Consider the following 72,089-nt stretch of genomic DNA (forward strand, 5'->3'; position numbering starts at 1 on the left):
ATCATCATCATCTATAGCCTTTTCTTTACCAATCTCCTTTTGGTTGTTGAATCTTCCCCAAAATGGATCATGCATAAAATTCTTAGACACTTTACCCACTTTTTCAATATGCACCATTTCATTAAATCTCTAGAAGTCCTCATAAAAGTCTAACATGTTTGCTAAGATAATATCTTTAAATGTGTTTAATGGTATATTAAAGATTTGGCCTTGCTAAAGCAACAAGTTTGTCCAACTTTGTAAAGGAAGAAAAACAACTTCTGAGCTAGGGATTTCTTCACTAGTAATTTCTTATGTAGTATGATTGACCTCTAGGATAGGTTCCATTAAGGCTTCTACATCAACTCCTATGTCCTCTCCAATGCCTAGATATTCAAGGAACTCTATATGACCAAATGGTGTAGTTGTTATCTTCTCCTCCTCTAGGACCTCCATTTATTCTTAAATTTAAAAAAGCCACCCATAAATAGGGTAAATTAGAAAAACCTAGACCTAAAACTAACTTTGACCCTACAGTGCATTGGGAGGCAATCTAACATTATCGGATTGTCTCCCATCAACACGTAGATTCTGGGTACAAAATAACACAATTCCTTCAACAATATCTTAAGTAGTAAACATGAGAAACTTTTACAATGCATATGCAAATTCCTTCCATCAAACAAATTTATATCATAATTTAACAATAGGTGGCAACTACAACGAAACCTCTTATTGTGTAAAAGAATTTGTCTCCTAACATCCTTGCTAAGAATCCACTCTTCTCTAGTTAATACTACACAAAATAGTATGGATAGGTTGTAAAAAGTATGCAATATATCAAGTATCTATTTTTATTATAGGCTAGCTTCCAATTATTTGAGTGAATTTGCTTTTCTTGGTAGACTAAGAAGGACACAAACCCAAAATAGAATTCATAGATTCACACTTCTATTTATGAAATATATAGTCCAATAATTACTTTGCAATATTTAAAAGCTTATGTGGCCTTTTCTTTACAAGCTTTTTTTGGTCATTGACCATTTCCTAAAATAGATAATAAATCCAAGTCTTGAACTTTATTTGAATTCCTCTTGGAAGTTCACATGTTTTAACAAGATGACATACTATCTATTGAATGGTGCATCCAAGTTTTTCCTAACACTGTTATTTTATAAAGGAAAAATAATAATTTCTCAATTGGGGATTTCTCTCCATTGACAATTTCTACGTCAACATAATTGTCCTTTTTGCTTTCATAGATGTTGCTCATATCCTATATGCATAAATATTTCAAATCTACATATAAATACTTGTACACATACGACACATACACATCTAAACATGATTCATATTGTGACATGCACAAGTGGAAGAAAGCAAACAATGAATAAGCCTCTACTACATGAGTTACCACCTCCTTATACTGTGCTTGATAGTTGGTTAGAAGGGACTTACTCCCTCAAACAATCATCAAGGTTGAGATGTTCATACCAAGACCTCAATACCCTATGCACCATAGTTCCCCCTTAGTGGAAAAAAGATGGATATCTTTTCTATGTCTTTTATAGACTAATTTGGACTTGGCTTGTGATAGTTCAAAAGCCGCATGTGAAGGAAAGGCCCTTACATCATAGTGATTGAGATAACTTACTTGAATAGATATTCAAAGCTCACATCATGCCAAATGCCAAATATGATGTAGCTAAGCATGGTGGCTTTTTTTAGTTTTGCACACCAATTCACAACATGGTAATCTCTTAAGTTGGAGCTTGTTGCATTAGGTTGTTATCCCTTGCACCAAGTCCACTTGAGATACGTCTAGAGTTACTTCATTACACCTATTGTTTCATAGAGGGATTGAGGATTGAGTTTCTTTTTTTGATATCATAATCTTTGAAATAGGTTTGGTGTAGAGCTACAACCTTTAATCAAGAGTTGATAGTGCATTACCCATGGCAACGCTTGGACAAATTGATTGGTGTTGCATCATATTGCCAAAATGCAAGAGATGTTTGCCCAAATAACATCACATAAGAAATTTTGTGAAGTTGGAGGATTAAGAGCATATTATTATTGAATAGTTTGATCTACTTTGCATCAATGCTAACAATAAGGACATGTAGATGAGAATATTAAGGGTATCCACAACATCTAAATACATTAATGGCTCAAAGTATACCATGACAAGATCATTGTGTCAAACACCCCTTCAATGATTTTTTTTAAATAAAACACAATATAGAATATATATATTATAAACATCCACTACAAGATATAGGCATTATACCGACATTAAAAGCGACAAAAATGTAAATAAAGAAATTTGCCCCCGTTGTCACAAAAAGCATCGTTATTGGCGATGCCATAGAACAATCGGTATTAGCGTCGTTATCAGTGTCGGTATTTGCGTCGGTATCAGCGTCGCAAATGCGAAGCTGATACCGACGCAAATAGCGACGCTAATAACGACGCTTTGCAACGCTAATAACGATGCCAATAATGATGCCTATAGTAAATTTGCAATGCTAATAGCGATGGTAACAGGGGGAAAAAATTGTGGCAGGGCAGCAAGCTGCCCTGCCACATATAGCACTATGTGCTTTATTTAGGCCATACAAAATAGTTTTTGCACTGTGTACAATGCTCGTGTAAATAAAGACAAAGTGTACTTAAATCATAACACTAGTACATGAAATAAATACATGATCGCATAATGAAAGCGACCGGTACAATCATGGCAAGATATCACTACTACATAGAAAATGTCTACACAGATCACGTGACCAAAAAAGAAGGGTGCGTGAGCTCCAGGGATCTAAGGGCGAGCCATAGATCATCGCCATCCGAAAGCTCGTCTCGCCGCAAAGGAGCATTGAACAAACTCTACAAAAAAAGAAACAACTACACATCAGTCCACCATACAATAATGCATTCTAATTAAACATGGTAACTACGGACAAGAAAGATGAGTGACTTACAGGGCCTCTGCGTCCATACAATCGGTTGATCAATGTAGTGAGACCGTGCCTCTCTGCATATCGAGTCTCAAGACTGGTCGGATCACGATTTGTAATGGAGTACTACAAAGGAAACAACATACTAACTATTAGAAACACGATTGTCAGTACAAAGGATATTGAAAAAAAATAAGCAAGTAAAACAAAAGAAAAACTTACAAAGTCCTCCAGATATGTCCTGTGGCCGCCACTTCCAAGATGATGGACCACTCCGGCCTCTAGTCGTGCCCTCGTCGCCTCACGCTGCTGTCTCCAATGTCCTGGAGAATCTGTAGCCTCCTCCCTCAGTCGGCCGCAATCGTCCGTGTCTAGCCACTCGGGCTTTGCAACCCACTCTTGAGTGCCTTGCATGCGTCCGATCATCTGTGTGGCATATATGCATGCATGCACTCCATCAAACCTATCTACTACGGTTGGTACCGGAAACTCCTCATGCAAGGATGCTACTATGTAGTCCTTGCTCCCCTCCGGTATGTTTTTCCAATGATCCAAGACATTGTGTGGAAAAACTTGTTGGCATAACTCTCTCATGCGAGCCATCACCCTCCTCCCCTCATCATTCATGATGATGGCTCATGACCTATCATCTGCAAGGTAGGCATACCTCTCTAGGATATGTCTAAGCTGGGTCCTCTCCCACATGCGACCACACTCCTGGGCATATCCAAGAGACCCCTGTACATTTGGTGTACCGATAGAGGTAGTATCATCGGAGTAGCGGACGGCTGAGAAAAAATTGGAGTGACTGGAGTAGACGTCCCCATAGGTGTAACAAATCCCAGAGGTGATGCAACTTCAGCAGAATGATGAGATGGAGACACCGCGTCCGTGCCTCCACAGCAACCACCTGAGCCATGCTCTCTGGAACCGCCACGAGAGCGAGGAGTAGCACCTGTATCCCGAGCCGACTGCGGGCTCACTACATCCGTATCTCTGTAGCATCCCCCTGACCCTGAAGCGCTCCCTCTGTCTGGCCCAAGTCTTGAGTGTCGACATCGTCTGCTTGAAGCTGAAGCATCTGATCGTGCCGAAGTAGATCAAATAGAGTGGCCTAACGATGTCCGAGACAGCTCCTGGTCTGCCATGTCTCTGAATCTCACCAACTAATCTGGAGACATGCACGTGAAGATATCCTGCAACTCCTCATCGCTCATCCCTCGACTCATCCTGATGATCTAAGTATCCACAAAGGTCACTTGCATAGACAAAAAGTGATGTTAGCATAATCAATTTAAATCATACAAAGCACGGTAATATAAATCTTTTAAAAATGATCTTACTTAAAATGCATATCTTATGTATTCTTATAAGTGATTAGTCAACGAATTGAGTAAGTGGATGCTCCAAGTATGAAGTATCCTATGGTCCCATGTCAATCTCCTGACATAACTCGGCATAAACTGGAAGGTCGATAGACATGTCACCACAAAAGGATGAGTCCACCTCGTTCTCAAAGAATTCTTGGATGAAAGGTGAGAAGGATCGAAACTTGCACGCGAGAGCTATGGCGGGAGAGCAAGAGCAAGAAAGAGAGAGACAAGAAATGGAAACTCCAACAATCACAATGTGTGACCGGGCCTTCCTTTATTCAAACTGTCACTAAAAGAATAAAGAATAAAGTGACGGTGAGACGGACGCCCGCCACCTGCAATGTGCAGTGGCGGTGACTGTCAGTATAGTAATACACGAGCGGCTAGGCGAAGGCGCCTTTATCCCTAACAACCTCCCACTTAAAGGATAATCTGCCCTAGTGAGGAATGAAAAGAAAAAGAAAAAGATATTACAACATGTACACATGTACAACAGGATGAGGAAAGATGTCATCTCATCCCACGCCCATCAACCTCCTGAGGAAGGCAAAGCGCTCTGTAGAGAGGCTTTTCTGAGCAGATCTGTAGGATTCTAGTCAGTCGAGATCTTGACAAGATCAACAGGCTTGTCCTCAACGACCCCACATATGAAGTGATATCTCACCTCAATGTGTTTCGTCTTCGCATGGAAGACCGGATTCTTGGCTAACTGAATAGCACTCATAGAATCCGAATACAATGTAGAGATAGCATCAATACCAAGGTCAACAACCAAACGACCCAACCAAATGGCCTCCTTGCAAGCCTTAGTGGCTGCAACATACTCGGCCTCTGTAGTAGAAAGGCTCGTGCATTTCTGCACCCTGAACATCCAAGAAATAGCACCTCTAGCATATGTGAATACATAGCCGGAAGTAGACTTCCTACTATTTGCATGTCCTACATAATCAGAGTCAGTGTACCCCACGACTCCTGTATCCTGGCTACCATAGCATATGCACATATCTACAGTGCCCTTCAGGTACCTCATGATACCCTTCACGGCATCCCAATGCTTCTTGCCAGGTGTAGCCATATAGCGTGCCACAACACCAATTGCAAAGGCAATATCTGGACAACTGGCTATCATGGCATACATAAGACTGCCCACTGCGAATGCATAGGGAATCTTGGCCATCTCGGCCCTCTGCTCATCTGTCTGCAGACAATAGGCTTTACATCCTGTATGAGGAAGCGCTCAAGGACTTTATGAATGTAATCCCTCTGTGACAAGTAGAGGAGTCCTTGATGCCTGTCGCGTCTAATGCGCATACCAAGTATGCGAGCAGCCTATCCCAGATCTTTCATCTCAAAGCTCTTCATGAGCTAAGCCTTAAGAGCATCTAGCTCATCATGAGCTTTCCCTGCTATCAGCATATCATCCACATAGAGGACCAAAATCAATAAAGAACCATCACGGGCTTTCTTCCTGTAAAGACACAGATCCATAGCACTCCTGTTGTAGCCCTGTGACTACATAAAGGCATCAAACTTATGATACCATTCCCTAGGTGCATGTTTCAAGCCATAAAGACTTTTCTTCAATTTGCACACTAGGTGCTCCCTGCCAAGTTCTGCAAAGCCCTTAGGCTGCTCCATATAAATCTCATCATGCAAGTCCCCATGTAAGAAAGCCATCTTGACATCCATCTAGTATAAATCCAAGTCAAGCTGAGCAACCAAAGCCAAAAGTAAGCACAAAGTGGTCATCTTAACCATAGGAGAAAAGACCTCATCAAAGTCCACACCATGCTCCTGCTTAAAACCCTTTGCTACCAATCTAGCCTTGTATGCCGACTTGAGGTGTCCAAGGGTACTTTTCAGCTTGTACACCCACTTGCATGGCAAAGTCTTCTTGCCCATAGGCAAGGAAACCAAATCCCAAGTGTCATTCTTATCCAAGGAGTCTATCTCAGACTGCATAGCCCTCTCCCAAGAGTGACTGTCACCCTTGCACATAGCCTCATCATAAGTGAAAGGCTCTCCTGGATCTTTAACCAAGACATAATGCATCGAGGGCTGAAATCTATCAGGTGGACGTCTGTCTCTAGTAGACCATCTCACGGCAGGCTCTGCTGCCTGCCAATTTGTCTATCCAACACCCTGACCATGAGCATCTGCTGTAGCTATAGGCTGTCCAACTGGCTATGCGGGAGCTCTCAATTCCTCCTGAAATATGACCCTGTAGATCTCAACAACTCTCTCAGGCTGCCGATGCATCTTGTCTTCATGGAAGACTACATCATGATTGTGGATGACTTTCCGTGCCTGAGGATCCCAGAGACAGTAACCCATCTCGCCTGCATCCCCATAAGGAAAATGCATTTGACACTCTTAGGATCGAGCTTACTTCTCTTGTCCCTGGGCACATGGCAAAATGCCTCACATCCAAAGACATGGAGATGCGCATAAAAGGGAGGTTTTCCAGTCCATACCTCCTCTGCAACCTGGAAATCCAAACCACTAGAAGGCAATTTGTTTATGACATGCACAGATGTACTAACTACCTCAACCCAAAAGCTCTGTGGTAGGCCTGCATGGCTAAGCATATTGCGTACACCCTCCTGGATGGTTCGATTCATCCGCTCAACCAAACCATTCTGGGGGGGTGTAGGGGGCGGTCAACTGACGCTTAATATCCCTCTCATCACATAACTTCTCAAAAGCACGTGAGACATACTCACCCCCATTATCTGTCCTTAGGCATTTTAGCCTATACCCAGACTGGTTCTCAACCAATGCAAGCCATCTCTGCAACACAGCCAAGACATCGGATTTCAGCTTAATGGGATAAGCCCAAAATTTTCGTGAAAAATCATCTATGAAAGTAACAAAATACTTGGCACCACCCATAGACTGACAAGGCATGGGCCCATAGACATCCGAATGTACCAAGGGCTCACTCATGCGTGGCCTACCAGACTTCTTATGCGTAGACCTAGTTTGCCTGCCATAAAGATAATGCTCACATGAATCAAAACATGCATAATCAAGGGGCGGTAAGTACTGCAAACCAGAAAGCATTTTCATTCCCTTCAAAGACATATGGCCCAAACGGGCATGCCAAAGAGATACATGTGGGATAGAACCCATAGACAAAACATGATCAAGGGAAGAAGATGATACAATCAAGGGATAGAGGCTGCCAACCTTGGCATCTCTCGCAATCACAAGTTTTCCACGAGTGATCTTCCATGCAGAGTCTCCAAAAGATACATGATAACCTGCGTCATCAAGCTATCCAACTAACATGAGACTGCATGTCAAAGCAGGTACATGACATACATCCTGCATAATAAAACTGCTGCCTAATATCACCAATGCTCACAATATCAAGAGAGATGTCATCACCCAAGTGCACAGAACCCGAAATAGTATGGTATGAATGAAACCACTCTCGGCAAGGTGTCACATGAAAGGACGCACCTGAGTCTAAGAGCCAACAATGTGCATACATAGAGTGTATCTCTGTCATCTGCGAAGCACTAGAAGAAGCTACAAGGATATAATCATCATCAACATCCTCAGGCTGCATAACATTGATCTCTTCAATTTTAACACTGGACTTTGCAGGCACTATGCTGCGATCAGAAGACTTATCCTGCACTTTGTCTTTCCCCTTATCTTTGCGCCTTTCATTGCGCAGTTCATGGCATTATGGCCTAATATGGCCCTTTTTCCCACAATGGTGACAAGTAACATCTGCATTCCTGCCACGGGATTTGTTACATGACTTCCCACGAGACTTGGACCGAGATTTCTGAGAATCCCATCCATGACCACTGCCACTACCACTGCCATGCTTTCCATATCCATCATTCCTGCCTCTAACTGTCATAGCATGCGATGTACTCTGTTCTTCCTCAAAGACATTGTAATGAACCTATTCTATGAGAGATAATACAATAGTGGACTTGCATAACTCATCAAGTTCAAGCCATTCCTCATCTGGCATAGTTGCAAATGGATGCCTGCTCAATCTCAAAGGTTTGATATGCGATTTCTGCACCAACACTTGCCAAATTTGGCTCTTCCAATAATAGTAATTCGTACCATCAAGCTTAGAGATGTTGAAAATAGCATGTTTAGTGGACAAACTCACCATAATGCAGGCTGGAAAACTGTAGACAATTCAGAACTACTTGTTGTTTACTGTAGAAAATGACTAAAAAATCACCAAAATCGAGAGAAAATGGCAAGAAAAGTATAACCAAAGCTGTTGCCCACCAAGTACTAGTGAAAGCACATCATTTCAGAATATTTCAACATGAAAAATCCATATCAGTCCATACATATATGCTTGCTGTAATAAATTACAGATTTCAATAAATGAGAGCTAACAGTGCCAAAATCGGATCCCAGGTCAATCAGATACTGCCAAGACCAAAGCCGGCATCGTGCAAGCATAACATAGGCATATGACAGTCGATAAGCATGAATCCAACACCCAAACATGTCATACAAACATCTACCAGTGAGTAGGCACACCCCCCCAGTCAACAGGGCAAAGTGTTCCTGCCACTACCAAGACTTGACACAAGTAGGTGTCAGCTCACAAAGAGAGGGACCCAAAGCAAAGAGTCAGCTCATAAGCATCAGAGGAACCATTACATATGAACCATGCATCATCCTGAAGGGTAAAAGATCCCAAATAGTCTCAAAATCTCAAAGAGCATAGACCACCTACTCAAAGAGCATCAAAGGAACCATGACATATGAACCATGCATCATCGTGAAGGGTAAAAGATCCCAAATAGTCTCAAAAGCTCAAAGAGCAGAGATCGCCTACTCAATGGCTGTCAAGCATCCAAAGACGCTCCCATTGGCACAAAATCCGTAAATATCAAGCAACAAAGCTCGAACAAAGCATGTACAAGCACCAGTGACAAGTGTCCAAGATCAAGCATCAATGGTACATCCCGGACATGTAGGCGATAGAGCATCCGTGTGTAGCATCCATAAGCATGTAAGACATCAAGTACATCCCAAGATACAACTCTTGCAAGCCAATAAATAGCTCAAGTAAGCTCCGAGAATCCAAGATCAAGCCAAGACTGAGCTCCAGTAGCAATAGGCTCCAAACAATGTAACTAGCATGTAGTAATGGCATAGGCTAAGCATGTCAAGACTGGTCAGACATAAGCATCATACATGCCATAAGTACATCTAAGACGGAGCACCCAAATGCTTTGCAAAGCGAGCTCAAGCTCAACCAATGATCCCAAATCAAAACCAAGCTCTATGTCGAGCCCCAAGTGTCAATACATCACCATATATGCCCGAAATATAGCCCAAAAAGCATAGGCATAAGCATACATGAGTAAATGACTTCAGCCCAACTGTGTATAGTAGTGATTTACTGTTCAAAATTGAGAATTTCAGCATCAAAATCAGCTCCAAATGGTTGCCAAACAATAGGCATACATTCCCCTAACATCCGGGCCATCAAATGACAATGCCAAACAAGCTGTAGCATCAAATGTCAGTGTAACACTGTCATAAACTGCCTTTGGACTGTTATGGCAGTCCCAAAATAGTGTTAAATCAGTCCAAATTCTATGTTAACATATCAACCATCAAAACCAAGCATCAAAGCATGTTCATATGCCCGAAATGGAGCCTTTCTAAGTGCCAATGGTAGAAGTGATAGATTGTTGGAGTGTGTGTGCAGTCCAAAACAAGCCAAAAATGGCGCAAATTTGTTGATGTTAAAAGGGCTTCATGCTGATCAAGGTTTTGTAGATTGAGGCCAAAGAGAGCTCAAGGAGGGCCTGTGGAAGGCACACAAGAAGCCTCAAGTAGCCACAAGAGGTCTATGCCATGATATGAAGCAAAGAAGCTTCAAGGGTTTTGGGCTATGGCTGCCCCTGTTTCAAGAGACCTGAAAACTGAGGTAAACCCTATAAAGAGTGAAGCAATACCTCTGTGTGAATCCCTTGAGGATACCCAAAGAGGCCGAGAAGGTGCTCAGGAAGCTGGGGAGTGACGGGAGAAGGAGTCGGATATGGCTGCCGGGAAGGAGACCCAATGCGAGTGGGGAGTCAATGGGAAGCTGAGAACGCCATGAGCCAAGCTCAAGAGTCGAGAAGCCGAGCTCTGATACCACTTGAAAGGTGAGAAGGATCGAAGCTTGCACACGAGAGCTATGGCAGGAGAGCAAGAGCAAGAAAGAGAGAGATAAGAAATGGGAACTCCAACAGTCACAATGTGTGACCAGGCCTTCCTTTATTAAAACTGTCACTAAAAGAATAAAGAATAAAGTGATGGTGACGAGCGCCCGCCACCTGCAGTGTGCAGTAGCGATGACTATCAGTGTAGTAATACACGAGCAGCTAGGCGAAGGCGCCTTTATCCCCAACATTGGACTCATGTATTTCCATCATTGTTACCTAATGCTGGCTCCTCTACATGCTCCAAACTTTCAGTGGCTTCCACCCCTTGCAATATCAGCCCCTCTATTTGCATATTGTTCTCATCTTTACTCGGAACATTACTTTGATCATATACTCTTACACTTCGGGAAGCTGAAGGTATAATATACCACCATCGAGGTTGTCGGAGGTTTGGATAGAAGATTACATGTTCACAAACACGTACAAGAGAGATTTAACTATTGTGACATGTACCATGTCGTAATACAATTAACAAACAAATGAGTTCATGCACCCGTTCACAATGGGCTGGTAACACAAAGGTGTCGCGCAAATCCGTCCATTTTTTTTAGAATCTATTTCGAGAAATCCAGATGGACCTCGTCGAACTGTTGCTCCAGCTCCTTCAAGTACTACTTTGAACCACTGCACATCAAATAGTATTATGGAGAAGCTACGGTAATCCACCGTAACAATACTTTGCAAGTTTCCAAAATACTCCATCTCATCTATAACTGTATTTGGATCCGTTGCTCGTCGTCGACTCTCTTGCTCGAACCTTGCCATGATACCACAATCTATTGTGGAGCGCATTTTGTTAATACACTCCATGCCGAAATGCCGTCTGCATGACCACGCTGCACTATATATTTTGTACTGTACATTGAAACACTCAATTAGTTGTTGCATATAAAATATAGATACAACAAACCCTAAACACGTCATCACCTTTGGACTACATCCCCTCGAGAATTCCCACTCCTCGGTTGAGACCTCCGTCCCTTCGCGAGACGTTGCAGTCAAAGCTCCATGCAACCATCACGTTGACATAAAACGCGGCATCTCCTCCATGTCCTCGAGATATCGAATAAGTCGATGGCGCATACTACATCGAAATTCAGATCGCGCTTCCTCTCAATCTTGGCTAGCTTGTTGGTACCTAGCAAGCCACGTCTCCATAGAGGCATGATGCAACATACAAAAGTGATTCACTTTCTCCTCCATTGCAGTATCCATTCTTTTTTCTACCCCATTTCCAACCACTACATCTTTGGTCAGTCTATCATCGTCCTTCAGTGACCATAGTATACTATTGTCTAGATCCACCGTTGGTAGCCATTGCTGGTGCGCAGATCAGTCATTGTATGCTCGCGTAGTGAATCCCGGAAGGTCCCCAAGAACAATGAACTCTACTTTTTGCACAAGTTACAAGGTAAAAAGCATGAATGACAAGAGCAAGAGACCAATTGGGTGCAATCTCCCCCCATGCCTTGTGTGAGCGCTTCACAAAGCATGTATTTTATGTATATTCCATCTTCATGCTCAATAATAGCCCAATTTACAAAAATATATCAAGCTTTTAGCTTTTGAGTTTGCTTTTACAAAAATAGGAATAAAGCTAATGGACGGTGCCCATAGAGTCTTGCACGCCCAATACAATGTCCAAATAGAAATAACATATCCGTGCGCATGGGCGCATATAAAATAATAATAAATAATCGATGCCTCAATAGACATGACAAAATATAGGCGTGGCGCCTATCAAAATATAATCCACAGATCGAATACTCGCTAGACTCCAATGCTTTCCTTCGCCACTGCTGCTATCTCTACACATCAACTGAAGCATTCACAATCGTTAGTAAAATAATACAATTAAACCGACAAAAGTGAATACCTAGCAGTCTTCAGCTACATAAATAAATCAACTGGTTAGAAATAAATCCTAACCTTAATTTATAACGAGTGTGCACTCTAAACTCATAAACGTTTATTAATTTAATATGCATTTTGCGGAATCACCCATGTACACACTAAATTAATGAAACGCCCGAAAAGGACAGGCGTCCCCATCAACTTCTCGCACAAAGAATCCACTTTGTGTATGAGCCCCAGTCATCAAAGTTTACGGAATCCACCGTAAAACCTCACGGAATCCACCGTGGCACGGAATCCACCGTGAAATATGCCTCCTGGCATCATACCCCCGGGGTGGGATAGCAATTGACCTCAATTGCTATTAGCTCAATGTGGAGCTAACAGAGTGGGGAAAGCATTTAAGTCTCTAGCATGCATCCATTGTGCTTCCTCTACAGGATGGTTCTTAAATTTAACTAGATATCTAGAATACCTTCAGCCAGTTCTAGTGGTCATAAAGTCAGTGTCTATGATAGCTTCTGGTTCAAGTATTTCAGTCTCTTCCTCTAATAAAGGTGGGTTTTCATAAACAGGGTGTACAGGTAATTGGCCTCTAAATGGTCTCAATAAACTAATGTGAAATGTATTGTGAATTTTCCAATGAGATGGTAATTCTAACTTGAATGCATTGTCATTAATTTTATGAATGATCCTAAATGGTCCATAGAATCTGGGGGCTAATTTGACAACTGCGTGTCTATCTACACTTTGCAGTCTACGTTTTTCTATTCTCAGCCAAACATAATCATCAACTTTGAAATTCATGGCTTGTCTTTTCTTGTTGGCTTGTTTGGTATATGATTGCTGGGCTTTAGCAATCATATCTTTAACCTCATCAAAAATATTGTTATGCATACTAGCAATATCATCAGCACTCTAAATTCTATTAGACAAAGATGCAACAGGTGTAGATAATCTATATCCATAAATGACTTCAAACGGTGCTTTCTTTGTAGATGTGTGCAGTGTATTGTTATATGCAAACAGTAATAAATGCAAATGTGTGTCCCATGTCTGAGGTTTAGAAATAGTATATGCACGTAAAAGATCTAGAATTGTGATGTTAGTGGCTTCTATTTGTCCATTAGTTTCTGGATGAAATGCAGATGAGAAATCAATCTTTGTGCCTAGGTTAGCAAAGAGAGTAATCCAAAAGTTGTTACAAAATCTAGAATCACGATCTGAAATAATAACTTTTGGCAATCCATGGTTAGTAAAAACAGTTTTCAAAAACAATTGTGCTGCTTGTGATGCTGTTAAAGTTTTCTTACATGGAATGAAATATGCTTGTTTACTAAATCTATCTACAACTGTCCAAATCATATCATGGTTAGATTTAGTATTTGGTAAACCAATAATGAAATCCATAGAAATTTGTTCCCAAGGTTTAGATGGAATAGACAAAGGCATAAGTAATCCATACTGTTTACCATGATGTCTCTTAACTCTTTGACAAATCAAACATTCAGAAACGAAGTTAGATACATCAGCATCCATATGCGGCCAATAAAAATCTTCAGTTAATGTACGTAAGGTAGATATGATACCTCTATGACCTTGATATGGGGGACAATGAATTTCATTCAAAACAAAAGATCGGAATGGAATGGTAACACACAATCTCTTTTCATAAAACATAAATCCATCATTATATGACAATGAATCAATAGGAATGAAATTATTTTGAACCAATTTATTCCAATCAGAATGAAAAGTAATATCCTGATGATATGTATCTTTCATAGCAATCAAAGAATCAAAAGATATGACAGAAATATTATGAATGGCAGGTCTTCTACTCAATGCATCAGCCACTACATTTTCTTTTCCAGGTTGGTATTGAATGATAGGATAAAAACTTTGAATAAAGGAGGCCCATTTGATATGTCGGTCAGAGATTTGGGGTTGGCTAAGTAAATGTCTAATACTTTGCTGATCAGTCTTTATCATAAATTCTGAACCCATTAAGTAGTGTTTCCACTGTCTTAATGCTTGTACAACTGCTAATAGTTCTTTGTCATATGTGGAATATTTCAGCTCAGAGGGTTTCAACTTACAACTAGAATAGGCTATAGGATGATTGTCTTGCATAAGTACAGCTCCTATTCCTGATCCACTAGCATCGGTCACTACTAGAAAGAATTGTCTATTAAAATCAGGCAACTGTAGAACAGGGGCATGGGTTAATGCATGTTTCAGTAAGTCAAAGGATTTCTGTTTATTTTCGGTCCAATGATAAACAATACCTTTCTTCAGAAGTTTGGTTAATGGTAAAGCAAGTAATGAAAAATTACGTACAAACTTCCTATAGAAACTAGCAAGACCAAGGAATAAGCGTAACTCATGCACATTTTTAGGTACAGGCCAATTCAATATTGCATCAATTTTCTTAGGATCAACTTTAATTCCATCAGATAATACAATATGACCTAAATACTCAATTTCTGTTTTAAAGAATTTACTCTTTTCAGGATTTGCATACAGTTGATTTTCTTTCAATAACTGAAAAACCAATGACAAATGCTCATAATGTTCTTTCTCATTTTGACTAAACACCAAAATATCATCAAAGAAAACAATTACACAATACTGATATTTCAAAAAGATACGGTTCATCATTCTACTAAACGTAGCAGGTGCATTAGTCAATCCAAATGGCATGACTAAAAATTCGTAATGACCAAACTGTGTTCTAAATGCAGCCTTGAATATGTCAGACTTATCTAGTCTCACCTGATGATAACCAGACTTAAGGTCAATTTTACTAAATATAGCAGATCCTTGCAGTTTATCCATAAGGTCATCAACTCTAGGAATAGGATACCTATTCTTTACAGTGATCTTATTTAAAGCTCGATAGTCAATGCACATATGATAGGTATTATTCTTTTTCTTGACTAACAGTACAGGTGCACCAAATGGAGAACTGCTAGGTCTAATCAATCCTCTATTTAGTAATTCCTCAACTTGACTCTGGATTTCTTTTTGCTCTATCTGGTTATGCCTATATGGTGCTTTGCAATGTGGTTGTGTGCCAGGGATCAAATCTATCTTATGGTCTTCTGGACGTGAAGGAGGTAAACCCGGTGGTAGGTCTTCTGCAAAACAGTCCTTAAAATATGTAAGAAATTCTTTATGCATAGGGTGCATATGATTTTCCTTTACTTGCAATTCATTCACCCAAATGAGATAGGATTTACTACTCTTGCATAATGCACGTTTAGCTTGAGTATGTGAAAGGAGTGGAAAGACATTAGATGCATGCATACCATATAATGTAATAGATTTTCCTTGAAAATTAATATTCATTGTGTGTGTGGAATAATCTATATCTGGGTTATGCTGGTGATGCCAAGGCATACCTAAAATAATGTCACTCGACTGTAATCGAACAACTAAGAAATTTCTTCTTTCAGTGTATTGACCAATTTGAATCTCTAAGTCTTGCACTTCCTGTATACCATTATACCTAGTGCCTAAAAATGCAGCTTTTATGCGATAATGCGTAGGTACAGTCTGTAATTTCAATTCTTTTACTAATTTTGCTGAAATAAAGTCATGAGTACTACCGTCATCATGCAAAATAGTCTTTTCCTTTCCATGCACCAAACATTTCATAGTCAATAAAGAATGTGGAGTAGGCATACCTGGTAAAGTATCGAAAGTAGTAGTAGTGTCGTCCTCATCTTCAGTGAAATCAGGCATATCTTCATGTTCATCTTCGTCCATGGCTCCAAGGTAGTTGTTATGAGCTGGTGGCTTCTTTGAATGACAATTTGCTGCTAGATGTCCAGGCTGGTGGCATTTATAGCATACTATTGGCTTGGCTTTAGTTACATTGTTTGCAATAGCGGGAAGTCTAGGTACATTTGGATTTGGCTGTGGAATAGACTTAGGGTTTTGATTGAGATTGGATGGTAATGCAGGTGGTTTTGCCCAATTCTTGCGGAAAGATGATGAAGAGAAACGACCTGGATTAAATCTTCTAAAATTGGAATTGAATTGTTTAGATCCATAATTACCATTGGCTTGGAATTGCAGTGGTCGTCTGTCTCTACCTCGTAACTTATCTTCAGTGTCGTGAGCTAGTGAAATGGCGTCTTCAAGGGTAGCAGGCTTGAACATGTTAACTTCAGCGTAGTAATGTCCAAGAAGTCCAGACATATACTTGCGCTTATGTGTCGCCTCTGGTACGTCTTCAAGCATGCGTAACTGGAGGAGTGCATTCCAAAAACGCTCTGTATACTGTGGAATAGGCTCACGATCCCGTTGCTGGAGAAGATCCCATTGCTTGATAGCTTTCTCATGAAATTGCGGTGGAATGAAATTCTGCATGAACTTCTTCTTGAAATCTTCCCAAGTAGCAGGACATTCTATGCTCTTGCGTACTACAGTCCACCAAAGTGATGCTCTGTCTACCAAATGATTAGTAACACACTTGATTTTATCTTTTTCTGCATAGGTTTCCTCATGGAAATAGTCGTCAAACTGACTAATGAATGCTACAACAGTTTTTCCTTCTCGTATGCCATTGAAAGTACGAAATTTGAAACTTCGTTTACTTATCTTTGATTCCTTGCGAATGGTTTGAGCTTCAAGAGTGGCGTCGATGGTACGTCAAATCAGATCTTCAACTTGAGAATGGCAAGGAAAAAGCCTCTCCCAACAAACCTATATTGCTTGAGTGTATTATCAGCTATAGGAATGCACAATGTTATCCCATCCAATTCAGCAAGTGAATAGGTAGCATTGTCAAATACCTGCCTTACCACATATGGACCACACTATCACTTAGACATTTTTCGAGTGGCACTATATTGATTTTCTAAGTTGCTATCATAAATCAACATCCAGTCACCTTCCTGTATGGCTCTTATGTAGAGTCTATGTCTCTTATCAAACTATTTCTTGTTCTGAGGCTTGGCTACCTTTAACTTCTCCATTATTGTCCTAACGTTTTCTAGCCTTCTTCTTCCCAATTGCCTTTTGCATAAAACGAATAACTCCTCTCTATTCAACCCCCCTTTCCAAGGTATTACACTCCATGTGGCAGCCATCTCTTCTATTGGCATGATGGACTTCTAACCATATATCAATTCAATCAACATATATCCCATGACATCACTATGAGTTATTCTATTAGCCCATTAAGCATATGGGAGCAACCGTGGCCACCCTTTCATCTTCCCTCCATATGATTTGGCTAAGGCCTTAATGATAGGTGGATGTCCATGTTCACTTTTGCCATTGCCTTTTGAATTATAGGCTAAAGTAAGAGCCAACTTTATCCCTAAGCAAGAGAAGAACTCTCAATGCTTCATCTACATCGAATTTACACCTATCTACTGTAATTTTTCCAACACACCCCTATCAACAAAAAATCTCTTCCAAGAGAAATGTACACACTGCATGAGTTGTCTTTGTCCTAAGTGCTTTCCCTTCGTCAAGTCGTCACATGCAAGCACGAGTTACCACATCTGCCATAAACTTGTAGGCATAGTAACCAAATTCACTACCCATTTAAAATGAAGAGACAACCAATAAGTTGACTCCAACCCATCAAGATGCATCATTGATGAATACATCTGTTTGGCAGTACAAGATTCCACAAAGTGAGCAATGTTTGCATACATCCCCTACCACCAATAACTTTCTTTAATTTTCTCAAAGCTGCCCCACGCACCTCTATGACTAGCCCACAAGCTTTCGTGGAACTCTCGCATAACTTGTACTTCTGATGTGGCTCGATCTCCAAGAACTTGTAGTGGAGGTCCCCTCTTCTGCTTAGCATGCTTTCGTAAATATCCATCCTTCAAGAAGAAACTATATGCCTTTCTCTTGATCCTCTTGAACTCCTCTCTTGACATTCTTTCCTCTTAGAAAAAGTGCCGAGATATTGGCCTATTCTCAACCATTCCCCTTCATATTCCTCTTTCAAAAACACCTCCATAGCTGAAACATAACAACTATGATGTTTTCTTTCTACTATATCTACTCTTCCCATCATGGCTAAAAAATCCTTCTTTGCTACTAAATTCCACATCAACATTTCTAAAAGTGTGCTTGCTATACTTGCTAAATTTATTGTTGTTTCAACATTTATGATAGCTATACCAATATTTAAGACACTTGTACCTACATATATAGTAGATGTACACTCAGCCCTTGCTATAGTTTCATCATTTCCAGCAAGAAACTCCTTCTCTTCATCCTCATCCATAATGGCATATTCATCTTCATAGCGTGCTTGTGATAACATATTTGCCACTTGGTTATTCCTCCCTACAATATGCTATAAATCAAGGTTGAGTGACTTAATATAAGCTATCCAATGCAACATGGCAATGTTGGGAATAGCACAATTGGTTATCATACCCAAAAATAGTAGAAAAACTATCTCCACCACTACATGAGTACCCATAAGATACTCCCTATCACATTTAAGAGCTACAACTAGTCCCCAAAGCTCCCTCTTTACTTGTGGATACCTCTATTGCCTCTCCTTCAGCACCTTTGCTCCAAATCTAATAGTATATCTATTTCCTCCAGCATCATCCTATCCCACTATCCATCCAATACCAATAGGGTTGTATTGATAGTGAGGATGATATGCCTTCCATCCAAATATTCCACCTTCTTCAAGGTTGGTGCAGAATTTAACAACTTCTTTAGCTTTTGAATAGCCTTTGTATGCTGTCTTTCCCAATGAAACTTTTTCCCCTTTCTTAATAATAACTGATAAAGGCTTTTAGCCACATACATAAAATGAGGGATCCATATCAAATAGAAGACACATGCACCCAAAAACATCCTAACTTTTGATATATTGGAGCATACCTCCTGCATCTTGCTAATCCAATCGATCTTAATTGGTGAAGACTTTTTCACATAGAGGCAACACATATGCCCTACAATCAGCCATGTCCTCAACACCAAAGACAGATTTTGTACCCAATAGAGTGAGACGCACTTCCTCTAGCCAAGTCAAAATCTTCTTGCAATCAATTATGTGGTCAACAACAAACATCCTGCAACCCCTATCATCCAACTCCTCATTCTTTTCCTACAATTCATAGCCCTCAATAAGGACATCATTAAGAAAGGGCATCATGAGTTGTGGGATATAGTCTCTCAATACCTTATGCATCACATTCATCATGTGGGCAACTGAGTTAGTTGCCCATTGTGGAAGGATACACATGCACACCAAGCCAAGTGGTGTTTTCATAGTAGTGGTATCTTGAATCTCTAATGCAAGCCAACTTGTAACAAGATGCTTGCCCCTCTTTTTTCCCTCTTGCTTCTTTCATGTGAGGCATCTTCCATTACATGTTCCAAACTAGCTTTTTCAGCAACATTCTATTGCTCCATCTTGCTTTATGTCTTGCACTTTGAAGGACTTGCAAGGGAAGGACATGCATCCTCATCCCTTCTTCTCTTTTCCTCGACAATGACATCTATATTATGCACCTTAGCTAAATATGCATAAATAGTAAATGAATCAATGAGAGCATCACATTTAGTTTTATTTGGTATACTCTAACTAGCACATGTCAATTCGGCCCTCGCTATTTTTCCCTTCTCTATACAAGCGAAAGCACATGACCATACTATTGCATCAACTTTACATGCATGCAAAGAATCATATGATTCCTCAAGTTCCAATCCATATGTGGTAGAATGCACGATTGCAAGACACATTTTCCAACTGCTTGTGCATACCCTCTTTGTCAAAGTTTGACTCAAGAGGCAACCTTGTTTCAATTACATGATTTTTTCCATCTTTCCAAAATACCAAATTTATTACTTCTGAATCACGATAAGCCATACACTCTTGCTTTTCATGCTACAAGCTATCACACCATATATATCGTCTCTTAAACCCTTCTCTAACAAGCCTTTGGTCCCTTCTCTTCCATTTTCTCATCCAATTTTACAACCTTTGAGTGAAGGTATGTTGTATTCAAGTGCAAGTCACATAAGCTTTTCACCAATTCATCCGTAACATCTTCTTTTTGGGTTGGATTAGCAGACAACATAATAGATTGTTTAACCATAGATAGAGATGGCTTAACTATAATTTCAAGAATTTTCATAAAAACTATAGATGTAGACCCTGTTCCCAACTCAGTCTCATCCTTTCTCGCTTTGCAATCATATTTAGAGTATCAGTGACATGTGTCCACTCAGATTTTAGACCAATTTCTAAAGTTTTATCTTCTAGAGCTGATTAGTCAATTTCTCTTGTAATGCAAGGTCAACAACTTTAAAAAATAACTCAAAATTTTTATTTTCCAATTATTGCTAGTCATTATCATCCAACTGAGCATAGTGGCTTTCAAATTCACACAACAAGGCAATAGTAACAAGAATCATTTTTAGGTTTTTCCACTAAATATATAAACATTTTCCGTGTAACTAATTTGAGCATCTCTTTGATACAATTCAATCAATCTTTCTTGCAATGCATATATAGCAAGATGTGAAAAACACCAGCTCCATGCATACTAAGCAACCCCATGAAAAATCATATTGTCTACATATACCTGTAGATAGGTTGATACATTCTATCCATTAAATTGCTTCATCTCATGTCCCACATTCCGCAAAGCACGCACAACTGCAGCATCAAGTTTTTTAGAATCTTGCATTCTTTGTTGTTGTTGGGATTGTTGTTGTTGTGACTAAAATAGTAAGACCACTTACTGCATAATATCTCCTGAACCAACACCTAATGAATCTCCCACGATTGCATTGCTTTTGTCAACCTTCACATTAGGTTTGGATTGTGTAGGGTTGAAGGTCTATTGCAGGGGCAAGAGACATAAGGGTGTAGGGAGATTGAGAGATGAAACAAGATAAAAGAAAGAGAATTTGGAATTTGGAAGATGTAATAGATAGATAGAGGTGAAACCAAGGGACTTCATTTCATACAACTTAGCAAATAATTCAATCTACAATACATTTGATAGATTTGATAGATATTGCCAGGACAAAGGCACATGCACATACTTGGGACTGTGGCTCAATATGCACACTAATACATTAATAATCTCTGCTAAACATAATCCAAAATTTATAGGTAACACTTCAAAATCTCATGCATACATCAATCTATTGATGGAACATGATAGGTGGCACTACCATAGACAAGACATATGAATCATAATGCATAAATCCCTATAAATACCCTCTACAAGCATTCAAAAGCACTTCAGCCTGGTAATTACAGTTTTACTATAATAGTAAAACATGGTGTAGATGTTGCCCCAAATCCAAGAGAAACTCTATCTTTGTTTTTTATATTATGTCTACCAAAGATAGAGATTAAGAATTAAGTGATAGAACTCAATACCTGATGAATCTCCCATGATTACGTTGCTTCTGCCAACCTTCACATTAGGTTCACAGCGTGTAGGGTTGAAGGTCTATTGCAAGGGTAAGAGACATAATGATGTAGGGAGATTGAGAGATGAAACAAGATAAAAGAAAGAGAATTCATGATTTGGAAGATGTAATGGAGATATATAGAGGTGAAAATGAGTGACTTCATTTCATACAACTTAGCAAAGCATTCAATGTATAATACATTTGATAGACTTGATAGATTTGTCCAAGACAAAGGCACATCCACATACTTGGGACAATAGCCCAAAACTAACCAAGGATATGGCTCAATATGCACACTAATACATGAATAATCTATGTTGAACATAATCCAAAAGTTGTAGGTAATACCTCAAAATCTCATGCATACATCAATATGTTGATGGAACATGATAGGTGGCACCACCATAGACAAGACCTATGAATCAGAATGCATAAATCCCTATAAATACCCTCTACAAGCCTTCAAAAGCACTTTAGCTTGGTAATTATAATTTTACTATAGTAGTAAAACATGGTGTAGATGTTGCCCCAAATCCAAGAGAAACTCTATCTTTGTTGTCTATACTATGTCTACCAAAGATAGAGATCAAGTGACAAAACTCAAGAGAAGCCATGTTTGAGCATCAAATCTCCATTTCTAACTTGTTGCCCTATTCTTGACCATTATTCATAGCCCAAAACAGTCCACATGAAGAGCATAAATGGTGCGCAAATCGGATGTTGTATGTGTGCATAGTGAACATCGAAAGGTCCCCATGAACAAAGAACTCTACAAAAGCTTCATAAAAGCAAGAAAAGAGTTTGCACGACAAGAGACAAGAAGACTGATTGGGTGCAATCTCCCCCCATGCCTTGTGTGAGTGCTTCACAAGGCATGTATTTATAGATTTATTAATCTCCAAGCTCAAAAATAGCCCAATTTACAGTTAGCATACTTTTGGCTTTTGTGTTTGCTTTTGCCCAAATAAAGAGTAAAGTGTTTGGGCATCCAAAAATCGAACTGTGCCCGAATACAATGTCCAATAATGAAATATTAAATCGAGCACCTATGCGCATACAAAAATAATAAATGTTTGTCAAGTGCTTTAATAAATAAGCAGGCCTAAATAAATATTGACGCCACGTTTTTAATGATAAGATGCGTGCCCATCAAAAATAATAATTCTTCTAGATAATCTGAATACACACAATCGCCCAGTGTTTCCCAATGCCACTGCTACCTACTCTACACAGCAACACTGAAGCATTCACAATTGTTAAAAAATAAGATAAAACCCATAAAAGTGAATACCTATCAATCTTTAGCTATAAAATAATTAAATAGATTGAAACTCTGTCCTAACCTTAATTTAATACGAGTACACTCTAAACTCATAAACGTCCATTAATTTAATATGTATTTTGTGGAATCACCCACATGCATATTAAATTAATCTGACGCCTGAAAAAAACAGGCATCCCCGTCAACTTCTTGCATAAGGAATCCACCTTGTGTACGAGCCCCTATAAATAAATATAGTTTTACGAAATCCATCAAAAAACCTCACGGAATCCACTGTGGAATAAAAGCCTCATGGAACCCACCGTGGAATATGTCTCCTAGCACCATACCCCCGGGGTGGAATACCAATTGTCCTCAATTGCTATTAGCTCAATGTGGAGCTAGCAATGAGGGTGTAAGCACTTAGGTCGCGGGCATGAATCCATTGGGCTTCTTCAACAGGATGATTTTTAAACTTAACTAAATATCTAGAATATCTACGACCAATTCTAGTGGTCATAAAGTCAGTGTCTAGAATAGTTTCATGTTCAAGGATTTCAGTTTTTTCTTCTAACAAAGGAGGGTTTTCATAGACAGGGTGGACAGGTATTTGGCCTCTAAAAGGTCGTAACAAACTAATATGAAAAGTATTATGTATCTTCCAATGTTGGGGTAGTTCTAATTTAAATGCATTGTCATTGATCTTGTGAATTATTTTGAAAGGTCCATAAAATCTAGGTGCTAATTTAACAACAGGTGTTTCTCAACACTTTTCAATCTTCTCTTTTTAATGTGTAACCATACATAATCACCAACATTGAAACTCATGCCTTTTCTTTTCTTGTTAGCTTGTTTAGTGTATGATTGCTAGGCTTTCACAATCATGTCTTTAACCAAAAATAGTAGCATGCGTATTGGCAATATCATCAGTAGCTTTAACTTTGTTCGACAATAATGTAACAGTTGTAGGCAATCTATGTCCATAAATGATTTCAAAAGGTATTTTTGTGTAGCTATGTGTGGTGTATTATTGTATGCAAATTGAAGTAGATGCAAGTGTGTATTCCATGTTTGTGGTTTTGAAATTGTGTAGGTACGCAAAATATCTAGAATTATACTATCAGTAGCTTATGTTTGCCCATTGGTTTCAGGATGAAATGTTGATGAGAAATCAACATTAATACCCAAATTATCAAACAAAGTAGTCCTGTTACAGAATCTAGAATCACGATAAAAAATAATAACATTTGACAAACCATGGTTAGTGAAAACAGTCTTAAAAAATAATTGTGCAGCTTGAGATGCAGTTAATGTTTTCTTGTATTGTAGAAAATATGCTTGTTTGCTAAATCAATCTACTATAGTCCAAATTATATCATGATTAGCTTGTGTATTAGACAAACTAGTTATGATATCCATTGAAATATGTTCCCATGGACGTTCAAGATTTGGTAAAGGCATTAACAAACCATATTGCTTACCATGGTGTCAGTTGACTCTTTGGCAAATTAAACACTCAAAAACAAAGTTAGAAACATCATATTCCATTTGTGGCCAATAAAAATATTCAACCAATGTTCTTAAAGTGAAAATAATACCTCTATGACCTTGATATGGAGGACAATGAATTTTGTGCAACACAAATGATCTAAATGGAACAGTGACACACAATCTTTTCTCATAAAACATAAATCCATCAGAATAAGACAAATAATCAATTGGAATCCAATTATTAGCAACTCATTTATTCCAATCAACTTGAAAACTGGGTCAAGGTCATAGGTATCCTTCATAGGAATAAGGAAATCAAAAGATAGAACAAAAATATTATGGATACTTAGTCTTCTACTCAATGCATCGGCAACAACATTCTCTCTTTCGAGTTGATATTGGATAAGTGGATGAAAACTTTGAATGAAAGCAACCCATTTAATATGACACTCAGAAATTTATGATTGACTAAGGAGATGTTTGATACTTTGTTGGTCAGTTTTGATTATAAATTCAGATCCCATTAGATAGTGTTTCCATTGGCGTAAGACTTGAACTACAACTAAAAATTCTTTATCATAGGTGGAATACTTCATTTCAGAGGGTTTAAGTTTGCAACTAGAATAGGCTATGGGATGTGAATCTTACACGAGGATAGCTCATATTCTCGTGTCCTGATCCGCTAGCATCAGTGACTACTAGAAAGAATGGCCGATTAAAATTAGGTAATTACAAAACAGTGACTACTAGAAAGAATGGTCAATTAAAATCAAGTAATTACAAAACATGTGCATGTGTTAAAGCATGTTTCAATAAATCAAAAGACTTTTGCTAGTTGTCAGACCAATGATACACAATACCTTTCTTTAGCAATTTTGTCAAAGACAATGCAAGTAATGAAAATTTTCTTACAAATTTTCTATAAAATCTAGCAAGACCTAAGAAAAAACGTAACTCGTGCACATTTTTAGGGATTGTTCAATTCAAAATTGCCTCTATCTTTTTAGGATCAACACGAATACCATCAGAAGAAACAATGTGACCTAAGTATTCAATCTAAGTTTGGAAAAATTCATTCAGGGTTAGCATATAATTGATTCTCTTTCAATAATTTGAAAACCAAAGATAGATGTTCACAATGCTCATTCTCATTCTTATTGAAAACCAATATATCATCAAAGAAAACAATCACACAATTCTAATGCTTCAAAAATATATGATTCATCATACGACTGAATGTAGGTGGTGCATTGGTCAAACCAAAAATGCATAACAAGAAATTTATAATGACCAATCTGAGTTATAAATGCAGTCTTGAAAATGTCAGGTGTATCCAATCATACTTGATGATATCCAAATTTGAGATCTATCTTGCTAAAAATAGTGGCTCCATGTAGTTTATCCATGAGGTTGTATACCTTAGGAATTGGATATCTATTCTTAACAATGATCTTGTTTAGGGCACGATAGTCAATGCGCATCCTATAGGTATTATTTTTCTTCTTAACTAATAGGACAGGTGCACCAAAAGGAGAACTACTGGGTCTAATGAGTCCTTTGTTCAACAGTTCTTCAACTTGTGCTTGGATTTCTTTTTTTTCAATTTGATTGTGTTTATAAGGTACTTTACATGGTGGTTGAGAACCTGGGATTAAGTCTATTTTATGGTATTCGGGACGTGTAGGTGGTAAACCAGGTGGTAAATCAGTAGCAATAAAATCTTTAAATTGTGAAAGAAATTGCGCATACCTAGGATGCATCTGATTTTTCTTAGTTTCAATTTCATTCACCCATACTAAGTATGATTTACTACCTTTTCTCAATGCACGTTTAGTCTGTGTGTGACTAAGCAAGGAAAATTTATCAAAGGTATGTGATCCATATAATGTGATTTGTTTTCTCTTAGAATGAAATTTCATGGAATGTGTGGAATAATCTATGTCAGGATTATATTTGTGACACCGCCAAGGCATTCCTAAAATAATATCACTAGCTTGCAAAGGCACAACCAAGACATTTTTTCACTCAACATAATCACCCATTTTAATTTCTAAATCATGAACTTCTTGTGTACCATTATATCTAGTGCCTAAGAATACAGCCTTTATGTAATAATAAGTTGGAACAGTAGTAAATTCAATTCTTTTACCAACTTTGCGAAAATAAAATCATGCGTACTTCTATCATCATGCAAAACAATCTTTTCTTGACCATGCACAAAACATTTCATCGTTAATAATGAATGAGGATTTTGCATACCTAATAAAGTATCTGAAGTATCACCGATATTATCATCATCTTCAGTGAAGTCTGGCATATCTTCATGGTCTTCGTCTTTAGTCGCTCCCAAGTGATTGATTTGAATAGCTTACTTCTTGGGTTAACAGTTCACTACTAAGTGTCCAGGTTGATGACACTTATCACAAACTATAGGCTTTGCTTTGGAAACATTATTGGTAAGGACTGGAAATTTGGGTATGTTGGGATTTGGCTAGAGAGAAGTCTTAGGGTTTGAATTTGTGTTTGATGGTAAAGCAGGAGGTCAAGTCGAAGGTTTACGGAAAGAAGAAGAAACAAAGCGATTTTGATTGAATCTTCAGAAGTTAGAATTGAATTGCTTTGAACCAAAGTTACCATTAGTCGAAAATTGTTGCGGTCACTTTTCTCATCCACGAAATTTGTCTTCCGCATCATGCGCTAAAGAAATCGTATCCTCCAAAGTCTTTGGCTTGAAATATTCACTTCCGCATAGAAGTGATCAAGCAAACTGGACATATACTTGCACTTGTGGATTGCCTCAGGAACATCTTGAAGCATTCAAAGTTATAGTAAGGCACTCTAGAAACGCTCAGTGTATTACGGAATGGATTCACAATCTCTTTGTTGCAGGAGATCCCACTATTTTATTACTTTTTTATGGGATTGAGGTGGAAGGAAATTTTGCAAAAATTTCCTTTGAAATGCCTCCCAAGTAGAGGGACAATCAACACTCTTGCGGACAACAATCCACCATAATGATGCTCTGTCTGCTAGATGGTTAGTAACACGTTTAAGTTTATCTTTTTCAGCATATTGCTCTTCATGAAAATAGTCATCAAACTGATTGATGAAAGCAAGAACAATTTTGCCGTCACATTGTCCATTAAAAGTACAGAATTTGAAATTTATTTTACTTCTCTTGGCTTCTTTTTCGAGAGACTATGCATCGAGTGTCGTGTCAATCGTACGTCGAATAACATCTTCTAGTTGCACTCCATCTTGATCGACACTGGATCGTTGAAGTGTAGCCAGCTGTGCTTGCAAATTTTGATGTGCTCTTCGCTCTTCTTGAAGTTGCATCATGATTAGATCCAATTTTTGCTCCATAGTCGGTTCTGGCAAATCACCTTCTCCCATAAAATCTTTCATGTTTTGATTAGACATCCTGCAAAAAATCTTAAACAACCTCACACACTCGAAATCTTGTTAGAAGGATGAGCGTAACTCAAATTTGGGTTTACAAGGCTTGCTTTTTTTGAAAAAAATTAATGGCTATTGCTTTTACAATCTTGCTTTTTTTTCGCGGGTACATCAATTGATGATGGTCTTCTTCCAAGCGAAAATTTCTTCTATATAGACTATGTGTGGTAGTCTCCTTGTTGGAAATTAACTTTGTCGATTTGCAAGTGTGAACAGAGTCTTGTTGGAGTTTTTGGAACTGGTTCGAGAATAGCTCGGTGTGAACACCCACTATGGAGGAGGTTTAAGATTGAAATTTTTAAGCTTTAGTAAGCTTAATAACCTTAAGCTTTATAAAAAGCTTAATAACCTTAAGCTTTATAAAAAGCTTAATGGTTTTTATCAATTCGAACAGGATGACGGCATGTCATGGATGACGTCAATGTCATGCAGTTTGTCCTTCCTCGCAGCTCATGGAATTTTGGAGGCTTTAAGCTTTAAGCTTAAATATTAAACTTAACAATTGATATAAAAGTTGGCACTTTTTGTCTGAGAGATGAAAAAAAAGTCTTCACAAAGGAGCTTCCTGAGTGGTCCTTTGCCTCCTGGGTGAGGTCCTTCGCGATCTCGTAGCACAACAGGGGGTTCTTCACCACTAGGAGCACGCTTGTATTGACGATTTGTCATGAGACTGCCTATAGAGCCCGTTCATTCCAGGAGCTTTGCCTTCGCGCGAGATGGTAAGCAATTAGAAGCCCTTGATCTCAGCTTCGCCATGATACCACTCGTGCGCAAATCAGATGTTGTATGCGCATGTAGTAAACGTCGGAAGGCCCCAATAATAAAGAACTCTACAAAAGCTTCATAAAAGCAAGAAGAGAGTTTGCACAACAAAAGACAAGAAGAACAATTGGATGCAATCTCCCCTCATGCCTTATGTGAGCGCTTCACAAGGCATGTATTTATAGATTTATTAATCTCCAAGCTAAAAAATAGCCCAATTTACAATTAGCACGCTTTTAGCTTTTGTGTTTGCTTTTGCCCAAATAAAGAGTAAAGCTTTTGGGCATCCAAAAATCGAACTGTGCCCAAATACAATGTCCAATAATGAAATATTAAACTGAGCGCCTATGTGCATACAAAAATAATAAATGTTTATCGAGCACTTTAAATAAGCGGACCTAAATAAATATTGACGTCACACCTTTAATGATAAGACATGTGTCCATTAAAAATAATAATTCTTCTAGGCAATCTGAATTCCCGCCATCGTGCTTCACAACACCATCGCTGCCTGCTCTACACATCAATTGAAGCATTCATAATTGTTAGAAAATAAGATAAAACCCACAAAAGTGAATACATATCAATCTTGAGCTATAAAATAATTAAATAGGTCGAAACTCTGTCCTAACCTTAATTTAATATGAGTGCACTCTAAACTCATAAATGTCTATTAATTTAATATGTATTTTGCAGAATCACCCACGTGCACATTAAAATAATATGACGCCTGAAAAGGACAGGCATCCCTGTCAACTTCTCGCACAAGGAATCCACCTTATGTACGAGCCCCGGTAAATAAACATAGTTTTACAGAATCCACTAAAAAACCTCACAGGATCCACCGTGGAATATGCCTCATGGCATCAATAAATCCATAAAAACTCCTCTTTGATTATCAAGGAAGGCTCCCCTAATGTTGGGGACCAACAATCAAGTAAGAGATCGCCTCAAGACCTTGTGAAAGATGAAGATCTTCAAGAACAACTTAGTGTCTTCTCTTCCCTTGTTTTTTCCTATTCCAAATAGTCCCAATACTCTCCTATCTCCTCTCCAATGCATGAGCCTCTAGCTCACTTATTTTCTTTAGCTCTTCCCCCCACCTTTTCCTTGTGCCCTCTCCTAGTTAGCATGCCATCACCTTCACCTTTGTGGCCACATTGGACAACAACTGTCCAATTAGTCCTATTGCTGCCCCTAAATCTATGTGTGTTGAAATGTCTTCTTGATCTCACACTTCATTCTCCACCACATAGCCTTGAAAACAAGTAACTTAAGTGACTATTGATCATGACTCAAAGCCACATGGTCATTAACTCCTAATACTCCACTTGACTAAATCCTATTATTAGGACAATGAGCAAGTTAGAGAAGCCCATTGACTAAGAAGTTTGTCACTTGCCATTTTGTAGACAAAGCATGAACTCTTCCACAAGACAAAGCATATCTTGCTTTTACATTCTATGTCAAAAATCCCATGACAATGGTCGAGAGCAAAGGAGACAAAAGAGCGATACATATTCTTTCCAACCAACCTGTATGCTCTTTTCTTCTGTTTATAGTCTTCCTAATCTTTCTGCAAAATCCTCTTTACCTCTGTATCATCAATACTAGGTGAAAGCACCCCAGCATAATCCAAGTCCATCTCCCCTTCATGCCTTTGCAGCTTCACCACTTGCTCAACATCGCCATAGCCATCTGGGGGCTGTTTGGACCCTTGCATGCATGCAAGGGGTTCAAATTGCACTTGTCAAAATGCAATAAATGCTCTTTAGTGCTCTTCAATGCACTTGCTTTTGACACCATCCAACAGTCACCTAGTAAAACAAAATGTTCAACATTTACATTTGGTTCCTTATATGATTTTGATAGCTACAAATATTGTTTTGAATGGGTTGAGATGGGTGCTCATCAAATTTGCATGTCCATCATTGTACTTGGTTGCATATAATATACGGATGGACTACAACACTTGTGGAAAATAATAGGAAGATTTAGACTTGCTAGTTACGCTTTTTTATCAAGTTGCTTAAGAAGAAAGAATGGCTCTCTTTCATGTGTTGGAAACAAATAAGAAATCTAAGAACATTCAACACCCTAAAAGTAATAAGAATTTTGGATGTCAACATGTCTCCAAGTACATTAATTACACTAGTGGAGTAGGATACAATTGAGCCTTCTTGAAAGGACGTTTGTAGAAATCTTTGTGCTTTGTCTCAAAAGGGGCTTCCTTCTCAAATATCATCATCCAAAACCCACCTAATGTATGAAGATGAAGTAACTGGTCTTTTATATGTTGATGCATCGCATGCATAATATACATGTTGCAAAGCCCTCGAATAAATGTATGATAATTGAAAAATAGAAAGATATGGATAATACAAACCAATTGGAGAATGGCTACCTGACTAGTAGTTGATGCATCACTGCCAAGATGGTAGATGTATTCCTTTTCTATCTTATTACCCAACCCTAATATAAAGTCGCATTATTTATTTTAAAAAACACTTGAAAGCTAGGGGTAGTTGTGTTATGATGGACCCAAGGTTACTCTATATTGTTTTTTATTGATTTCTCTAAGGCTTACAAAGCTTATGGGATTTGAGAGAGAGGAAAATAGAGGAGTTGACTTATCCATGTTTGAGCATAGCACTCATAAAAATTATTACACTCCAAACAAAACTTCAAAGGGCTGTAACCTTTGATCCAAAACTTGAAATTCAAAAGCATTTGAAGCATTGAAACCATAATGGTGAGCTCTATGATTCTATCTTATCATATTAATTTCTTGAGTAATTTTGAAAGAGCCAAAATTGAATCTTCATGTGCTTTGCCATAAAAAATTTTAACCATTATCACAAAATCATAAACAAGGTTTTCAAAATCCATATATATTGTCAATCTAGGACACCTAAGATAAGAAGGTAGGTACATTACAAAGGGAGACCAAGAAATCGAAGAAAACTACCCCATGTCCCATAAATGTGAAGTGCACTAAGTGGAACACACACACACACACACACACACACACACACACACACACACACACACACACACACACACACACACACACACACACACACACACACACACACACACACACACACACACACACACACACATTTGCCTCTCAAGTAAATCCCATGGAGGAGATTGTGAAGGGCCTTAATACATGCAACATTGCTTAATATATTCTCAAAAGGGGCAAATGTGTTCATATATCTCTTGGTAACGTGGTAGCTACTGAGAATGTGAGATCATTGAAATTTTATCATGTCCATGTTACAAGCTTCACTCTTTATTATGCAAATTTTTTGCTAGTCTCATTAGATTTCATCATATTCACTTTTATCTTCTCTCAAATTAATTCTTTAGCTTTAATAAGCCTTTTGACTTAACATCTAGCCTTATCTTGGCAAGCCCTTGCTATTATATCATCTTGTTAAAGTTTGTGTTTAAGAGGAAAAATGAAGTGCCCCTACAAATTGAATGGGTAGGCAAAACGAGGAGAGAGAATGAGGATAGATAAAATAGGCATACATGGGTGTGTGTTTGAACATTGTGCTTTCATATTCTCATTAGTGCTCCAACGCAAAGATTACTTTAATTCTCGAAATGTAGAGTTCCTTTTTCTCTCTTTTCAACCAAAAAATCAAAAACTTTGCTCAAATGTTTACCTTGTAACTCAAGAAAACTAGAAGTAACATTTGAATAAAGATTCACTATGCCATAGTATCATTCTAAATGCATACACCCTACAAGGCAATGCTAACGCATAAGCAACACTTGATAAATAAAAAGCTTGTCATAATATTTGCCATCTTTTACAAAAACAATTCTCTTTCTCTTTTTTGAGGTGATAAACAATTGGTCATATATTTTCTAGATTCATTTCAAAGCATCCAATAAAATATGCATGCATTTTAAGCCATGTATGTACAATTCAAACCAAGAGAAGAACAAACATGAGGCCATGTCTTTACAAATAAATCTTTGCAAGTAAAATTTGAGTAAAGAGAAGAATAAACATTATAGGCTCCACAATTTTTCTTTTTTTTTTGGGGGGGTGGGGGGGGGGGGGGGGGGGGTTGGTGAGGGGAGGGGGAGGAGCGGTTGGGTGTTTCAAAGGTAGGCCAAAAAGAACCAAAAAATGTATTTTGGTACTGTAACTTTTGTGAAGTTAAAAGGTAATACTGCTAAGAGAGGTTTCACATGAGTCATGACCCCTTTCCAAATGCTACAAAAAACTTTAGTTGACAAAAGATAGGCCATATCCATATATATAGTGCTTTGCTTGTTCACAAATTTTTAGGATGTTTTGATGTTTGTTTCACCAGCTCTCTACCTATAGCCAATGACAACAAGCTTGGATTGACTCCTTTTTTGACATGCAACTACTACTAGTATTAAGCAAAAACACAACTTAGGTGGGAAATTCAATCTACAAACTATGGGCTCGTTCATTGACTATTTCAGCTGCGCTATGTGAAAGTGCTAATAAAAGCCTTGTAGCATGAAGATGATGCAACAATCAATGTTGGATTATGTTTGAGATTCCCATGGTCTTGATGAGCAGAACTTAGGAAACTTTTCCTACAAGGGCAAAGTTGAGAATGAGAAACACATGTTAGCAAAAGGTGGAAACACAGGCTAGGAAAGGGTGATGAATAGAAGAGAGAACGGACCCATGGGAAATTGGAAGCCCTTCTAAGAATTTGGAAGTTATTCCTTTAGACTTAGGGTGGGTTCATATGAGCGGTGGCAAAGATATATCAAAGGGGCGTACTTTTGATGTGGTATCCTCCAAATGGCTGAGACTTTCCTCCTCTTTCTGCCGAACCCACCCTCTTTCTACTGACCCCTCCCCCTCGGAAGAGCCTTGGCACTAGGAAAAAACCTCTCTTTACCTTCTTGTAACACATTGTGCTTCCGACCTCACTATTCACACAAGAAGGCGGAAGGTTGATCATGTTTTGCAGTGCTCCCGCATCCGTATGAACCCAGCCTTAAAAAGTGTGAGATCCCTTCAGCCTTGGCAGTTGGCAACCCTTGTGAGAGGGGACGATGGGCGGAAACCCAACCTCTTTCTACTGACCCTCCCCCTCGGAAGAGCCTTGACACTAAGAAAAAACCTCTCTTTACCTTCTTGTAACACACTGTGCTTCTGACCTCACTATTCACACAAGAAGGCGGAAGGTTGATCATGTTTTGCAGTGCTCCCGCATCCGTATGAACCCAGCCTTAAAAAGTGTGAGATCCCTTCAGCCTTGGCAGTTGGCAACCCTTGTGAGAGGGGACGATGCAGCCAATTTGGAAGCAGCCAGAAACGATGAGAACCCAAAGAAAGAGATGGTGGGTGATACTGAATCAACGCGAGACGCGAATAAAGGGGCAGAGCATGATGATAGCCAGCTCCTTCCGCCAGCCACAGAGAGAGAGAGAGAGAGAGAGGGAGGCACTGGGGGACGGGGAGGGTGGACCGATTCATGCTCACCGGATCAAAATCGTAATAATTACAAAGCATGCACAGGCACGGAGAATGAGAATCCCGGATCACGCATAAAGTCGAAGTGGATCTGATGATAATATGAACATCGTCATCATGATGGCCTGGAATGGGGGCCTGATTCGTCGACCGCCCCCCGGCCACGAGACGCAAAGCTACCGCCTTCCCTTCCCCTCCGGCCAGGAAATGTTCGTCCCTCTTTTTGCCTGTTTTTTGTGCCACTTGGATTGGGATTCCAAGAGCCTTTCTTTTTCCGTCACCACGCACATTTTGCCTGTACTGTGGACGACCTCTTGCAAACACACTCTCTCGGCATTCTTTCTTCCCCTCCATGTTCGCCTTTTTTTTCTGTGTCACACGGGCCCCTTCTTCTGGCTTCTGAAATTCTGATAATGGAAATTCGACATGCAATTACAGGTCCCCTTCTAGCGCGGGCGTGATCGAGCGCTGCAGCGACGGCCCTCTCCCGTGCTTCCTTCGCGCGAGTCAAGATCTGCAGTCCTTCGCAGGTACAGCTTTTGTCCGCTATGAAAGGAGAGTCGGCACAAAAGGCCTGTCATATTTGAAGTATTGTCAACACTTAGGGATCTGTGACTTGTGGGTTTCCCATCCCCTCTTTCCCAGATATTCACAAAAGCATACGAGATTAGCATTAGCTGCCAGTAATAGTCTACCATGCAAGAAAGTTTCTGGGTTGCTTTGCAATCTTCAGCAGGATAGGCTAGCATGCGGGGCAGGGAAGCTTCTAGGCTCCTATGCAATCTTCGGTACGTGCCTGCCACAATTGAAGAACTCCCATCTTCTGGTCTCGCTTCACGGGAAAGAAATTCAAATCTTGCATTTTTAATCTCTTCCTGTCCCTCCCTCTATCAAGAGAGAAGACTGAACCGTGTATTACAAGAATTGCATAGTTGCCATAAGTAGGCCTTATAGATTAGCATGCAGCTGGGTCTGGTCTATTTTGCAGGCCTGTGAATACGAACACTTGTTTGGGCGCAAGCAGTGCACTTAAGGAAGTATTTCTATAGATGGGATACATCTAGCTTGTACTACATTGTTTGTTGGTCACAGGCACGTGAGAGGCTGATTTCAAGTGGGCTGTTCGGAGGTGATACTACTGCTTGGTAGTTGTGTACAAAGAAAAACCAAATGTTTATGAAAAGTTTGTAGAAATTCTTTAGGAGAGTAAAATGGATGCTCCTTTACGTCAGCACACTAGAAGGGCTTCCAAACATGCAGCACATGATGCAAGGGGGCCACATTTGGCTGATTTGATAGAAGTAGATGATTGTGATGAGCATGTGTTTATGAGCTCATTGTTAGACGATGATGAGCCTACTTCCTTGGGCGAAAGTTAGCAAGATGTACATTGGATGCAAGCCATACAAGAGGAGTTAGACTCCATTGCCACTAACTCTACATGGGATCTTGTGGATGTACAACTTGGCAAGAAGGCCATTGGCACTAATTGGGTTTGTAAACTCAAATGTAAGATTGATGGTATACAAAGCATGGTTGGTAGCAAAAGGCTATGTGCAGAAGAATGACATAGATTATGAGGAAACTTTTGCTCTTACATATTGTATGAGTACGGTGAGATGTGTGATTGCCATGGTTGCAAATTATGGTTGGAAAGTATATCGGTTGGACATTAAGACATCATTCTTGAATGGGGATTTGCATGAGGATGTTTATGTGTCACAATCCCTTGGGTTTGTGATTAAAGAGAAAGAGCATATGGTATGCAAGCTACATAAAGCTCTTTATGGTCTTAAACAGGCTCCTTGTGCATGGTACTAAAAAATTGATGCATATTTGGCTAGTGAAGGGTTTAAAAATAGTCAAACTACTCTCACTCTATACATTAAGAATGAATGGTGGGACTTGCTGATTATCATTCTTTATGTGGATAACATGCTGCTCACTTGACCTACATAGAAAAATATTGCAGATTTTAAGGCTAAACTAAAATATGCATTTGCTATGTCAGACATGGGTTATTTACATTATTATTTGGGGATTTAGTTCACCCAAAATCAGCATAGTATTATCATGTCACAGTCATAGTATATGGATAAGTTGTTACATAAGTTTAATACGCAAGATTCCAAACCTATGTGCACTCCTTACAGAGCCATGCTTAAAGTTGTTTATGCATGATGGTGAAAAGATGCATGATGTTGTAATTTACAACTAGGTTGTTGGCTGCCTTGTTTACATTTGCAACACGACTTGACATTCAATTTGTAGTATCTTAGGTGAGCAGATATATGTACACCCCACGAACCAGACATTGGCAAGCTGTTAAGTGGATCTTTAGATATTTGCAAGGTATTGAGGCACATGTATTATTATTTCCTAGGGGGAAGACTTGCACATATAAACTTACAGTGATTTAGATTGGGTTGGTGATGCAAACACTAGGTAGTCTATGCATTTCATGGGTAAGTAAGAAACAACCTACAATGGCTACCTCGTCTTGTGCGGTTGCATATAGGGCGGCCTTCACCACAACAATGAAATGTGTATGGTTGTGTAGATTGTTGGTTGATCTACAGATTTTTTTGGAGGTTCCCACACCCATTCTTTCTAACAGTCAGAGTACTATTATAGTGGTACAAAATTATGTGTTTCATGCTCGTACGAAACACATTAAAGTACATTACCATTATGTTAGAGAGAGATGCTATGCAAGAGAGATCAGTTTGATATATGTCCTTACATAAGATAATGTTGCAAACATTTTCACCAAAACACTTCCTTGTGAGAAGTTTGAGACTTTTTTTAAGTCTTTGAATTTGCTATCCTTTGATAATTAATCTTCTTGTAGTTCTACGACATTGGCACTGCAAGGGGGTGTTAGAATTTGCCAATTCTATGGGCAATGCCCAATATTTTAGTTAGTTGGTTTGTAGTGTGATACAACTACATTAATATGTTGGCCCTCCAATTTTAGAGTTAGTTCTAGAGTTAAATTAACTCTAGTTAAGTTAGGGATAGGTCTAACTTACTTTGGACCTATTGTACTTTTATTCTATTCTAGCATTTGCATCTTTTGAATGTGGAACTACTGTTCACTCTTACTCATTGTCTTGTGTTTACTCTCTCTCTCTCTCTCTCTCTCTCTCCATTTTCAATGGTATAGCTAGTGAACAAACCATCCAATGCCCATCAACATTGTGTACTGTACAAAACACCTGGAAGATAATCTTCATGAGAATATTTTTGGGATTATGATCTGTATGAAGCTTGACAAGCTCAATTTGCTTGAAGTTACTTTACCTCAATGTGCTTTGTCTTTATATGAAAGACATAACTATAGTGTGTTAGTACTAGTTATGAGATATTTGTCCAGCCTTAGGTCATTAGTCTTTATTCCAATAACCTCCTACTTAAAGGCCAATGTGCCTTCAAGGGAGTATAGTCATTAAAGATACTATCCAATGCCCATTAGCATTGTGTAGTATGCAAAGCACTTGGAAGATTAAATCTTTATGAGAAGATTTGTAGGATCATCATCCATATGAACCTTGACAAGCTCAATTTTGTTACACTTATTGTGTTTCTCATAAGTTTTGGTGTGAATGCTTCCTTATCTATGAGCACTTTTTTACCTTCTAGTTGAACAAGGGTTTTTCCCCTGTCTGAACATCCCGTTAGTGGGTGTGATACTTAGTACCTTAGGGATTGTACTTTCATATCATTCTCACATAGTGGATATGACCTTCCAATACACTCCTCTCTTGCTATACACTTATTCATTGTGAGCATGCGTGTGTTGTTGAATCCTAACCTAACAATGGTATTCAAGTATACCTTTTAGGCACCACCATCACTGCTTGAGCTACTGTTGAGCCTCGCACTTGGAAGTTGGTAGTTCCTCCTTGCCGACAATCCCAGAAACTGCCTGCACTCGTCAGCTCATCCTCAAGTCTGCTACGTCAATTGTCCTGTCCTTCACGTTGGTAGTGTGCATAAGTTGCACCAGGTTCGACTTGCTTGTGATATCTGTCACCTACATGTGTGTCCCCCGCTTGACCTGATCCATGCTGACTTGCGTTTACTCCCGATAGGCAACGCAAATTGTCAAACGATGCCCTTTTCACCATCTCTTGACAGTCTACTGCTAGTCGACAACCCTTGACACCAACGCGCAAACCCAATAGTAGCTCACCATGCTGAAATGTAGTTGATAGTTTCTTGCTACGTTAATTTGCATCGTCATGCTATCCATCAATGCTGATTGAATCCCCACGTGTAGTGTTTTCGGTTGATACCATAAAACACTAAAATATTGTCCAGCGACCTTAATCAACATTAAGTCACTTAAAATGACTCTTGTTTGTACGTAGTGTACACTGTATCCCTATCAAGCACAAATTTTGGGGATTTTATAGGAAACATAAAATTTCCCCAAATTTCTTCAAGAATTTTAGGGCTTTTGTCAAAATATGTAAAATCTCACCAAATTTTGGGGATTTTTTATTTGGGGTTGAAAAATTACTTGATTTTGTACCAAATTTGGGGCTTTTCACATTAGAGCTCAATCTGCACTAAATTTCAGCACATAAATTTGGGGTTTTTGTGAATTTTTTTCAAATTCATGGACATTGAGGCCAATTATACCTTCTACGTCAATATTCGTGCACATTGGAGCCTTTTTAGCGGCAAATCCCTTATTGATGCTGCCAATTTTTCAAAAAATTGAGAGTTTTTGATATTTTCTTTGCTTTATTTTTGTGTTGTCTCTACATTTGTACATTGGATTGTTGTTGGTCCAAATACTAGCAAATTTAGCAAGCAATGGTAGGGCAAAACAATTTGCTCAACATGTTTGGGGACTTATCCAAATTGGATGGCGCTAATTATCCCACGTGGGCATATATGATGAAGCATGTTTTTCTTGCCAAGCAACTTTGGGGTTATGTATGTGGTTCAGAAGTTAGGCCTATAGGCCTAGCTACATAGAATGCTATAGGTTATTCTAGCTCATCCATTATTACTAGTGGATCTTTTGCTCCAGCTTCTCTTGCACCTCCCACAACAAATTAGTTGAGATGGGATGGGCACGATGTCCAAGCTCATACTTTGATTGCACTCTCATACAAGAGACAAGTTATCCCGCATATTTGGTCATGTACAATGGCAAAGGATGCTTGGGATGTGCTTGCTTTGTTGTATTAGGCAATGAGGCTCGTGTAGTCTATTTGCGTAAGCAACTTGAGATGGAGCACATGATAGAGGGTGATTCTATGGATGCATACATTACACATGTCAAGGACATTACGGACCAACTTGCTAATATTGATGAAATAATTCGCAATACCTCTCATGTATCTATAGTCTTGGCTGGTCTACCTTATATTTATTAGATTTTTGCCACTAGACTTCATTTACTTGCAAAAGGAGATGCTAATGCATACACATTTGATGCATTGGTATCACTATTATTGCAAGAAGAGCAATCAAGGCTGTATTGCTCTAACATAACTATAAACAATCAAGCATTTGCAACCAGCCACCATCGAAACAAAGGGAAGTCATGGCAGCCCTCAAACTCAAAGGGTAAAGGCAAAGCAACTTCTTCTACGGACTCTTCAAGCACCAAGGATGATGGTGCTAAGAAAAAGAGATGCAATTATTGCAGAAAAAGGGGCATGTTATTGAGGAATGTAGACAGAGGATGGCAAGTGAAAAGAAGAAAGAATTGGGCATGAGTGTTTACTGAAAATTCAGCAAATGCGAAGGATGCAATCTCACCTTTGGCAAGCTTAGACATTGGTCAATCTTATGCTTTTGTTGTGCATTGTTTGTATGATTCTTCTTCACATGAGCACGGTCTTTCAGTTGTTGAAAATTGTAGCACACGGTATTTTGTCAGTGGAGCTTGAAAGCTTCCAAGCACATAACATTCTTTTGTGTCTTGTTTGTATCATATGCAAATGTGCAAAAGCGGAGATTAGTTGTACGTGCAAACAATGCTTCGTATTGCAATTCAAGGAATTGGTTAGGTTCCTATTATTGTAGTGGATGGGAAGACTATCATGCTTGAAAATGTCTTGTATGTGCTAGGCATTAGAAAATATTTGCTCTTAGTTTTAGTCATTGCATGTGCTGGTTTTGTTGTTAGATTCCACATGGATTGATGTAATGTCTATGATTGTAGTGATGGGGATGCCCTCATTAGCATTGGTCAATTGTGCAATGGGCTTATTAGCTTGATTTATATGAGAGGAGAGTATTAGAGGATGCATTATAGGTTGATGCCACCATTGTGGATGACACCGAGTTATGGCATGATCCCTTTGGTCATCTTAATTATGGTAGCTTGCTTCGCTTGAAAAGAAAAAATATGGTGCTCGATCTCCCTCTGTTAAAAGCACCTACTCAAATGTATGTGAAAGTTGTATACTTGGCAAAAGCATTGTGCTTCGTTTCCCAGAGGTGGATCTATGCGTAATGATTAGGAATTATAACTTTTGTATAGTGATGTTTGTGGATCCATGTGTGTCAAATCCATTGAAGGATACTTGTACTTTGTTACCTTCATTGATGACATGGCTTGCTATTGTTGGGCATATGCTTTGAGACACAAATCAGAAGTGTTTGTATGGTTTAAAACATTCTTGGCCTTGGTTGAAATAACAATGGATGCAAGCTGATTACACTACAGGTTGATTGAGGGGGGGTATATGTAATGGGAATTCAACTCTTTTTTGGCTGAAAGGGACATTATTTATTAATGTACTACACCTTACACACCTCAGAAAAATGGTGTGGTTGAAAGAAAAAATTGCATTTTGATGGAAATGACAAGTTATATGCTGTCACACAATAAGTTACCCCCAAACTTTTGGCTTGATACCATAATGTGTGTAGTGTATGTACTAAATTGCAGCCCAACTAAAGCATTGGATGAATGTGCGCCTTATGAGTCTTGGAATGGCTGGAAAACAGTGGTATCACACATTCATATCTTTGGTTGTTTGGCATATGCTTTGGTGCCTCAACCACAAAGACATAAGTTGCAAGACAAGGCCATCAAATGCATTTTTATTGATTATAGTGCAGAAAGTAAAGGGTATCGCTTGTACCAACTCTCCACCAATAAGATTTTTGTTAGTAGATGTAACCGGCCTGTTCACTGGGAAGGGCAGTAGTGTACAACCAAAATATCTAAATGCTTTCACCCAATTTACAGTCGTCCACTTTACTTGAACTTAAAGACACAGAATCAAGAAGAAATACAGGAAGCTAGAATGCTCTTGTTGCCACATAGACACCCTGTTGGCCCCTAAGTTAGGCGCCCCTTGCGGTATTTCTTTATTTTTAAAAAGAGAGAAAGTACAATGGGTTGTCTTTCACCTATTTTGGGTGAAATTTGACAGCATAACAGTACAATTACTGACCCAAAACAAGCCGACCAGGAGGGGAAACTCTGCCCAAGTCTGAATCTTCTGGTTGGAGTGCAGAATTGACCATTTCAGCCTGCTGTAACTACTGGTTCAGACCTGTTCTGAAACCTGTTTACAACTCATACTGTTCCCTGTACTGTTCAGCCCACTGTAATTACTGGTTCAGACCTGTTCTGACACCTGTTCTCAGCTCATATTGTTCCCTGCACTGTCTTGCATCATCTGGGCCAAGTGCCCCTTGATTTTGACAACAATTGGGCTCTGAAACATCCTTTGAACAGTCCAAAAACAGTACTGATTCAGTGCTGTTTCAGACACTTACTTGGTGAGTTTACCACCCTCACTTGTCCTCGCTGGGACAGCATACAACTGCTCTTGTTCCTGGAGAAAGGAGGCTCTTGCCTCATGCAAAATCAGCATATTCCACACAGCTGTACCTGAATCAGAAGAAAAACCCTTGATTCTGAAGCATAACCATACTGTCAGAGAGAGAGAGAGAGAGTAGGGAGCAAGCTCAGCCCTCTGTGCACCATAGACAAGGTAGACCAGCTCTCTAGAGCTCTCCATCTGCGGCTTTCCTTCTCAAATGAGCCCCTTTCAGCCCAAAAACTGCATGCCAGCCCTCTTTAAAGAGGTAAGTGCACACATTTGTGCCAAGTGGCAGCACTAGAAGATATTTCCCGTTTCACCCTTCCGGTCTAAAATTCTCCATGCTCGGTGCAAAATTTGACCTCAGCACAGACCAGAGGATTGATCCTCGTGCAAAAACGAAGGTAATGACGTGAACAGATTCTGAGGTCTAAAATTAGTAACTCCCTAAATTTTAGGAGTTGCTTTCATTGCATCTCCACTAGTCTTTTGACCATCTTTGCTGACTATGGCTACATCCAAATTTACAATGTAGCTCAACTGAAAGTGAATTTCCACTGATGACCCCACATGGACTAATCTCTTGAAGATTTGTCCATCTTCACTTTGAACTAGTCTCTTCCAGGCTAGTTCTTCAACACACTTGTCCATATACACTTTCACAAGTCTCTTCCAGGTTTGTCAATCTACAGTGCCTTCAGTCTCTTCCAGACTTGTACTGGACCTTAACTGTCCAGTCTTGACTCACTAGACATTCCTGTCCGTTCCACATACTGGCCATGCAACTCAGGCGTTTAGATTTCAAGAGGGATCCTTCCAAAAAGAAAAACCAAGTAAAATATGTAATAAAGAAATCAACAAAAAGGTAATAGTTGTCATAGTCTTGTGACATATCTCCCTCTCGAAATCGCAAACGTCCTCGCTTGCATGAATGTCATACATGCTTCCAGCTAACCCAATGAACTTACACTTGGCAGCACATGTACAACACATACATGCTATCAGTCAACATTGTGAACTGAACACACTGTTAACACATGTATGTTCTAACTGTGAAACATGGCAGACTATCATCATGTGACTCCACATCACTGTTTCCAGATATAGTGGCGAGTACACCACAATGATATCCCCATAGTGGCAGATTCTCATTTGATGACTCCACATCACCCTGACTAGAGATCTAGTGGCCGGTACATCAAAATGATATCCCTACTGAGTCAATTCTAAGAAAACCATATGGACACAATAAGTGTTAACCTGTACAAAATCTGTTTCTGTACGTAATTTCTTTCTTAAGCAATTGTCACTTTGACAATCTATTTCAACTTAGAGATACAAGGGGTCAAGGTAGGCTGCAAGCGAAATGCTTCAAGGTAAAGTTCCAACACATTAGGTGACTCTGCAAGTTCACCTTCCGCTTAGCATCTATAGCTGGATAGTTCTTGAACTTAACCAAATACCTTCTAGCAACTTTGCCTTTCATTTTCCTTTCCTTGTATGCCAATACCTGTTCTGGAACAAGAATTTCATCAAGTGCCTTAACTTCGGGCTGTTCCTCAGCTGGCATATCTTCTGGCACATCACCCACATAAGGTCTAAGAAGACTTACATGGAAAGCATTATGAATCTTCCAATTGTCAGGCAATTTCAGCCTATAGCTGACATCACTTATCTTCTCTGTTACTTGAAAAGGCCCATAGTATTGCATACTAAGTTTAGTGAAAAGACTTTCCTTGCCTTTCCGCTTCTTTAAGCGTGCCTTTTCAAACTGCAACAGTACCCAATTACCAAGTGAATATATCAATTCACGACGGTGATGATTAGCAGCTTTCTTTTGCTTTGCTTGAGTCCTTTCAAGGGCATGCTTAACTTTCTGATACATTTCACCCATACTCTGCACATACTGATCTGCCTGAAAGATCTTATTCTTTGTATGCAAAATGGGAGGAACCTTTTTACCACCTTCAACAATTTCAAAAGGGGCTTTGCCTGTTGACGAATGTACAATATTATTGTATACATACTCGACCAAAGGCAAATACTGCTTCCACTTTGACTTGTGCTCTGACACATAGCACTTAAGCAGATCCAAGACAGTAGAATTTGCCTCTTCTGACTGTCCATCAGTCTGTGGATGAAATGACGATGAGAACTTAAGCGTTGTGCCCATGTTCTCAAATATGCCTCTCCAGAATAGACTTGTCATCCGTGGATCACGGTCACTGACAATAGACTATGGCATACCATGATACTTGAAAACATTGCACATAAACAAACGTGCCATCTGATCTGGTTTTATCTTCTTCCTGACAGGAATGAAATGAGCCTGTTTGCTAAACCTACAAATAATAGTCCATATCCCATCATTTCTTGTCTGTGTCCTTGGAAGATCAAAGATAAAATCCATAGCTATGCTTTCCCATGTTTTATCCGGAATAGGCAATGGCTGTAAAAGCCCTAGTGCTTTTTGCCTGTCAAACTTGACCTTCTGGCAAATCAAACACTGCCGCACAAAAGCATCCACGTCTCTTCTCAAAGTAGGCCAATAAAATAATGTCTCTACTGCTTTGACTGTTGCATCAATACCACGATGCCCTGCATACGGTGGAGAATGACTCTCTGTCATAACTTTCCGTCTCAATGGCATAGTCACACATAGTCTACCATGCAATAAGCCACTACCCGGCCATCTTGCATTAGCACTGCACCAATGCTATTGCCACAGGCATCAAATTGGACAACAAATGACTTCCTAAGATTTGGCAGGATGATCACTGGACTAGAAGTCATCTTTTCTTTAAGAAGATTAAAAGCTGAAATCTCTTTCTGTGTCCACTGGAAAGAAATTCCTTTCTTCTGTAAAGCATGTAAAGGTGAAGCAATCTCTGCAAAATTGTGAATGAACCTCTTGTAATAAGAACACAAACCCAAGAAGCTTCTAACATCATGGACAGTCTTCAAATCTGGCCATGTTCTAATTGCTTCAACCTTAGCAGGATCCATTCGGATACCATCCTTTGACACTATGTGCCCCAGGAACTGGATTTCTTCCAAGAAGAACTCACTTTTCTTGCCATTGATAAGCAACCTATTATTGCAAAGCTCATCAAAGACTGCTTTCAAGTGTTCTCTATGCTCCTATTCATTCTTTGAAAAGACAATCATGTCATCAAAGAATGTACCAACAAACTGCCTGTATGGACGAAAAATCCTGTCGATCATTCGATTAAACGTTGCAGGAGCATTAGTAAGACCAAATGGCATTACCAAGAACTCATAGAGACCAAACGTGGTCCTAAATGCAGTCTTATGCACATCCTCTTGCTTAATCCTGATCTGATGGTATCCACTCTTCAAATCTATCCTGCTGAAAATTGATGCTCCTTCCAAACGGTCAAGGATGTCGTCAATTCTTGGAATGGGGAACCTGTTCTTGATGGTACTCTTGTTCAACGCTCGATAATCTATGCACATGCGCCAAGAGCCATCCTTCTTTTGCACTAAGAGCACTGGTGAGCAAAAGGGAGATGAACTTGGCTGAATCAACCCCTTTTCTAACAGCTCATTCACCTGGCTCAATATCTCTTTCTGTTGGGCTGCATTAACCCTATACGGAGGTCTATTTGGTGGGCTACTGCCTGGCACCAAATCTATTGCATGATCCTTAGACCACTCTGGTGGCAACTGTGATGGTAATGAGTTAGAAAAACAATCACTGAACTGAGACAAGAAAGCAGACCTGTCTCTATCTAACATAGAGAAATTTGACTCATCATTATCCTTGACATCGCGTGCAAAAATCAAGTACGCAGAAAGATGATTCTTTATTACAGATGTAATGGCAGAAGCCGATACAACAGGTACAGACTCTCCTTTAAGCTTCATATCAAGCACATGAGTCTTTCCCCTATGTTCCAAAGTCAGTGTCTTGTTAAAGGCATCCAACACACCATGCTTTCTGAACATCCATGGCATTCCCAACAAGACATCACAGCCTTCAAGTGGCATGATATAAAATTCTTCTGCATCAACATAAGACTGTATATGAAGACGCAGCTTTCCAAGAATGGGTGTCACAGACTCTGAGTGACCAGGACATGCCAACCCTGCCTCTGCTGTGTAGCCCATCTCATCTGCTCTGATGCCCAAAGTAGAAGCCAACTCTGGTGAGATAAAGTTTGCCTTAGCTCCAGGATTAAAGAAAATGAGTACATGTTGATCCCTAACTTTACCCCAAGCTCTGCAAAGCTCATTAGCATCCGAGTGTGGCTTGTCTTCCAGCATATCTGGCACTAAACCTGCTGAAGGTTTGGGCTTCTTTCCTTTCCTGTCCTCTTTATCATCATCAGCTGGTCTCTTATTCTTGTCCGGACAATTAGATGCAATATGACCAGTCTGCTCACTGATAAAGCATTTCCTCTCAGCCATTAAAGCCTTTCTCTCTTCAAGAGACTTGCGCACAAAAGGTTTTCTTCTGGTCCTTTGGCTGCTGTCTAAAGAACTTGGCTGGCTTCTTCTTGAACTGCCAAGATTTACCTGTGCTTTGAGAAATCTAAGAAACCTGTTTACCAAATGGCTTCTTTGCTGAAAATTTTTCAGATTTGTCCTGTTTAATGCTGCCCCCAAAACCACTTGACTGTCCCAACAATAATGCATTTCCTGTAGTGGCATTCTCAATTAACTGAGTCAAAGTGGTGACCTTTGTCTTTGTACAATAATTCCGGAGTTCCTTGGGCAGCCCGCAGCAATATTTCTCTATCTGCTCGATCAATGGCACAACCCTGTAAGAAGTAACTGGAAGTAAAGCCTCCCAAAGCTTCTTGTTATAATCTTCCAGATCCTTGCATTTAGATGCATCCAAATTGTGCCAAGCTGACATAACATCAATCTCAAATTCATTGGTCAACCAAGCAGAAGCAAATACTTGCTTAAAGTAAGTCCAAGTAGCAGGAGCGTGTCCTTGCATCAACAGTGTACTCCACCACTGACTAGCATTGTCCTTCAGAAAAGTGGTAGCTTTCCGGACCTTAGAAGGCTCTGTAAAGTTCCCTCCTGCAAATGCGGCATCAAACTGTTGTAAGAAAGAGAGAGCCTTAGTCCTATCGTCAAATCCTCGAAAGATGTCAAACCGCACGGCTGCACCACCTTCCTTGTATGGCTTTGGCTTCTCATGAGCCATCAAAGGGTCCATAGGATATGCCTGCAACATAGGAACACTAATAGGTGGCATGGAAGTTGTTGGACCACTGACTACAGGGCTTGTAGACACAATACTTGCTTGCTGATTTTGATAACCAGCCATACCAAAAGTGCCCTGTGGCATGCCAAAACTGCCCTGAACTCCCTGAAATCCAGGCTGCATGCCTATATTACCATACACGGGGTTTGGCATAAAACCCTGTGCACCCCCAAACACTGTTCCTGGTACATAAATTTAATTTCCAAGTGCATAACCAGCCATACTCTGAAATACAGATCCACCTCCAAAATACCCAGGATGTACAGAGGTCGGTGGGAAAACCTGTGATAAAGCTTGAAAATTGCTTCCCTGTCCATTTAAACCAACATTTGGCCACTGTAAAGTGGCGAACTGAACTGGCAATGCTTGTGTAACTAGCGTTTCCGCCACCTGTTCCTGGACAGTCGGAACCAATCTTGGAGTCTCCATTGACTCTGCAAGCTGCCTTGGGTCCATTGAATCTGCAGCATGCTTACCCTTATCCTGGACCTCTACTGGATCCGAAATCTTTGCAGATTGCCCCACTTGCTGTAAAGGAAGGGAGGGCTGCAAAAATGCCAAAAACCTTGGATTCTACATCACTTGAGTAAACATACTCACAACAGCAACTAACTGAGTCTTGAAAATGTCTTCATCCATAGAAGAAGCCATAAGAACTTGTGGCTCAACCATAACAGAAGGAGTAACAAACTGTGGAGGTCTAGAAGATTCTCCCACCTCATGAACAACAGGGATCTCCTCTGATGCAGACACTTCCTCTTTGGTGTCTTCCTTTCTATCAGCCATAATGCACAATTCTGTGTCTACACCCAAACAAACCTTGGCTCACTCTTTAGGGAAAAAGTGATTCGATCCCGGCAATGGAACCATGTAACCGGCCTGTTCACTGGGAAGGGCGGTAGTGTACAACCAAAATATATAAATGCTTTCACCCAATTTACAGTCGTCCACTTTACTTGAACTTAAAGACACAGAATCAAGAAGAAATACAGGAAGCTAGAATGCTCCTGTTGCCACATAGACACCTTGTTGGCCCCTAAGTTAGGCGCCCCTTGCGGTATTTCTTTATTTTTAAAAAGAGAGAAAGTACAATGGGCTGTCTTTCACCTATTCTGGGTGAAATTTGGCAGCATAACAGTATAATTACTGACCCAAAACAAGCCGACCAGGAGGGGAAACTCTGCCCAAGTCTGAATCTTCTGGTTGGAGTGCAGAATTGACCATTTCAGCCTGCTGTAACTACTGGTTCAGACCTGTTCTGAAACCTGTTTACAACTCATACTGTTCCCTGTACTGTTCAGCCCACTGTAATTACTGGTTCAGATCTGTTCTGACACCTGTTCTCAGCTCATATTGTTCCCTTCATTGTCTTGCATCATCTGGGCCAATTGCCCCTTGATTTTGACATCAATTGGGCTCTGAAACAACCTCTGAACAGTCCAAAAATAGTACTGATTCAGTGCTGTTTTAGACACTTACTTGGTGAGATTACCACCCTCACCTGTCCCTGCTGGGACAGCATACAACTGCTCTTGTTCCTGGAAAAAGGAGGCTCTTGCCTCATGCAAAATCAGCATATTCCACACAGCTGTACCTGAATCAGAAGAAAAACCCTTGATTCTGAAGCATAACCATACTGTCAGAGAGAGAGAGAGAGTAGGGAGCAAGCTCAGCCCTCTGTGCACCATAGACAAGGTAGACCAGCTCTCTAGAGCTCTCCATCTGCAGCTTTCCTTCTCAAATGAGCCCCTTTCAGCCCAAAAACTGCACGCCAGCCTTCTTTAAAGAGGTAAGTGCACACATTTGTGCCAAGTGGCAGCACTAGAAGATATTTCCTGTTTCACCCTTCCGGTCTAAAATTCTCCATGCTCAGTGCAGAATTTGACCTCGGCACAGACCAGAGGATTGATCCTCATGCAAAAACGAAGGTAATGACGTGAACAGATTCTGAGGTCTAAAATTAGTAACTCCCTAAATTTTAGGAGTTGCTTCCATTGCATCCCCACTAGTCTTTTGACCATCTTTGCTGACTATGGCTACATCCAAATTTACAATGTAGCTCAACTGAAAGTGAATTTCCACTGATGACCCCACATGGACTAATCTCTTGAAGATTTGTCCATCTTCACTTTGAACTAGGCTCTTCCAGGCTAGTTCTTCAACACACTTGTCCATATACACTTTCACAAGTCTCTTCCAGGCTTGTCAATCTATAGTGCCATCAATCTCTTCGAGACTTGTACTGGACCTTAACTGTCCAGTCTTGACTCACTAGACATTCCTGTCCGTTCCACATACTGGCCATGCAACTCAGGCGTTTAGATTTCAAGAGGGATCCTTCCAAAAAGAAAAAAACAAATATAATATGTAATAAAGAAATCAATAAAAAGGTAATAGTTGTCACAGTCTTGTGAGAGTAGAGATGTGGTATTTGCTAAACATGTTGGTCAGCTCTTCATGGATTGGCAAAATCAGCCCCATGTGGAGCCTATGGACACGTTTGATAGTTTGTTGCCTTTATTTCAACAAAGTGCACCTAATTTTGGTCGATTTTAGCAACTTATTTTGAGGGTTCACAATAGCAAAATCAGTGGCAAATACATGCTGAACAACAACTTGATTTGCAATCCCTAGATGGCTGTTAGATACATTATGGGACAACAAATATTGTGTTCCACTTCCCGGTAGAACTAGATCAGCCACTTGCCATGCACAAGGTGACTTAGTTGCACAGGCACTTGTAGCTATTGTATGCAACGAGGAACTTGCTTCTTTACGTGATGCTTTACAAAATGGACATTGGATGGCAGCTATGCAATCAAAGAGAGACTCTATTCATAAAAATGGTACATGGGAGTTATGACTTGCGTATTGGTAATCATGCTATAGACACAAAGTGGGTTTAGGAATTAAAATGAAGATTTGATGGAAGCATTGATCGCTACAAGGCACATCTTGTTGCCAAAGGGTATGTCTAATAGCATGGGATTGATTATGATGAGACATTTGCACCAAATTTACAAATGATTACCATTCACAGTATCATTGCTTTGGTTGCTCATTATGATTGGCGAGTGCATGAGTTAGATGTGAACATTACTTTTTTGAATGGTGATCTTCATGAGGAGGTTTATATCACTCAACCTCTTGGCTTTGTTTAGAAAGGGTTAGAAAGCAAAGTGTGCCGCTTGCTTAAGACTCTCTATGATTTAAAGTAGGCACCTAGGGCATGGTATGAAAAGATACATGCATACTTGATTGTTCTTGGCTTTAGTAATTCACACATTGAAAGCACACTTTATGTCCACAATGATGAGGATAGTCTCTTGATTCTCGTTCTTTATGTGGATGACATGCTCTTGATTGGATCTCATGAGACACATATTTCAGCCTTTAAAACTGAATTATAGCTTGCATTTGATGTGATAGATCTTGGCCATTTGCACTACTATCTTGGCATATAGTTTACTGCAGTTGAGGGAACATTATTTTGCAGCAGTCTTAAGTACATTGGGAAGCTTTTTGAGCATTTTCAGATGTAAAACTGCAAGCCTATCTTTACTCTCGTTGAGATAGGCCACAAGTTCACACTTGAGGATGCAGGAGAACCATTTGATGCTTCTCTTTATCAGCAAGTTGTTGGCTGTTTGTTGTATTTGTGTAATACACGGCTAGATATTTAGTTTGGGGTCTCTCAGTTGGCATGCTTTATGCACAACCTTGGTACTACACATTGGCAAGTAGTTAAAGTGTGCCTTTCGTTATCTCAAAGGCACTTAGACATTGGGCCTTTTTAATCCCAAAGGCACTACTCTTTACTTGCATGCATTCACAGATAATGATTGGGCTGTTGGTTACGACATGCGGATGTCGACTAGTGGTAATTGTTTCATGCTTGATGATTGGGCTATTGGTTACGACATGCGGATGTCTACTAGTGGTAATTGTCTACTACTCTTTACTTGCATGCATTCACAGATAATGATTGGGCTGTTGGTTACGACATGCGGATGTCTACTAGTGGTAATTGTTTCATGCTTGATGATTCATGCATTTTTGGCTAAGCAAGAAGCAATCCACAGTGGCCACATCTAATTGTGAAGTTGAATACAGGGCAACATTTTATAGCTACATTGGAATATGTATGGCTCAGATGCCGTTTGATTGATCTTAGTATGGGATAGCAGTCACCCACTTCTATCTATACTGATAGTTAGTGTGCCATGGCAGCTGTGAGGAATCCACTGCACATTGGGGTGCATTATCATTATGTGAGAGAGAGGTTCCATGCAGGGGAGATTGAATTCGGTCATGTCTCTACATAGGACTTGGCAGATGTGTTTACGAAAGCTCTTTCTAGAGAGAAGTTTGAAGCTTTTCGCAAGGCTTTAGGCTTGATACCATTTGGGGATTGATGTGCCTATTCCTTGCATATGTTCATATCATTCACTCAAGGGGCGTTTGTTACACTTATTATATTCCTCCTAAGTTCGAGTGTGAATGCTTCCTTATCTATGGGTACTTTTTATCTTCTAGTTGGAGAAGGGTTTTTTCGTGTGAACACCTATCGATGGGTGTGGTACTTAGTATGTTAGGGATTGTAATTTTATATCATTCTCACATAGTGGATGTGACCTTCTAGCACTCTCTTTTCTCTAGCTCTTCACTTGTTCACTGTGAGAGTGTGTAAATTTGCTTATCCCTCGAGCACCTCCACGATGAAGTGATACTTCGCCTCAATGTGCTTTGTCTTTGCATGAAAGATAGGATTCCATGCAAATTGGATGGCACTTCAACTATCACAATGCAAAATAAGCACCTCTCATGCAATGTCTAGATCTCTTACTACATGAGTAAACTATACAGCTTCCTTGCATGCCTCAATGGTTGTAACGTATTTGGCCTCAATACTAGATAAGGTTGTACATGACTACAATGGAGATACCTATGAAATTGCATGTCTTGTGAATGTGAAGGCAAAATCCATTGTAGACTTCCTAGAGTCCACTTTTTTTTTTGCAAAATTAGCATCTATATATCCAAGGATGGATGCATTCTTCCTTCCAAAGTAAATGCACATAGCTCTAGTGCCATTCAAGTATCTCATGGTACTCTTCATTGTCTCCCAATGCTTCTTGCAAGAGCTTGAAATGCATAACATGAAGGCTCTTCATAATTTGTCACCATGACATAATCAAGAGATGGAGTGTACCTCTTTGTTTTTCTAGAGACTCTTGTAGATTGTCTCAACACTGGCTCAAGTTTCAACCTAAGCATTTTCCCAACTATGTGTCTTGTTGTATGCGAGATTGCTTATCTTGCTATGATACATCTGCCTCAACATGTCGTGGTTGTCCAAGCCTTGCATCATGTGGGACATTGTACATATGGTGGCTGTTCATTCTCTTGGAATATCATCTTGCATATCTCAATGGTCTTTATGGGTTATTTATGCATCTTCTTCTCATTGAAGATTACTTCATGGCTATGCACGATCTTTTTAGCTTCAGGAACCCAAAGATAGTAACCCATCTCACTTGAATCTCCATATCCAAGATATGCATTTTGTGGAATTAGGATCAAGCTTGTTCTACTTGTCCTTTGAAATATGCATATAAGCTTGCTGCCTCACAACCAAACACCCACAAGTGATCATAAAAGGGTGTTGCTTGCCAAACCATGCCTCTTTAGGAATCTTGCCATCTTGCTAGGCGACCGATTAGTCAAGTGAACAATTGTCTTAAGAACTTCAGCCTAAATACCATAAGTGAGATCCGCATTGGATAACATACTTTGAACTCTTTTCTGTACGGTTCTACTTATCTTTCTAGCCATCCCATTTTGAGTTAGGATTTTGGAAACAATCAACTCTCTTTTGATACCACGCATAAAGAAGCTCAACAAGAGGGTTGGGAAGAAGCTCTTGTAAGAGCATCCGAAAGAGGTGTATTAAATTTGATGATTGGCCAAGAAAGATTCATCATCACTATGTGAAGGGGCTGTCTCTATGATCACCCACGCGCTACTTTGCTTGTTCTCAAGAATGGTAAGAGTGAAAGCAAGTCTGGGATAGAGCAATGGAAGAAAGACTACTATTTGGTTGAAGGAGTCTAGCTAGAACTAGAGAGATATACTCCCCACCATTATTAGTCCTTAAGCATTTGGGCTTTTTTCGTGATTGATTTTCCACATAAGCCAAGAACTTTGGAATGCATCAAACTCCCAATAGTAGATCCAAATGGGCTCACCCTCTAGCCGAGGAGCTAGCAATGTACTGGGTCACAATCATGTCTCAAGAGTTGGCATTCCTTCCACCAGCCCACTCTATCCAAATGTGCAAATGTGATGGCCAATGAACCAAAAGTCCAAGAGTGGTGATCACAAAATGATGTGCATGATAGGGTATCGAATCCTATAAATAGGACTCAACTATTCGAACCCTAAAGTCTCCCTAGTGCATTCACATTATGTCACTGTAATAACCACTGAGACCAATGCGGCTAGTGCCCATCCAAATGTCCAAGGATGTAACAATGCTTGTCTTGATTAGTGACCTTGAGGGTGGAGCACAAATAGGTGGAGTTTTTGAATGTAAGGGGGGTTGGGAGGCAGGGAAGGGTGAGTGAGAGGGTGGCGTTGAGAGAGAGCAATAACTGGTTCATAAGAGCATGCACTTCTCAGTGTCACTTAAGCTTTTGGTCAGCTATGTTTCGATTTGTATGTTGCTTCTACCTTCAATTGGGGATGGGGTAGATAGACGAAGGTTTAATTATATTGCTTAATGTCCTACACTTTGGGCTGGTTCTAGAGTGCAGAGATGTAGGAACTGAAGGGCTTAGATTTGTAAATTGTGTTAGGTGTTTGAACTTTTGAATGATACCAATAATTTAGAGGGTGATGTGTTAATGGTTTGGGTTTCATAAAGATGCTACTCTCAAAGCTCATCCATACTAGCTTGTTAGAGATCATGGCAGCTACATTATACTTGTGAAATTGGAGAGAGGCATATATGGATGGCTTTAGCTTGGTGGAAAATGAACCAGAAAAATTGGGGTGAGAAACTGGCAAAGTGTTTTCATGGTGCTGCATGATTTGGATGCTACTTGTGGGGTTACTACTTGCTAGAAGACGAACAGCACTTGTATATTATCCACATGGGCCTCTGTCAAGAAAACTATCTGCCGACTATTATGGGGCGTCCTGGATACAAAGAAGTTTATCTGTCAAATTATTGAAAGAGCTGGCGATTTCATGAAGGAATTTTCTGGCTTTTTGGCTAATGAAGACCCACTTAATCATACCACTGCTTTTTCTTTGTTTTGACCAAGATCTTGGGCTCTATGGTTCATTAACACAGCAACAAATCAAATGGTTTCATCCCCAGTGCATTGATGAATATGGTGTATTTTGTCACCTATTGAACCAATTCCTGAGCTTGAGCCTTAGCAAATAGTTCTGGATTTCATTTGATTGTTTTTTTTGTAGGGACGTCCCTTCATGTTCATTCTTCTACTGTGCAACCATGTAGTGGGATGAGTGCTTCACAAAAACAAGAGCGAGGTAGGGAAGGAGGATGATAGATATGTTTGATATGATTTGATTGCACAACTCTTGCAGGTTGGGTTTCCAAAGTCATGGCCAGTGAAGTGAGTTGCAGCAATGAGTCTGAGCTGGAATGCAGAGATGCGAGTTTGGCTTTCCATCTGAAACTGGCTGCTATCGTAACAATCCTTTTTGCTGGTGCTTTGGGAGCAGCATTGCCACTTTTAGGAAGGAAGTTAACAGCATTTCGAACAGATGGCTCCTACTTTGTTGTTGCTAAAGCTTTTGCAGCTGGAGTTATCCTTGCAACAGGTTTTGTCCACATGCTTCCTGATGCAACAGAAGCACTAACAGACAGTTGCTTACCTGAGTATCCATGGAGAAAGTTTCCCTTTTCTGGATGTATTGCCATGTTAGCTGCACTTGGCACTCTCATGGTTGATGTTCTTGGTACAGAGTACTATGAGAAGAAACATGCTTGTGAAGGAGAAAGGGAGGAATCAGGTTTGCCAGTGGAGTGGAATGAGGTTGTCACTTCTGATGATGGCATATCCAGGAAAGATGACAATATGGTAGCTGGACACACTGAAGCTGATCACATGCACATCGTTGGGATGCGTGCACATGCAGCATCTCATAGCCATAGCCATCCTCACGGTCACCATTCCTGCACTGATTCTACACACGAGCATGTTAATGGGCAGTTTGGACATTCTCATATGGCTACACCTACCAGGGAAGATGTTTCTACACACATCAGACATGTGGTTGTTTCTCAGGTGAGGTAAGCTTCTGCCCCTTGCTTCTAAAATAATGAAGTAGGGCATCTCTTTAGAGTGAAACAAGCCCACAAAAGAGGGCAAGAGTGATGGAGCGGGCTGCTGGAATGTGTTTTCAAATGAATGGGAAGGGTAGACATTGGCATACAGTCTCTATTGATTTCTTCTAGGTAATAGGCCGAAATGTTCAGGAATAATGATAATAGCTGGAGTCATTATTGACTGTAGCAGCATCTGGGGTTGCCATATTGATAGGTCGTTGTCCACAGGTGTTGGAACTGGGAATTGTGACACATTCTGTAATCATTGGCATATCTTTAGGAGTTTCTCAAAGTCCTTGCACAATTCGGCCTCTATTTGCAGCACTCTCATTTCATCAGTTCTTTGAAGGTTTTGCACTTGGTGGCTGCATCTCCCAGGTATTCATACTGATTGTTTATACAAATGTTACGACTCTTAATGCTCAGACTTCTTCACTACTTTGTATATCTGTTTTATCCAGGCAGGATTCAAGTCAGTTTCTTCTCTAGCAATGGGGGCGTTCTTTACCATGACCACACCCATAGGCATAGCTGTTGGCACTGGAATAGCTACAGGATACAACTCCAATAGTCCTGGTGCCCTCATTGTGGAAGGGATATTTGATTCCATTTCTGCTGGAATTTTGATCTACATGGCATTGGTTGATTTGATTGCCGCTGACTTTTTAAGTAAGCGGATGTGCTGTAATCGCTTGTTACAATGGCTGTCTTATACATCCCTTTTTCTTGGAGCAGCGGCTATGTCAGGAATTGCAGTTTGGGTTTAAGGTAAGGCTATCCTGGTTGCTGCGTGTGTGACAAGTTTTCTCCAAATCATTTATGCTTGTATAGTCCACCTGAGGGTACTCTCAAAGGCAGCAAAATAGAGTTTTGTGATGCACAAGTTAATAGAATGATGACCCAACTGCTGCAATGAGTCATACAGTGGCATAAAACGTATGGGGTAAAATCCATTTTTGCTGACGAGCATTTTTTGTACAATTTGTAACTGCCTCTTGGGGCCTAAGATGAATGGCATTGACATTTTTGTCTTATTTCACAAAATGTGTTGGTCTTTGGCCCACCATAGTGATCATTTCTTACCTAGAAGATTTTTTTGTCAAGGGAACAAATAGCAAATGAAGAAATTAATGTTTAGTGACCCACATCATCCTTCTCAAATCAGAAACCTGCTCTGGTCTTTGTTTTCTGCTGCTTTTTTTGGTTGTAGGGCATCTCCTGTGACCTATTACCACAACGGTTCCATGTAAATTGCCTATCTAGCATGAATATTTGGCTCTCTTTCTCACCTTGCTTTCATTCAGGTGCAGTAGAGTTTGTTGGGCTTCTAAAAATCACTTGTAAAAGCTAATCAGTTTGTTGGAGGGAAATTACGACGGGTTAAAACAATAGCCTGCTTATGAGGCAGCAAAAGAAAAGAAAAAAGAAAGCAAAAAGAGAGGGAGGACTGCTTATGGATTCTTAAGGTCAGGTGGAAACAAAAATTAGATAAGATTGTGATAACATGGAGTCATAGCTGGTGGAGCTCTTGGGGTTTTTTTTTGGTGGGGGCAGGGGGAGAGAGAGAGAGAGAGAGAGAGAGAGAGAGAGCAAGCGCACAACATAACATGGATTTATATCCAACTTCAAAAATTCCAGAGTACAACTTGCAAGATAAAAAGTGCAACTTGTAAGATATAAATTTCCATGGAGTACTGTTGGAAGTTGTAGAGTACTAATGGGCATGCTTTCCAAAGGTGCGCACGCGCACACACACACACACACACACACAGAAACATAGCATGGATTTATCCACTCCAACTTAAAAAATTGCAGAGTACAACTTGCAAGATAAAAGTGCAAATTAGAAGGCATAAATTTCCATGGAGTACTATTGGAAGATGCAGAGTACTAATGGCATGCTTTCCAAATGTACCTATACATACATACATACATACATACATACATACATACATACATACATATATATATATATATATATATATATATATATATATATATATATATATATAGAGAGAGAGAGAGAGAGAGAGAGAGAGAGAGAGAGAGAGAGAGAGAGAGCCCAACATAGCGTGTATTTATTCACTCCCAACTTAAAAAATTCTAGGGTACACCTTGTAATGTAACATTGCAACTTAGGTATAAATTTCAACGGAGTACTATTGGAATATATATATATATATATATATATATATATATATGAGAGAGAGAGAGAGAGAGAGAGAGAGAGAGAGAGAGAGAGAGAGAGAGAGTACACAACATAGCATGGATTTATCTACTCCAACTTAAAAAATTCTACAGAACACCTGCAATGTAAAAGTGCAACTTAACGAAGGTAAAAATTTCCATGGAGTACTATTGGAAGATGTAGCGTACTAATGGGCATGATTTCCAAATGCACACGCACACGCACGCACACGCACACGCACACGCACACATACAGAGCATTAATTTACCCATCCAACTCTAAAAAAAAATAAAAATCTAGAGTACACCTTACAATGTAAAAGTGCAACTTAGGAGGTATAACCTATAAAGTTTCCATGGAGTATTATTGGAAGATGTAGAGTTGATAGGCATTCAAGGTTTTTTAATAACTAGGTTGGGTAGGCAGGAAGACATGAGATTGGAGCCACTCAGAGCAAAACATGAGTCATTTTGCAATACCCCCATTAGTAGTAGTTGCATGCAACACCCTTGAGTTTACTTATTGATGGATGGCTTGTAACCTCTTATGCACTTTGGAGATAAAAATTTCTTGCTTGGCATGTGCCTTTTTAGGGGGTTTTAAGTACTTCGGCACCATTGGTCCCCTTGTGGATATCCTCCTTAGGGAGAACAGAGAAGAGCTGGTATGGTTGTCTAGGAAGTGCCATTTATTATGGTGCTTGGTGTTGTTGCACCAAAAGAAGTTAGGAAAGACACTAGCATTCATGCAATTTAAGATGAGAGCACCAAGGGAACGGTGGAAGACACAATCTAGAAATAGGTTCATAATTTTCTAGTCTTGTTGAAGCCAAACTTAGTAATTGAGATCTTCTTATGAAGAGAAGCATTGATCTAGTAGGGTATTATGAAATGATCAAGATATCAAGTTTAATGGGCATGAGTGGAAAGAGAGGGTGGCTGAAGCTTTGCTTGTGGAAGGTGGCTCTTGTATGCACATGGATCGGCTTGGTTAAAGGATTTGAACTTGGCTAGGTAAGGGACAATTGTCCTATTGTTGTCCCAAGGGCTCATGGCATTTATTAGTATCATTCATGTGTTAGCTTCCATGCTTGTTCACATATCTTTGTTAGTTCTTTCTAGCATGTACTTGCATTTGAGCATTTTCATGTCTTGTTTAATGACAATGTGCCTTTGAGCCCATATCCTCTATTTTCATCCAAGGATCAAAATGCATGACTACTCATCTTTTAGTGTTGCCACAAATGAGCCTAGGTTGATATGATTAATATCATCTGTCCACATCTCTAGTAGCTTTTTTGGAAGTGAATCACAATTCGACTACCAAAATGAAAGTTTACAAGGTGTATCTTGATCTTACATGCTTGTTATGCTTTTTACATGCTCTTGAGTTGAGATTGGAGTTTTGATTCTTGACATTTGTTGTCATTCACTACTATATATGGCCATTGCTACAATAAGAGGCTTTGCAAGTTACTTAGGTTAGATGCTCTTGAAGAAGAGAGATGGAGGCCAAAAACGTTTTCTTGCTGGTTTCTTCTTCTTCTTCCACACACTTTACAATGTACACAAAGTATAGATAAGATACAACATAAAAGGAAAGTGGCCTACTAAGTCAAACAATGCATAACCGACTACACTAGTCGACTGGCGCTATAACTATGCCAGCTGTAAATAGGTGTAACAACCTGAATATAATAAGTAATGAGTCAGTGGCCATGTGAGAGTCATGATGACCACCGACGTGCTAAGTGTAGACGTGTGGACCCATCTAACCAGGCGGTCCATCATCAATGTCCGCATGTGTTGAGCTTGTCATCTCAACACTCCCCCTCAAGCTCAACTGCATCTCTGCAACTCCAAGTAAGCTTCGAAACTTTTGAAGCTTCTCTGTACCCAATGCCTTCGTGAAGATATCAGCTATCTGATCCTGTGTGCTGACATACACCAAGTCAATCTCACCTGCTAGTACCTTCTCTCTCACAAAGTGGTAGTGTACCTCAATATGTTTTGTCCTGGCATGGAACACAGGGTTCCTAGCCAACTGTATACTGCTCATGTTGTCACAATAAATGACAACTGAACCTTCCACCTGCACATCCAAATCAGCCAATAGCTTTTGCAGCCATACTACCTCACATGCTGCAACAGCAGCACATCTATACTCAGCCTCTGTACTCATATGCTTCTTCAATCTTGGATGTATGGATGCCTTTCACATGACGTTTTGAGCCTTTTTTGCTCGTTTGACATTCGACTTTTGAGCCTTGTTTACTTGTTTGACATTCAACTTTTGTTGCGGTGGGAGCTACTAGGCTTTATGTATTGATGAGCTTAGTTGACACTTGGATGCTACATTGAGCATTTGGTTATGTAGTTGAGCTTGAGGATCTTATAGTGAGACTGTGGGACTTAGTAACATGTGTATGCTCTCGTCATGCTTTATGTATGCAGTTGATGCTTAGTGGTTTGATTTGACATTACTTTTGGGTGGCACCTACCTTTGTCACGCTGTTGTTAGTTATGTGTGCATCTTGGTTATGTATTGAGCTTCAATTACATTGCTAAGTTAGTTGTGCCTTTGGTTGGACTTTTTTATCACCCATAAGACCTACTCTATGCATGTTCTCATTCACGTGGATAGTCTTGCAGTAAGTCCCATGCCATAAGTCCTCATTGACTTGTCATTAATGTGGAAAGCATGATATCTTTGGCCATAGTGCCATAAAATGCGTGAGGACAAGCATAATGAAAAGGGCAATGGTAAATTACAAAATAAAAATGATAATCGTAGTAGTCCCTATGAAGTTCAATGTTAAGATTGAAGAGATTAATGTCATGCAGAATGATTCTGATACTGATTTCATACTTGAAGCTTTTTCTTTTGATACTTTACAATTGATTGATGCTTTATCGGGATACACTCAATATTGGTGGTTGATAGATTCAAGGGCTTCCTTTTATGTCACTCCCCATAGAGGTTGGTTTCACTCTTATCACAATATGATTAGATTTGTCCGTTTGGGTAATGACTTGGTATTAGAGATCATTGGTATTAGTAATGTCTAGTTGTAGTTTTTTGATTCAGGTAGCACGTTCACTCTTCATGATGTATGTCATGTACTGGTTTTCATAAAGAGCCTTATCTCTAATGTTACTGACACTTTAGATGATGCAAGTAATGCTGTTTCTTTTGGTGATTTCTTATGGAAGATTATCCGTGGAAATCTTGTCTTTGCACGTGGTGCTAAGTCCAATACTCTCTCCTCCTTGCTTGTATCTGTGTTAGTTGACCATGTTTTGGCAGTGGATGCCATTTCACATGTATCTCTTTGGCATCGTCGCCTTGGGCACATGCCCTTGAAAGGAATGTAAATGCTTACCTATTTGCAATATCTTCCACTCCCCTTTGACTATAAGCATGTGGGATTTGGTTTCTTTGTCTAGTGGCAAACGTGCTTTGCCATGCAAGTGGGTGTACAAGTTGAAAAGTACCTCTTGGACGCTTCAAACAAGCATATAAGACCGGATTGGTTGCGACAGGCTTCAAGTAGAAACATGGTGTAGACTTTGATGGAGTATTTTCTCCTGTTGTGAAGATGACTATCCTATGCTTGGTATTGGCTCTAGTTGCTTAGCTTGACTTGGATCTTTATCAAATGGATGTCAAGACGACTTTTCTTCATGGGGACTTGCATGATGAGATTTACATGGAGCAACCTAAGGGCTTTGCAAAACCTAGTAGGGACCACTTAGTGTTCAGAGTGAGAAAGAGCCTTTATGGCCTTAAGTAGACACCAAGGGAATGGTACCACAAGTTTGATGCTTTAATGCATTCACAAGGATAATCCCGTAGTGATATGGATCCATGTTTATACATGAAGAAGGCTCCTAACAATAGCCTTATGATTTTGATACTCTATGTGGATGATATGTTGATTGCAAGGAGTACTCACGATGAGCTGGATGTCTTGAAAGGTCAACTCAAGAATAGCTTTTAGATGAAGGACATGGGACAAGCCTCACATATTCTTGGGATGCACATTATGTGTGATTGCTCTAAGGGATTTCTTTACTTGTCATCGCAAAAGGAGTACATCCAAAAGGTCCTTGTGCAGCTTTATCTATAGGATGTTAAGCCTATTGGCTGCCCAACATTGGGATACTGTCAAGGGTATCATGAGGTACTTGAAGGACATAATAACTATGTGCATCTGTTATGGTAGCCAAGATATACAAGTTGTGGGACACATTGACTCTGATTATGTAGGACATACAGACACTAGGAAGTCTACATCTTTGGCTATGTCTTCACCTTTGCTGGAGGTGATGTTTCTTGGATGTCCAAGGTGCAGAAACACACGACCCTATCTACTATAGAGACAAAGCATGTTGCAGCCACTACTGAGGCTTGCAAGGAGGCTCTTTGGTTAGGTTTTTTGGTGGTAGACCTTGGCATTATTGATGAGGTACCAACACTACTTTTGGATTCTATAAGTGCTATTTAGTTGGCCAAGAATTTGGTCTAGACACTTCAAGCTTCCAATATTCAACCACAAAGTCCTTGTGACAATATAGTGATGATACTCATGGGGTTCAATCCTTCTTTGATCATTATCATTCTCTTGACCACCATGAAGTGAGTGACCACGTGTCCACACAACCTCTAAAATCTTAGAGAATAATGGAATGCTTAGTGGTGGACAATAATGTGTTATCTTCTCCTCCACTCCCAAAGAAGAGGAAATCCATCGTGCTAGAAAAAAGCAAGTAATGATGCAGACAATGAGAATGATGGAGAAGAGAAAAAGAACAAAGGTGAAAAGGCTTTTGGGTTGAGCAACTCATTCATGCACGTGGTAGTATAAATGACCAATTTAGTAGGCCAAAACAACAAGGTGTCGATCATTGGGGAAAAATTGCTAATCAACTAGATTCAATGTATTTTGACTTTGATAAGGAAGGCGAGTCTTATAGGAAGAAGTGGATTGGTAGTGTCATCAATATAAGTAAGATAAAGTACACAACACAATTTCAGGCAATCATAGGAAGGCCACTTGTAATTATGGTATCATGTCATGGATGAGTATATTCCTATGTTAGATGCGCTAGCCATGCTTCTGCTACCCAAGAAAAAGTCAACTCTAGAAGGAAAAACATTCTTGGGGGATGTTGAAGGTAGTACATCCATAGATAATGTACAAAAGATATCAAGAGTTGATTGCCTTGAACATGTTAGATGCGTTAGCCATGCTTTCAATCCCAAGAAAAGTAGTACATCCATAGACAATGTACAAAAGATATCAAGAGCTGATTGCCTTGACCATGCCAGATGCATTAGCCATGATTTTGATCCCAAGAAATGTCAACTTTAGAAGGAGAAACATCCTTGGGGGATAATGAAGGTAGTGCATCCATATACAATGTACAAAAGATATCATGAGCTAGCTGCATAGGTTGTAAATCCATGGTTGATACTTTTTTCTTTGCAATGGTTACCACTAGGCAAGAGCTACTCACACAATTGAAAGATTCATCTAATAGACATGACACAATAGAATCCTATAAACTTGATGCATTCCAATCTGCATAGTTGCATGGTAGCATTTTTAGACTTAGCAAAGAAATCTAATGTTTAAAGATTAGGAAGCCAAGTTCTAATAGTTTTATACTTCTTTTCTTGCAATAAAATGCATGTTTCTATTTGAGTTTCAAATTTTAGATGTAATTTTGGTCCATTTCAAATTTAGGTTTTTATTACAATTCAACTTGATTTTTAGCTTTAGTTTGTTTATTCTAGTTTTGTTTTCAAGTTGAATTTTCAAATGGTAAATGCATAGCTATACTTTCAATTACGAGTTTTGTTTTATGAGTACAAAGGTATTCTGATTCATTTTTGCAAAAAAAAAAGAGGATTTTCTTTGTGCATGGATGACATCAATTATGATATCAACCATGATGGATTGCCCTATAGAACAAGTGGATGATGCTGCAAAAGCATGGCTATATTAGGCAAAAGTCATTGCCAAGCTCATGAAGGCAAAGAAAACTCTTAATTGCTCTTGAGATCACCTTGGTTGAGGATGTTGGGCTTTTCCACATGCTTGAAATTTGCATTAAGTCATCTTGATAGGCTATTACATAGCTCAAATGTTCAAGAAATGCCTTCATGTTAGTAGAGACACATTCCGTGACTATCTTTGTGGCAAGATACCAATTGTGTTTGGGAGGCAAGACACATGCTTGAGTGAGTCCATACCTCTTCACATAGTGTATGCATAGCATTACATAAGTTGGCAAGTGGATCTCTACTTGAAGTTCTTGGAGATCTCTATGGATTACAATTTGTCAAATAGTCCCTCAATTTTGTGCTGCATTGGTGGCATAAAGATTGAAGAATATATACATATGCTACCTAATACTATTTTCGATGCAAAATCTCACTGAAGGGTTTAAGGATATTTGAAGAATTCCTTTTGTGATTGGCACCATTTATGGAAGACATATTCTCATCATAGCACCAAAGGACAATGTGGTAGATTACTATAACAGAACTTATTTTCACTCTATTTTGTTACAACCAATTATTGCAGTTGATTGGATTGTGTGGGACTTTGATGTAGGTTGGTGTAGGTCCATGCATGATTCTGTGAACTCTAGTAATTGTTTACTTAGTACAATGTAATAGAGGAGACCTTGGCAAGTTTTGCGTACAAGGTGATTGTGCACACATTACAAAACCATACATGTTAGTTCCTTTTAAAGAAAGAAAGGAAGGCTTGTTTGAAATGGAAATTTACTAGAATTTTATCTAATTTCGTATGAGGATGGCTGTTAAAAGAGGGATTTTGAATTATTGAAGGTAGGGTTTTGGATTTTGCAAAATTGTATAAATATGGATCTCCTCAATGCTCTAGATGTTGTCATTGCATGTTTGATGTTGCATAACATTTGCATACTGCACGGTGATACATTTGATTTGGAGTGTGTAAGAGATGTTGAAGCAACACTCTGATAAACAATAAATCTTGAGCTAGAGACTAGAAGGACAAGTTTCACCTTGTTTGAAGTTCATGTGGTTCTACCAATGATAGACATGGAGATGGTCAATCAAGCACAAGAAGCAAAATTTGTAGAGGCCAATAATATGGGAAGAGGTGTTCAACATAGGGACAATCTGGCCAAAACAATGTATATTGAGATTGTTGAAGAAACATTCAAACAGTTTTTAAAAAAGAGTAAGGATGAATACCAAAGGTGCAGATGAGATCATGTATATTGAGCATTTTCAAAGAAACATTCAAATGGTTTCTTTTTTAGAGTAAGGATAAACACTTAAGGCATAGATGAGTCTATGTAATTTGTAGGGTATGAAGTGCATCAAGCCTTGCCATTTTTATGCTAGAGGCATTATTGTTATATGTTGTATTTATAGTTTATGAATTCACACCTTATTCATTCATGGGAGCTTTTGGTTGTCTTTTACTTTGAGCAATTAATTGATATTGTATTTATAGCTTGTTCATTTATAGTTGGTTTATATGGAACTAGGAGTACTTAGCATTAGGGTCAATTTTTAGGAAAAATATGTCTTTTAATTAATGTTCACTAACATTAGGGAAGTTTTGAGATCTTGAAAATTCCCAGTAAGCGATCCTAGAGAGAGAATTTTTTAAAGAAAATTTTATATTTTGATAAGTAAATATATATAAAAAAAAGTAAGTCATTGTCGTGATATTCTTGTGGTCAACCTAAAAATCTAGGCCGCCATAAAGGTGACAAAGGTTGTCATAATGAAGATCTTAATCATCCTCATTAAAGTGAAAACTAATATTCAATTTGAATTTTGTTCGAAATTTGATTACTTCCCTCCATTCCCACTCTCTTCTTTCTTTCCCCTCACTAGTTTCATCTTCATTTTCCTTCTTGTTTCTAATTCATTTAGTTTTTCAATCCAATCTTCTAATCACATCCTTAGCTATGGATCAGTCATCCAAGGATCTCTATAGCTTTAGGAAAAGACCTCTCTATCATCTTCATATTGAGTTGGATAGTGAGTATGAATCAATAAGGAAGAGAACAAAAACCATTACTATTACTGAGTCTATGAAACATATACTTAAGTTTGAAGAAAAGAAGAATCTTGATCTTTGGTTAGATGGTAGGTTATATCCTAAGATCCTAGCAAAAATAGCACTTTTTCTTTCTATAATAGCTCTCCATTGATGAGGTTCATTGGTGATGGTTATAATGGGTTTCTAGGTTATACACTTAACTTGGTTGTAGAAAATGATGTCCTCAGATTGGAGAACCATCTTTTATCAAAACATAACAATGAGTTATTGCAGAAGCTGGAGGGCTATTAACAGAGGATTCATTTGTTGGAGAAATATGTCAAATCTTATCAATAAAAGCAAACTATTTTAGGCCTTCGAAATCGACAAAAGGCTCTTAAAAATATTGAGAGTCTTAAATGAGGAGGAGGTGGTTATAATAAACGAATCCAAGCAGCAAGATACATTTTTTTCACTTTAAAAATATTAAATATGGTTTTCTTTATAATTACTTATATTGATTTTTTATGTTAATTTGGTTTAGGTCTCTTTTTTAACCAAATGCAAGTGAAAGAGTTTCTTTAAAAGCATCTCAATTTTATTATCATCTTCTTCTTTTAGTAGTTTCAAAAGATATTTTGGAGAAGAAGAATGTTAAAAAGACAAAGAAACAATGCTTGGAGTCATTTATAAACGATCACTCTTTAGATATTGAGTTAGTGCTACTAGATATTATTGTAATTAGTCGAGATGCTTATATGCAACTTTTTTAGCTTTTACAATCAAATATGAAGTAAGGACAAGTACGCAATTGCATACTTCCAAGGCCATTTGTGGTTAGAACTATTAGACAGAGTGAATAACAAAGTGATGGAGATTCTGGGTGAGCCTTTCCATATCAAGACTAGCTTCAAGGATAGAAAAAAGGAAGTTGTATTCAATGAATTTAATAATATTTTTATTGACTTTCACACCCTACAATGTTTAATGATAAGATTCTATGACTTATCACTAGAAGAGGAATAAGGAGTGGCTAGATTTGTGGTTAAACTTGATGAAAGTGAGATTCTGAAATGCACAAAACTAGAGAGGGTCTCTATTACCTTTATGAATAGAGCACTTTCATTAGGTCATTGCAATCACTCAATGTCATTTAGTGTTCAATTTGAACACAACATCTGGTGGCTAAGAGCATTTGAAGTAGATACAAATGATTTTGATATATTGTATTGGATTTTTCATCAAACACCAATACCTAATGTTATTAAGAGACAACATGAAGGAGAGAGCTATTTGTTGAAGGATTTAGGAACTATACGATCGAGTGGCACATAGTTGGTGATTTAAAGATATTCAAATGTATGTACAATGTGTTAAAGGGAGCCAATTCCAAATCTCCTTGCCTATATTGCAGAGTTGGTGATTTAAAGATACTCAATTGTATGTAAAATGTGTAAACTCTTTTGTAAAGAAAAGATTTTCAGAATGGTTACAAACTAGACAAAGAGATGGAAAAAAAGAAACCCTTGACATCTTTTAGTTTGACTTTGTTGCAAAAGAGTCTCTAGTTTCAAGCAATTCACTAGGTTCTCTAGAGTAATCTTTTGTTTCATCCCATTGAATGAGATCTCTGCATTTCAAGGACTTTTGTTTCCTATAGCCTCAAAGGAGCTTCGAATTCTTGGCATCTTCTATATGGGAGAGCAAACAAGAACCAAGAACTCCAAAGTATCCTTCCCTAGATTCACTATATCCAGGCATGAAGCCAAAAACTCTTACAACTTCTTCCTTTTCCACTAACATTATCTTATCAGACCCTCTATTGAAAACTTGGGATCCAATCACCTTGGAGATAGCTTTCAAAGACATCATTGGCAAGCTTAGAGAGAGCTTGCCAACCTCTATGATAAATTGCAATTGTTTGATGATTTAAGCTTCCAATATAATGACCAAGGCCTTGACTTTTGTGAAGCTTCAATGGCCTTGAGCCCTTGGCTCTTCCAAGAAAGTTGTTTGCATCTTCAAGTTCTATCTGCACAATAAACCAGAATAGTGTAAGATGTCAATAGATAAATATCCAATAATATTTGTCTATAATGTATAACATACTCTAATATAAACCTCAATGGATATCTTAAAATTATATTCTTTTCATTAGGATTCCATATTCTTCAATAAGACTATCATCATAAAGATTTATTGAACTTTTTGGGTTCTCCTCTGATGGAGACTTCAGTTTCTCTTTATATCCCAATACCAAGTCTTTGCTCTACTAAACCTATGACAATTCTTCTTCTATAGGTAGCCCCTCTTCATATTCCACGATCTGATTAATACACGGATGCAAAGATATAGAGCTGTCTTGAAAATTCTCTCCCTCAGCATTAAGACTTGCTAGCAATTTCTGTTTATAACCTATAAAATTCTTATCATTTTGGCTCCATACTACAAGGATTGAAGTTCTTCTATTTCTTTGTACTTGAGTTCTTTTGGCTTACACAACTAAGAAGAGGAAAACTGTTTTCAGCCTCCACCCTTGTGTGTATTCCCCCATTGTGCAAGCAAGAAAGCTACAAGTGAGACTCCTTCCTTCTCTCCCACAATCTTGACATGGTATCAGAGCCTTGTTCGTGGTAAGGAGCTCAAGAAAGCAAGCCAAGCTCGCGGTGTTCTGGTAAGAGGAGCAGTGTTGCTTTCATTTTCTGTTTTGGGAGCAGATCTCTGCAGGTAGCACAGCCGAAAAGTGCAGGAGTGCATTGTCTCAGGTTGAGACGCCCTTCGCGGTGAAGCAAGAGGGCAGTATATGCTGCGGCTAAGGGCTTTAGCCCTTGGCGACCTTGTTTTTTTGATTTGAGGCCATTTCGGGGCCTGTTTTGGAGGCGAAAGTTTTCTGCACGCACTCAGGAAAAGGTCCAGTTTTATGCTGTGTAGCCACTGTTCTACAGGTCGGTGAAAAGTTACTGTAGAAATTGCATCGTATGCTTGTGCGCAGAGACATTGGGAGTTACAGAATCATCCCTGTTGCCTGTTGATGCAAAATCGTCACTAGGAAGTGACTGTGTGGTCAAATACCACTTTCGTCAGTTTTGCAGATTTGCCTTTGTGAGGCTGAAGCTGTGTTCTTTGCAGTGACAGAATTTTTTGCAGTGTTCTGTAATGGCGTCTGATTCTCTCTCATAGATTGTCACTGAAAAGCTTGACAAGAACAACTTCCAAGCATGGAAGTTTAGAATGACGAATTTCCTTATGGGAAAAGGATATTGGGAATTTGTTGTAGGAAATGAAGAAGAACCAGTTCTTCCTGATGTTCCCAATCAACAGCAAATACAGGCATTTAAAGCATGGCATGAGAGAGCCAGGAAAGTTATGTACTGGCTGTCTATCAGCATTTCAGACTCTATGATTGTGCATATTCAAGATACAAGTACGCCAAAGGAGGCATGGGATACTTTGTCAAAAATGTATAGCACAAATACGCAAGCCAAGAAAATGCAGCTCAAGCAAGAGTTGCATAATGTGCAAAGAGAAAGTATGAGCATCAATGACTACCACATGAAGGTGAAGAAGATTGCAGATGCACTTGCTTCCATTGGGTCGCCAGTGGAAGATGATGATTTAGTCTCAGTGACCTTGAATGGTCTAGGAAAGGATTATGCACAGTTCCGAACATCCATTTCCATCCGTGAAAGATTTCCTGATTTTGAGGAGCTGATTGCTCTTCTAATTTTTGAGGAGCAGAGAAATGGTGGTGCATCTTCTTAAGGAGGAACTTCAAAAGAAGCTGTCTTCTACTCAAATGCTGGAAGAGGTAGAGGCAGAGGTAGAGGAGGCCGATATGGAGGCCGTGGTAGAAATCAGAATATGCAGCAGACTCAAGAAAACCAGTCCTATGGAGGAGGACGTGGTAACTCTAGAGGCAGGGGGAGCCAAAGAGGTCGTGGTGGATGGCAAAGAGGCCAAAATGCAAACAGCAATGTTGAATGCTACTACTGTGGTAAAATGGGTCATATGGCTAAAGACTGCTATAAAAAGCAGAATGACATCATGAATGGAAAATTGCAACAAGGGAATTATGCATCTTCTAGTAGACATGGTGATAACAGAAATGAGCATTTGTTTATGGTGCAGCACATGAATAATTTTGTGACAAGTGCAGAAGAAAGTAACGATGTATGGTATGTTGACTCAGGTGCGTCAAACCACATGACAGGTCATGCAGAATGGATGGAGGATGCAAGGAAAATGGAAAAACCAAGATTTGTGGAGACTGGCGATGATACTGCACATCCTATTGTGCAGATTGGAAAAATCCCTTTGTCTATGCAGGATGGGAAAAAGAAATACCTGTCCGATGTATTTCATGTCCCGAATATCACCAAGAATCTGGTTTCTGTTGGTCAAATGGTTGAGCAGGGCTTGCAGGTCAGATTTAATCCTCATGGATGCTTTGTTGAGGATATGAAAAATAAAGGCCGCTTGATAGCAAAAGGAAAGAAGAAGGGCAGAATGTTTACGTTGGATGCAGACATGCCTGAATTGAGTGCAGCAATGTTTGCACATGGGACCGGTGTAGTTGCAGATATTGATATCTGGCATAAACGCATTGGTCATGTTAATGTACAACGACTTAAATCAATGTAGGCCCAAAATATTGTTGCAGGATTGCCCAAATTCAAGGTTGCAGAAATGCATAAGGTATGTGAAGCCTGTCAGTTTGGAAAACAGGCAAGGAAACCATTTCCTAGACATGTTCAAGAGAGTAAGAAGCCATTGGAATTAATCCACTCTGATGTGTGGACTACTAAAGCTGCATCTCTTGGAGGCTGTCATTATTTTGTCAGTTTTATTGATGACTATAGCAAAAAAGTTTGGGTGTATTTTATGAAAAAGAAAAGTGAAGTTTTTGGGCATTTCAAAACTCTTAAAGCTATGGTTGAAAAAGAAACAGGCAAAATAAAATGCCTAAGGTCAGATGGAGGGGGAGAGTACCTCTCTAATGAGTTTGCAAGGTTCCTGCAGGAGCATGGCATAAAGCAGCAATATTCATGCAGTTATACCCCACAACAAAATGGAGTTGCAGAAAGGAAAAACAGGCATATTGGAGAGGTATCTCGTGCCATGCTTAATGAAAAAGACCTGCCAGATTTTTATTGGGCTGAAGCAGTTGCTACAGCAGTCTATATAATGAACATGACTCCCACTGCAGCAATACATGGGATGACTCCAGAGGAGAGGTATACTGGTAGGAAACCAGATATTTCTCATTTGAAAATTTTTGGTTGCATTGCCTATGTACATGTGCCAGATGAGTTGAGATCCAAGTTGGATCCAAATGCTGAGAAGTGCATCTTTATTGGTTACTCTCTGCAGCAAAAAGGGTATAGATGCTATAACCCTTCTACTCGTAAGTTTACAGTGAGCAGAGATGTTGTTTTTGATGAGATGAGTAGCTGGTATAAACCAGTAAATGTGATTGATGATGTAGATGCACAAAATGGTAATGCTGCACAGAATTCACAGCAGCAGTCACAAAATATTAGTGGACCTGGAGCGTCCTCTAGCAGTGGTTCACATTCTTCGCCATGGACAGGCAGATTGAGATCAGGAGAATCTTCTCAAAGCAATGCAGATAGTAGTATGCAGGTATCACGAAAAGGAAAAGAGAAGGTTGACCAGCCCATGTTTGATGTGAATGCAGGTCACTCTTATGTGGATGGTGAATCTAGTGGCTCAGAACAGAGCATTGATGATGAGTTGGGTATTCCTTCTATTGTTACACCTGGAGTAAGGAAGACCAGGGATGTTTTGAGAGCACCTGGAAGTGAGCCTACTTTGCATAGGTCTACCAGAGCTAGGTATCCTGTGGATAGGCTGAAATATGATGGATTTACAGCCATCCACTAGGCATATATGGTCAAAGTGATACAGGAACAAGAACCCACTTCTTTTGAGCAAGCCATGGGAAAAGAAAAATGGGAGAAAGCCATGGATGAAGAAATGGATGCCTTGGAAGCAAATGCTACATGGGAATTGGTACCTTTGCCTAAAGGTAAGAATGCTAGTCAAGGGGTATGCACAAAGATATGGCATTGACTATGAAGAAACATTCAGTCCGGTTGCAAGGATGGCAACCGTAAGAGCAGTCATTGCTATGGCTGCATCAAAGGAATGGTC

The 72,089-nt window shown here is 39.4% G+C and overlaps 2 protein-coding genes across 4 annotated transcripts; one reads left to right on the forward strand and one right to left on the reverse strand.

Moving 5' to 3' along the window:
• The first annotated feature begins 34,082 nt into the window (after positions 1-34,082).
• On the forward strand, positions 34,083-56,731 carry LOC148039011 (zinc transporter 4, chloroplastic-like). Of its 3 annotated transcripts, none has more exons than XM_087674878.1 (5): positions 34,083-34,474; positions 34,704-34,795; positions 54,930-55,633; positions 55,903-56,052; positions 56,136-56,731. In XM_087674878.1, the coding sequence occupies exons 1-5, from the start codon at positions 34,368-34,370 to the stop codon at positions 56,439-56,441; spliced, it is 1,359 nt and encodes a 452-aa protein (XP_087531004.1). In that variant the 5' UTR covers positions 34,083-34,367; the 3' UTR covers positions 56,442-56,731. The 3 variants fall into 3 exon arrangements, with proteins under 3 accessions (XP_087531004.1, XP_087531006.1, XP_087531005.1); XM_087674880.1 differs by lacking the exon at positions 34,083-34,474 and adding an exon at positions 34,483-34,598; XM_087674879.1 differs by lacking the exon at positions 34,083-34,474 and adding an exon at positions 34,510-34,619.
• LOC148039012 (uncharacterized) lies at positions 43,291-48,098 on the reverse strand. Its single transcript, XM_087675573.1, has 9 exons — positions 47,970-48,098; positions 47,537-47,858; positions 46,651-47,494; positions 45,264-46,583; positions 44,559-44,775; positions 44,079-44,201; positions 43,742-43,841; positions 43,485-43,645; positions 43,291-43,296 (listed from the first exon to the last, which is right to left on the reverse strand). Exons 1-9 carry the CDS (start codon positions 48,096-48,098, stop codon positions 43,291-43,293), a joined length of 3,222 nt encoding a protein of 1,073 aa, XP_087531699.1.
• Positions 56,732-72,089: the final 15,358 nt, after the last annotated feature.

The sequence above is a fragment of the Lygodium microphyllum genome, chromosome 3 (assembly GCF_053477565.2).
Source record: "Lygodium microphyllum isolate KBCC chromosome 3, Lygodium_microphyllum_v1.1.10, whole genome shotgun sequence".
Lineage (NCBI taxonomy): Eukaryota > Viridiplantae > Streptophyta > Polypodiopsida > Schizaeales > Lygodiaceae > Lygodium > Lygodium microphyllum.

Excerpts from the sequence above, each read along its gene's own strand:
- LOC148039011 (XM_087674878.1), top strand. The coding sequence starts at position 34,368 with ATGAACATCGTCATCATGATGGCCTGGAATGGGGGCCTGATTCGTCGA. Across the intron at positions 34,475-34,703 it reads TTCCCCTCCGGCCAGGAAAT|GTCCCCTTCTAGCGCGGGCG; the intron begins GTTCGTCCCTCT and ends ATGCAATTACAG. Across the intron at positions 55,634-55,902 it reads GACATGTGGTTGTTTCTCAG|GTGTTGGAACTGGGAATTGT; the intron begins GTGAGGTAAGCT and ends CGTTGTCCACAG.
- LOC148039012 (XM_087675573.1), bottom strand. The coding sequence starts at position 48,098 with ATGGCTGATAGAAAGGAAGACACCAAAGAGGAAGTGTCTGCATCAGAG. Across the intron at positions 47,859-47,969 it reads CTGTTATGGTTGAGCCACAA|CCCTCCCTTCCTTTACAGCA; the intron begins GTTCTTATGGCT and ends GCATTTTTGCAG. Across the intron at positions 44,776-45,263 it reads ATTTTTCGTCCATACAGGCA|TGCTAATGCAAGATGGCCGG; the intron begins GTTTGTTGGTAC and ends GCATTGGTGCAG.